A 72089-nucleotide genomic window follows, 5' to 3' on the forward strand; every position below is an offset into this window, starting at 1 on the left:
CTCTCAGCTCATGGAACATATCTTTCTCTTGACAACACGCTTGAACAATTTTAGTCAAAATTCCCACTTCCTTTGCCCTATAATATATGTGTCAACCCATCATGTTTATTGACTAAAATGACCTTGTAACTGTAACTACAAGGAAAAGGAAGCATCCTCGCAGTCTGTGTAAAGCGTGTGGTTTGAAACACACATGAGGTTTTTGTGTATGGAGAGCTGTGTGCACGTGCTTTCCTGAAACTTGACCTTTGGTGCTGACCCCGGCTCTCCGCAATTCCTCTGAGTGGCCTTCTTTTTGAAGTAACTCAAGGAATTATTTTTTACTCTGGGGTTTTGGTGAAAACTTTTGCTTTTAAAAAATCTGTGCATTTTCTCCCAAATTTATTTGTGTCGTGATTATTTTTCATAACCAACTTCCATGTGAATGTTACCTTTAGGGAAAAATTGGAAAGTAGATCCTTTTGAACAGTAGATTCCACTACAATGTTACACTGCAGAGATAAATTATACATACGTATATGTATATATATGCGTCAGTTATATGTATGTGTGTACATGCACATACACACACATGCACATGCATATCCTTAACACCCTAACTTATACATTTAAAAGTATGTTTTCCTCCTATTTTAAAGATACATCACTAGATGAAATAGCTCGGCAGTGTAGCTGGAGTTCAAAGTATTTGAGGAAAAGCTTTCAGGGATCTCAAGTCAGTGGTGAGAATTTCTGATGAAACACTGCAGAGACTGGGGTCAGCTGCCAAGAGAAAGATGAGCAAATAATCTCCATCGAGATGAAAAACATAATTTATGTTTTACCAAAGAAGCCAAGGGGAAAGTGGTGGAGCCCATCCTCCACGTGTACATCAAGTTTCTTTGCTGCTGTGTGAGAATTCACTGTCTCACTCCCTCACCCAATGGCAGGTGTCTAGTCCCTGGTGATGGGAGCTGCACCTGGGAGACTCACAGGCTGGCAGCTTCCCCTCAGCACAGCTCCACACTTAAAAGATTCCTTGGAAGCATCAAGTTTAACAGCCGGAAGAGCTCACAGATGCCAAATCCTTAGGTTTACAGATGAGAGACTTGATGTGCCTTCAAAGGACATGACTTGCCCAAGGACCACAACTAGGTAGTGACAGAACTCTGTTCTAAACCCAGAATGGCTGGATCTTAGTCCAGACTTCTTTTTACCAGACTGGCCAGGGAAGAAAATATATTTTTTTTCTCCAGCAATTTAAGATTTCCGGGTTTTTTTGTTGTTGTTGTTTTTCTTTTTGTTTTCAGTACATGGGCCTCTCACTGTTGTGGCCTCTCCTGTTGTGGAGCACAGGCTCTGGACACGCAGGCTCAGTGGCCATGGCTCATGGGCCCAGCTGCTCCGCGGCATGTGGGATCTTCCCGTGCTGGGGCACGAACCCGTGTCCCCTGCATCAGCAGGCGGACTCTCAACCACTGCGCCACCAGGGAAGCCCCAAGATTTCAGTTTTATCACCTCTCCTCCCACCGCCGAATCATCAAAACCAGCATAAGCCTCATCCCTACATGGAGAATTTTCTCTCTCTACTCTGGTGTATACAGATGTCTCTTTTCTCTGAATTCCTGTAACATCATTTGATTGTTTAGTTGATCATAAACGTTTTTTCTATATGCTGTCTTCCCCAACATATCCTTGTGAGAAGGATGCCTAAGCTTCTATCTTCACTCTAATTTCTAGACACATCAACAATAAAAAATATATAAATATAACAATCAAAGACAGTACATAAATGCATATATAAGATTTTCACTTAAAATCTCAGTTAATAGCCTCCTGAATTTTTTGGCTATTTACTGACTTAAAGTAGGCATTCACAATCTAGATTTGTGACCATAATAGTTGATTTTCTCTGAAAATTTCTGATGATGATTAGTAAATCTATATAGTTCTCTCTAGTTCACCTGTCAATATTTTAATCTCTACAGACCCTTCTTTATAGTTCCTTCTCTTTTAAGAGAATCTCCCTTTTCATGGCAAATTCTATTTCTTATCGATACTTTGTGTCATTGTATATGTGATAAACTTTCCTTTGTATAATAAAAAGGAGGGTTCATCAAGACACCAGACTTTTTCTACATTCAATATGTATATAACTACAAGATTTTTAAGAGGTTGCTTTGTATATTTTGAGAGAATACCTCCTAAAGTTAAATTTATCGTTAATCAATCTACAGCTAAAATAACTCCACACACCCACAGGTGCCTAAGGAAACATTGTACAGAGTTGAATCTCATCACAGTGCTTTGACTCAGTTACAACAACCTTACACAGAATTGAGGCCTAAATGGCAAAAGTTGGAATGAATTTTCATCAAATATGGATTTTAGAATTAAGCACAGAGACTATTAATATCTTAGCATTGTATACTGATAAATAAAGTAAGCGATGTGGTTATAGAGACAATCAGAAAAACCAGGAGTTCACCTCTGTGAGAGGGAGTGAGACCCTCGGGGAGGCACCAGCTCGCCCTGCCCTCGAGTCTGCTGCTACAGACCTGCAGTCCCAGGCACCATCTCAAGGTGCAGTGACAGACCTGTCACTGCCATCATCTGTGGGCTGGCCCTCCCACCGTTTAGAGGTTAGCCATAAATAAAAATCCTGTAAAAACATTTGAGAGATATGTAAAACGTTAACTCATGCGATTTCATCAATTGGATAATTGAGGGCAGAGCACATTGAAATACTTGGAAGTCTGAGTGATCCTCATGGACTATTTATATTGATTAAACAAACCAGATAACTTAAAATTCATCTATAGTTCATATATTTATATACAATCCAATTTCTTGAGATGCATGAAAGTCTACTTATTGTAACAATGATTTTCTGAGTTGAAAACGTACATTCAATGGTAAGAAATGTTTGTAATAGCTGAGTCAATAGTCTGTTGAAAGTCAAAGATTAATGGTATTTTTTAGAAAAAATTGGCTTGAACTTAGAAATGCAACTTTGTCAAATAACCAATTAATATAATGATTTGACAAACCTTGGGGGAAATCATATGCAATTGTATATGGTACAGTTCTCCCACCCAAGAGAGGGAAACATGTACTCTAATGAGAAAAGAAGAGCTTTGGCATGGAAACAAATTAAAAAGAAAGGAAAGCTTTCAAGACCCAAAATGTTTAGTCTACATACTAATGTTTAGGCTCCACAGTGCCCAAGCAAATGTGTCTCCTCCAAGCGAATAAATCTTGATAATGGCCCTCCCACCAGTCAACAGGGCACAGAATATGAGAACCTCTTTAATTTATGGGGAAAAACAACTGTCCTTTCAAATTTGCATGTGATGGCATGACAAGGAGGACAGTAAATGCATGATGGAGAGGAAATCCATGGGGGTGGGCATGTGTGGATTCTGTACCCCCTTGACCATGGATCATGGCGATCTGGTCTCCCATGGGCACAATGACAGGGACCTTGCAGCTCATTTTGCTAAATAACTTAGGGCCAGGGTCGCCTCTCCCTCCTTCCGTTTCCTTCTTCTCATGATCCTAGAGTATGTGTCTTCCTGGTTCAGAGGGCAGTGAAATATCAGAGGTCATAAACTCCTTCCAAGACTGTCATTTGCTTGTTCTCTAATAAACACATCTGCAAAAAGCTATTTATAAGTAGCCTTGGGTAATACACAGATCCCAAACACTTCCTTTTCTGAAACAAATTTTTGACTCATGGGCTTCACACTGAAATTTGGGTTTCCTTTTCAACAAAGCAAATAAGAATTTACTCTTTAATCCATCTTGTCTTTTCTATTACACTGAGGTACAGTATTTAAATGTGGAATTCACACAAAAAGTGGCTGCATCTTAAAGGTGAAGGACATGGAAATTCATGAGTGAATTAATGAGTCAGCTATGTTTATCAAGGGCCAGCTGTGAGTCAGACTTGGAGCTGCTGCCCGCAATGGATTCTTCTCACCAGATGGTCCTGACTGGCGATTATAACACAGCATAGGAAACCCCTGGTACAGACCCGCCCCTGCAGAAACCCAACGGGCGCACATGGGAAACATAACTCTGAAGGCCAAGGTCGTGACATCAAACCCAGGCTCTGCCATCTGCTACCATATGACTCTGGCCAAATAACATAATCCCTTTTCCTCAGTTTTCTCATCTATGTATTGGGGATAATAGTAGAGCACTGGAGGGAGATCGATGGGAGGAAAGCACATGAATGTAGGGCTTCTGTGCATCATGAAAATCACAGATATTTATCAACTTCCTGACCTGGGAGAAGGGAAGGAGGGAGGAAGAGAAGGGCCAACTCCTGAAGAAGTTGGAGCCAGAGCTTTGCCCTAAAAGGCAAGGAGGGTTGAGCCTGTGCAGGGCAGGGTGAGGGGCAGGAGGAGGGTGAAAATCAGGCTCGAATCACGAGTGGGATACAAGGGTGAAGAGCTCCATCACTGCTGTGGCTTGTGGGGCTGAGAGGGGGCGGGAGCTGAGTGAGGACCTTACCTGCCCCACCAGGGACTCTCCCTGCACCTCCCGGAGACCACGCACTGACAGACAAGACAGATGCCCCTTTGGAACATCAATAACTTCAAGTCTTTTAAGGAGATCGTTCTCCTTCTAAGGTCTGTTAACTGAGAATAAATGATAACAAGAAATGTCCACCATGAACCCAATAATACTTTAAAATACATTGGTAATTAATTACCAAAGCATCTCTATGTAATATTCACTTTGCATATGTTATAAAGGTGGAAATGACACACTTTCACACAGAGTCACATGTCTCTTGGAATAACATGAAGTTTCCCCAAGGAGCTTGCTTTGGAGATGCAGAAGTGAGGAGGGATTTTAAACAGAGGTGCATGACATGACGGAATTTGTATTTTAGATGAATGATCCTGGTGGCTGTGTGGGCAAATGTGCAGATAGAAACTTGGGTTAGGAGGTCTCCTGGGAGGCTCTTGCAGCAATCCAGCGGGGGGTGAGGGGAGCCTGCAGAACATCACTGAGCAGAGCTTGGAGGGGTGGAAATGTGTGGGAAACGTTTAGAAATGATACATGACATCTCCAGCCTCACCATGTCACCCTCCTACCTGGAATCTTCCACGTGCTCTTGTCTAGAGCACAAAATCGAGACTCCTAGGAATGCAAGCATCTCTCAAATGCTTCCCCCTCAGGGAAGGTTTTCCAGGATCCCCAACTAACACTGTTGCTCTGGCCCTTACCCCTAACCCCCCGTCCATGCTGGGCTTTCCTTCTCATCCCTTTTCTGTGTCTGGAATATTCTACATGTGACTGATTTACTCTGTTACTCTCCGGTCTTACCCACTTCACTGCTCAACAGGAGGTGTTTTTATCTCTTATTCACAGATGTTCTGGGCTAAGTTGTGTCCTGAAATTTCACAGATTAAATCCCTAAGCCCCAGCATCTCATAATGTGGCTGTGTTGGGAGATGGGGTCTCTACAGAGGTAAATAAGGTAAAATGAGGTCGTTGGTGGGGGGGGGGTAATCCAATCTGACCAGTGTCCTTGTAAGAAGAAATCAGGACACAGACTAGCACAGAGGGTAGAACACATGTGGACACGGGGAGAAGACGGCAGTCTACACGCCAAGGAGGGAAACCTCAGAGGAGACCAACCCTGCTGGCACCTTATCTCAGACTTCCAGCTTCCAGAACTGTAAGAAAATACATTTCTGTTGTTTAAGCTGCCCAGCCTGTGATACTTGTCATGCAGCCTGAGCTGACTAATACAACTGCCTGTTGTCAACACCTAGAACGGTGCCTAGTGCATGGTGGATATTGAGTAACTACTCACTGACTGAGTGAATGAATGAATGGATGGATGGATGGATGTCTGCAAAGACCACAATGCCCTGTGTTAAGGACCCTCCTAGCCAGCCTCCTGCTCTCCAGCTCCTCCCACACACATCACATGCCCCTTCCTCCATTCAGCTGCTTAAGAATCTGGGTCATCTATCCACCTGCGTCTGTGATGGGCAGGCTCACATGACTGCCCATGATTGAAGTGCCAACCATTGTCCCGGGATGGACAGTGAGGGAGCAAGGTGAATGGGAGAGGGTGGGGGAGGCCAGCAGCTGTGCTTTCAGTGGGGGCCCTGGAGGAGCCCTGGGGAAGCCCCAGAGAGTGAGCTGCCCTCTGAAGCAGGGCTCTCATCCCAGGCAGCTGCCAGCCTCTGCGCACAGAGCCTGTGGCCAGCTATGGAGACCCCCAAACACTGGTCATTGCTTGGGTGGGCAGGATGCCCTCTGAAGAGGTTGGCAGGTGCTGAGCACTAGGAGAAAAGCATGCAGAGGTATGTGTGGGGGCTGACCTGTGTGAGGTGAGCTGGAAGGGAGTCGCCAGCGATCTGGGAAGGTCGCTGTCCTTGACCACCAGAATCCTGTCCTCCAGAGCCTGCTCTCTGCTCCTGGGCATGGGGCAGGCCTGGGCTTTGAACAAATCCTATAGAGATATGGTGCGAGTCTCCTTTGCTGCAGGTTAAATTCCTCAGGTAGGACCTGCACCCGATTTACTCTGCTTCTCCTCACGTTCATACCATGCCTGGGGCAGGCAGCTGAGGGGGTAAATACTTAACTGAACTGAATAAATGCAGCTTGTTGATTGACTGAGATCCTCTTTCTGTCTATTGTGGTTCCCGGATTTCTCACAGCTCTGGGCATCACTTGATTTCCTACAGCTTCTTGGTAGATACACAATAGGATAGTCCCATAGCAAATATCATCAGAAATCTTCCAGAAACACAGACAAAACTTCACTTATGTTCAGAAGGAAACTGGACAGAGTGAAGAAACTGACAAAGGAAAACACAGGTGAATGCTTTCAATATACGTGCAATTATGTGAAATATTTACTTCTAGAATCTGCGTGTAATTAGCTTACTACGGTGATGTTAACCTTTCTGTTCGACAAAAATATGAAATCCTTGACTATGTAGAACAGTTTGAAATATATAGGCAGTAGTACAGAACCTGATTCCAATGAACACACAGAGGTTTTGGGTTTTAAAAGTGGGATGTACTCTAAGAAATTTTAGACCTATGATCCACCCATGATAATGTTCCTCAGAAAAGAAAACTCCTTGAGATTAGAGCAGGGTGATTATACCCACCATGAAAGTGGCAAAGAGTTGCTTTTCTACATTTAAATAGATTATTCTGAGTTGAAAAAGGAAAACTTTAGATTGAGACATTTTAAAAATCTAAGAATCCCCAAAATTGAATGAGAAGGTTATGCGCCTTTTAAAAAAGTGAAACAGCTGGCAAATGCTCATGCACACACACGCGCACACACACACACACACTGATATATTCTTTGTCACTTTTTACTAGTACATTTTAATTCATTTCATTTCTAGATGATCCTCAAATTTGTCTTTTTTTTCTAACACCTGCATTGCATCCCTTTTCTTCCTCAGAGGCAAAAACATCTTATAAAATCAATTCCAATGTGATACATCCAAAGTATATAAAATGACTCAGAAAATGTCTGTGTAAATTACATGTTATCCTCTATGTCAAGAGAAGAGAATGGCAGAGTGTCTCAAGCATATCAGCCACTCAAAACATGGGAGCTATTGTTAGTTTTGATTAAATAATATTAAAGGATGTGAACAATTCACATGAGAAGTGCAGAAAGCAAACAGAAATGCATATCATTGTTAAATTCAAAGAAATTAATAAAAGTTTAATAATATTAAAGTCATCAAACCCATTTTAAATATTAAATGTCATCGCTGTCTTACTAAAATAGGAATCTACCCATATACCCACATATAAAATGTTGGTAAAGTTACAGCTCCTGGTATTCTGACATTTTGCTGGTATTGGTATAAATCGTGAACGCCCCTCGGGTGATGCTTTATTCCCGTCACCCCCTCCAGGTAGTAACCCTGTTCCTTTGGAGGAATCGCCTCCCTCCAGTGGTGATAGGGGTTAGTGGATTAATAGTCGGGAGTTCTAGGCTCCCTGCAGTGGGAGGGGGAACCTCCCTCCTCCACCCCTTCCTTCGCCAAAGTGTGTGACCACCGTCTGGTCTCCTTCCTCCTTTTTGACACCCTGGCAGTTGAGGCAGGAGCCGAGTAAATCGACCACAGTGTTTGCTGGGGAAGCAGCGACTGCCCAGGCTCCTTCTGCTATGGGCGTCTGCCCCTCTGTTCTCTGGAACATCCTGCATGTCCTCTCACCCCCAACCCTGGTTCTTTAGCCGCTGGAGAGCATCTGAGTCCCCAAAATCTGTCCGATAGATGTGTTGCTTAAGTCAGCGGTCCCCATCCTTTTTGGCACCAGGGACCGGTTTTGTGGAAGGCAATTTTTCCACGGACGGGGATGGGGAGGAAGATGGTTCAGGCGGTAATGCAAGTGATGGGGAGTGATGGGGAGCGGCAGATGAAGCTTCGCTGGCTTGCCTGTCGCTCACCTCCTGCTGTGTGGCCCGGGGTGGGGGGTGGTTGGGGACCCCTGGCTTATGTTACCAGGACCAGTTCCTATGGTTTCCACTCAAGAAATCCAACCAATAAATACATGTAAATGAAGACCTGTAAAATGTTTGTGACTTTAAAGTAACATCCTCTGCAGGGTTTCTGTTATCAGGTTATTTCTTTGTCTTAAAACACAGCTTCCTTGTGCCCACCTCCTAGCCCAGATTCTGCCTTCTCCACCTCACCACGTCCTGGGAACTGGGAAATAGATGTCCCCGTAGCTCACTGGTGATCTCATAATAGACATGCAGATCTCCTTAGAATTGATAATTATATTCAGAGGCTTTGCTTTGCAGGACAAGGGGGTGGGTCTGAGCAGGAATCTCTTGGGTCCATCCATCAATCTCTTCCTCCCAAAGTGCATTGTGGGATTATGCTTGTACTGCCGTCATGTCTGCTCTCAGGTCAGGACTTTTCCAGACCAGCTGACTATTCTCAAGCATCATTGAAACTGTTTGGGTTCCAAGTTACAAAAACACACCATAAATTAGCTTAAAAGGGAAACAGAGGTGTGTGTGTGGTGGGGGGCAGGTGCATTGACAGTCTCAAATAACCAGGAAATCCAAAGTGGAAATGGACTTGGTCACAGTATGATGTTGAAGTACCAACAGGGACGTGTAACCTGGTCCTTTTCCTGCCCCACCCCCAGCTCTGTGCTCCATGCATCCGCCCACCTATCAGGCAGCATCTCAGCACAAGGTTTGGCAGGCTGCATGGTTGCCCACCTCAGAAGGACATCTTCATGAGAGAGAGGGAATTATAATAATGAAGACTGTGAGCTCAAAATTTAGTGGTTAATACTTTGTGCAGTGAACTATAAGGGATTTATTTTCATTTTTAAAAATTATTTAAACATTATAAAACAATTTCATCTTTTAAGAAAAATCAGGTTTATATTTGACTGTTCACAGAAGAGAATCATGAGCAAAACTCTGTCATTTGCTAATACTTTTGGTCCAATTTATTTTTCCATTTTATTTTTTAAATCATTTTTTAACATCTTTATTGGAGTATAATTGCTTTACAGTGGTGTTTTAGTTCCTGCTTTATAACAAAGTGAATCAGGTATACATATACATATATCCCCATATCTCCTCCCTCTTGGGTTCCCTCCAACCCTCCGTATCCTACCCCTCTAGGTGGTCACAAAGCATCGAGCTGGTCTCTCTGTGCTCTGCAGCTGCTTCCCACTAGCTATCTGTTTTACATTTGGTAGTGTATATATGTCCATGCCATTCTCTCACTTTGTCGCAGCTTACCCTTCCCCCTCCCCGTGTCCTCAAGTACATTCTCTACAACTGTGTCTTTATTAATGTCCTGCCCCTAGGTTCTTCAGAACCATTTTTTATTTAAATTCTCTGTCTCTCTCTGTCTCTCTCTCTCTCCATATATATATATATATATGGACTTACTTCACTCTGTATGACAGGCTCTAACTCCATCCACCTCACTACAAATAGTGCAATTTAATTTCTTTTTATGGCTGAGTAACATTTCATTGCATATATGTGCCACATCTTCTTTACCCATTCATCTGTTGATGGACACTTAGGTTGCTTCCATGTCCTGGCTATTGTAAATAGAGCTGCAATGAACATTGTGGTACATGACTCTTTTTGAATTATGGTTTTCTCAGGGTATATGCAGAGTAGTGGTATTCCTGGGTCATATGGTAGTTCTAGTTTTAGTTTTTTAAGGAACCTCCATACTGTTCTCCATGGTGACTGTATCAATGTACATTCCCACCAACAGTGAAAGAGGGTTCCATTTACTCCACACCCTCTCCAGCATTTATTGTTTGTAGATTTTTTGATGACGGCCATTCTGACTGGTGTGAGCTGATACCTCATTGTAGTTTTGATTTGGATTTCTCTAATGATTAGTGATGTTGAGCATCCTTTCATGTGTTTGTTGGCAATCTGTATATTTTCTTTGGAGAAATGTCTATTTAGGTCTGCCCATTTTTGGATTGGGTTGTTTGCTTTTTTTTTTTTTTTTGATATTGAGCTGCTTGTATATTTTGGAGATTAATCCTTTGTCAGTTGCTTCATTTGCAAATATATTCTCCCATTCTGAGGGTTGTCTTTTCCTCTTGTTTATGGTTCCCTTTGCTGTGCAAAAGCTTTTACATTTTGTTAGGTCCCATTTGCTCATTTTTGTTTTTATTTCCATTTCTCTAGGAGGTGGGTCAAAAAGGATCTTGCTGTGATTTATGTCATAGAGTGTTCTGCCTATGTTTTCCTCTAAGAGTTTGATAGTGTCTGGCCTCACCTTTAGGCCTTTAATCCATTTTAAGTTTATTTTTTGTGTATCGTGTTAGGAAGTGTTCTAATTTCATTCTTTTACATGTAGCTGTCCAGTTTCCCCAGCACCACTTATTAAAGAGGCTGTCTTTTCTCCATTGTATATTCTTGCCTCCTTTGTCAAAGATAAGGTGACCATATGTGCGTGGGTTTATCTCTGGGCTTTCTATCCTGTTCCATTGATCTATATTTCTGTTTTTGTGCCAGTACTATACTGTCTTGATTACTGTAGCTTTGTAGTATAGTCTGAAGTCTGGGAGCCTGATTCCTCCAGCTTTGTTTTTCTTTCTCAAGATTGCTTTGTCTATTAGTGGTCTTTTGTGTTTCCATACAAATTGTGAATTTTTTGTTCTAGTTCTGCGAAGAATGTCATTGGTAGTTTGATAGGGATTGCATTGAATCTGTATATTGCTTTGAGTATTTTGGTCCAATTACATGAAAATATTTTAGACTAAAGAAACACCAGAAGAAAAGGACTTGGGTCCCTTTGTTTGCTTTTGCTTTTGGTTTTGCTTTGTTTTGTTTCACCTGTGTGAAAAGAAAGAATCCTATTCTGTACAATAACCAAGTCTTTTGTTTTTCCAATCCTTAGGATTTCAAGATACTCAATAAAAAGCTATTTTTACATTAAATAACACACTTTCCCCTGCAGAAAAAAAATATAAAATGGCATCCTGAAATAGTTTTATTCTGTGTAGTTATTCTTCCTGTGCATAAGGGGGCAATGAATTTCTCAACAGGGAATCATGTTTAAGTGATACTTCAAGGTCCTCCAGCCCATCCATGACCCTATAAATGATGCTGTAAGTCTGGATGAGACCGTCTGTACTGAACACTATCTCCAGACCCTTGAGGAATCCAGACTGGGGAGAGCAGTGGCCCAGTGGGAAGGGCTGTATTCACTGTGGAGGCTGTGATTCAGAACACTGCTCCTGGGTCACACTGGGCAAGCTCACATGCAAGGCTGAAAGGTATGACCTGTCTGCCCTCGGGTTTTGAAAAATGCCAGAAGACTGTGTACAAGCAGTGCAATTCTCCGAACATCACGGGTTTCAGCCGCTTAACAAGTCCCAGTAGCAGTGAGAAAGGATCGGAGATTGCACTCAGAGCATCAGCTCAGCAGAGGGTCCTCTGGGGAGCACCCATCAGTCTGTGCCACCTTTCTGCAGAGAGGGCAAGGTCAAGTTTTCAATTACCATCTGCCCCTTTAAAATGAATTGCAGTTTTGTGGTGGGTGTTGTTATTGACCTATAAAAACAAAAACAACAATAAACACACCTAGATATTACTTGTAAGGCATTTACTTAACTGGAATTACTATATTTTATGCATTTCTGATGGTTTATGCTGAAGCATTTGTGTAGAGCAGCCAGAAATGACTCCTTTTTTGGGTGCTGTGGATCTGCAGACATTCGAAGAAAATCTTCACAGAGAAACACTCATTCCCCAGACGGTGTGTCTTTATATGTTTTGCAAAGTCAAAGCATGCCAGCCCCAATGGGTTTAACATGATAAATATTGTCACAGCTTAGTAAGTTCTTAATTAGCTGAAATAATAAAGTCAACAAAACTATTTTGGAAGAACAAGGAACATTTTCATACATAAATTAATAAGTTCAGCCTCAAAGAAGTCAGCTCACCATAAGCCAATCATTTCACTCATTCTGCTGATTGAGGGGCCACCTTGCTGGCCTGGCTTGGACCTGAGATGCTCAGTATGGAAGAATGTCCCTCTGAGCTCTTTGCACCATGGGTAGGCACTACAGGAGGTGGGCATATTCCCCAGACAGTGGATCCTGACTCCAGGGAGCCTCCTGGGGGCCCCACACTGCTGCCTCAACTGGTGCATTTTTAAAATCCACTTTTAGGATGCCTTGCTCTCATTTCTACTGTAGAGATTCCTCCTCTCACTCCAGAGACTTTCACATGGTGTCAATTCTCCTTCCTCTCTGGTCAATTTCCAGGGTAAAGAGAAACAAGGAAAACTGCAGGGGATTACTCTCTCATTATACCTACCTAGCATTTGTTGTCCAGTTGATGGTCAGTGTGCCTTGGGAATACTTCTTTGGTCACTACCAGCAAAAGAAAATGTTCACCCTTTTGTCTCCTGTGACAAAAATTTGTGTAAATCTTTATCATGATCCTCAGTGCTCTGCAATGTAAGCATGTTTGTGTGTGTGTGTGTGTGTGTGTTTGTGTGTGTGTGTGTGTCTGCCAAAGAAGCTTATTGGCCGCCAGAAAAGGGACTGTGTTTTGGTTGCCTACATATAAAATTAAGCCTCACAAAATTCCTAAAATATGATGGAATCAGTATATATTTGTAGGATTTGGGCCATTAGTTTATTTTATTCCACCAAATTAAGCCAGTGATGCCTAATAATCACAGTAAGTTTAAAGTTTACTTCTGAACAATGACACAGCATTTCTGTCTATCAGTGACTCATCTCTAACTGTGCAGAACACAAAGATGTCTTCTCAAGTTCCCTGGATGAAAAAACAAAGTTCCAGACATATCTTCCCTTGACAGCATGATCAGTTTGCCATCAGTGTTCCATGGATGTCTTTGGTGGGGAGAAAAAGATTTGAATTTGTGGTATTTAAATCTAACTGTTTTCTTGTTGTTAACAACTAAGAAGTCACCTTCCACAGTTAATATAAAAATATTATGGTTTACTAACATCACTGATTCAACAGTTGTCCTAAACATTAAACCCCCAACCAGGGAGGGACTGTTGCTCACCGTCTGACATCCTGGGGCATGCCTACAAGTGCTTCGGGGCTCTGTACCGAGAGACAGGATGCTGGGCTATGGTGTGTGCATGGGATCATTCTTATTAGATCATGTAAATTGATTCCCCTTGTGGTTGTTGTTTAAAGCCTATCCCGACCCTCATTCTCCTCCTCCTCTTCCTCTTTCTCTCTCTATCTCTCTCTTTTTTTTTTAATCTCCTCCTTCTTTACCCTGTTAAGACCATCTTTTCTATACTCTTGTAAAGCAGGTTTGTTTCAGATTTTTAGTCAGCTCCACTGAATGGCAGCTACTTTGGTTTAAGTTTTGCTCTGTGTCAGTGAGGAGCTGGGTGACTGAGATTCACTCTTTCACTCAATACTTGTTACTCTCCTGTAGGGTGGCTACTATTAATACACCCACTTGTCAGAAGAATAACGAGAACAGAGAGGTTGAATAGTGTGTCAAGGACACAGAGCAAGGAATAGTCACAGCTATGCATAGCGCCTTCTTCCTGGAAGATTTTGGAAATGTGTTCTAAGCAAAGGGATCTTTTCTTCCCGTGTTGCATGTGAAGTTAGCCTGCTCTGTGCTGTGTGGTGAGCATCAGGTGACCACAGGAACTGATGATGGAGAGGGATGGGGGACAGGATTCAGTGAAAAATATAGGGAATTTCTTTCCTGAACTTGGTGACACATCAATTCCAGAAGGAAGAGGCCATTGCTATCTAATATCCTACTAACATCTTTGACAGGAAGACAGAAGCAAACATTCCACATCAATCATGCCAACTGTGAGTCTTATCACTAAAATGGACAATTCCGTGCTTCCTTTCATGGATGATCCTGAAGTTTTCTGCCCATGTTAGAGGATTTTGCACATTGTTGAGGCCACATGATTTCTGGACCAGAGGACAGGTCCCCAGCAATCCTGGATTTAGGTCCCAGTTGAAATGGGTACATGGAATAAGCTAAGCCACGTCAGTGCACGAGCACACAGAGGCTGGGTTTCACTTGAACAGATTACAGGCTAGTCCTGTGATCTCATGGTCAGACCTCAACTTTCATCCCTTCTGGGATGTGTCTTTTACTACCCTGTTTAGGAGGCTGTCCTGATGCATGGTTTCCACAATGAGAAATACTCAAATTTGAGTAATGCCATGGAGTACAGCTGAATTGGAAAAGTTTCGCTAACGTCAACATTTTTCTAAGTCCAATTCCATTGAAAATGTTTGCCAGCCCTCTGTAGTTCTCACAGTTAACTCTTCTGGTTCCATCACTGATAGTATTTGTGTGCACATGTGTGCATGATGTGGAGATTAAGATAGCCTTCAGTCCAAATTGCATAAAATCTTAATTAGATGTCTTCTGTGTATAACTATTTTTCTTTGTTCCAAGCCTCTTAACCTAGTGATTCATAATTTCTAAACTTTGGATTTGAGACCTGATGAGAGAACATTTTATTTTAAGCAGTGGTTTTGGAAATTTTCCACTTAAGTCCTTTCACCAGACTCAGATTTGCACAAACCCTCCTTTTCTACCTCTTTCTTTGTCAGATGGGTCTCCCTTTGTAGGTTGATTTTAGTTTTAAATCCCTGTCATGTGTCTTATTTTCTTTATTTTTTTATTCAGAGAATATTTTCAAAGTACAAAAGAATTCAAATAATGAGATTACAAACAGCTTTGTTTCCATTACTTAGAATTAATGCCATTGTATCATATATTTTTCTAAGTCTTTTAAGAAAAAACAGTGCATTAAAAGATAGAAACCAACAAACAACAATTCCTTACTTTTCGTGATGAGGGGTTGAGGGATGGGAGGAGGGGCTAGAGAATTAAATAAAGGAAGAAAGAAAACAGACCACTGGATAGACTAGTAAGCATATCTACCTTCTCTTTTCTTTAGTCCTGACTTGGACATGATCATATTATTGTAAAGGCTTTTAAACCAGGCAAGGGGCAGCGGGGGCCACAAGTGTGATGGTGCCTTTGGGGCAGACCTCAGCCTTCCACTCTGTCCATCCCTAGTGCCTGAGACCACAAAAATCACAGCTTAAGTGAGTCTGAAGAGAATCACCCAAAACATTAAAATCAATTTTTTTTTTCTTGGCTTCTCTTTATTCTGAGCATTCAGAGTTTCCTTAATGGCATTCCAACTCGTGAATGTTCCAGAGAGATCAGAGCTCTTGTTCTCTGGGACATCTTTGGGTCAGCATCTGGAAAAAGGACAGTAGAGTCCATGGAGGACATTATGCAGGAGAATCAGGAAGGCGGTGGAGGCACTTAGCACTGGCTGTGGGTGTGATGTGCTGTCCTCTACGACATGATGCTCATTTTCCCCACAGGGCTCAATAAAGAAAAGAAAGAAGCCAAGAGGGCCTAACCTTCTCTGAAAGACATCTCCTCCAGTTGAGCGTGTGTTACAGACCCGGGCCATCAGGTGGGGGGCAGCTACTTCTGATGGCAAGAGAAGGTGGCAGATTTGTGAATTTGAGCCCAAGTCCATGTCCTCTTGTTGCCTCAATGGGCTGACTTTTTTGAGACCACAGTGGCCCCAAGAAGGGGAAGGAAGGAACCAGCAGGATGTCTGGGACCTCCCGGGCTCAGCCCTAAATGATGGGCACAATGTTTTATGTCCCCAACCCTGGACTAAACTGCAAACATCCATCTCCCACATCTTATAGCAGCCACACTCACTCTAACAGAAAAGAAAAGAAAAAGGTGCCTGTAACGGAAAATATATATGTTTAAACCCCGTGAAGCATGGCTTGGAGAGCGCTCTGTGCCCCTCTCGTATCTGCATGTGGTTTACTGACCTTTTATCTCGGCTGATTACTGACTCCTGTGGTTCATCTAAACACCAAAAATGTTAGGACCCATGTTTTTCTCCATTTCCTCAAAATCCAAGTGAGTAACCGAAATCAGCCCTACTGTTTTTAACTTTCTGTGGGGAGTGCAGCCCGGCAGCCCATCTGTTGTGGAAATTTTTGAAAGACACGGAAGGTACGTTATTCTTAGCCAAAGGATTTCTCTTGGAATTTGAAATTGTTCTCAGTCTTTCATCCTTTCTTCCCTTGGCCTCCCTCGTCCCCATGTTGTGACCAGATGCCCCAGAGACACACAGAGCCTGTTCCCCCTTGGCTTCACTTTGGGGCCAGAGAAATGCTTCAGTAATGCATGGATTTCCTTCCTAATAAGATTCCAACCTATTGTATATAGGAAAATACAAAGGAAATTGGTAGATGGCAATTTCAATTATTTCACTATCAACACATAGATGGAACTAAAGAGCTAGATGACAGAAATATTGCAGACACAAATGTCTCTATTTTTATAAGTGTGGACTCAGCTCAGCCTGGCCACAGCTAGACCAGCCATATCTGAAAGCTGGTGTTTCTGTCCACAATTCTCCATGATGGAGATGATACAGCCTGTGAGATGACCCTTCTACAGTTTGTATGAGAGAGTCTTTGCTTTCTCTCAACAACTTCATCACCTGCCTTTCTTCACCGTCCAAATTTGATTCTAAATTTTAATAAGAGTAATGATGTGTTATGAGTTCATTAGCTGACATAGCTAACATATGTGCAAATTCTTATTACAAATTTCCTGTACTTGGAATATTTCAGAACCTATACAGTATCATATGTAGTATGATAAAAATTATGTTCATTTATAATTTAAGTGTTATGGTGGACAAAATCATTTCATTTATATTAATAAGCATCATTAAAGATCTTTCACTGTTATATTTCAAAAAAAACTTTGGTGGTGTTACTTATTTGATTATAATAACTGTAGAGTATTCCATGTATAAATCCAGCACTCATTCTTTGACCAGATTGTCATTCAAACTATGTAAAAACTTTTCTTTTAGGAGAATTTTAAATGCTGAAATTCCATTTTATATACAATGCCTTCCTGACTCAAATAGTTGTAACATTGAGCTCAGGTGGTTCTGATGATGTTTATCATCATGACTCTCAACCTACATAAAACACTTGGAAGCTTTGAATGAGCCAAATCCATTCATGATTTGTCTAAGGCTCAGGAGTTGGACAGGACACACCATCTCTAGCAGCAGGTGGAGGCTGAAGAAGTCGTTGACCTTAGCCCTTCCTTGCCTTTCAATCCCATAAACATGTATGGAATTCCTACCTGCTGTCAGGTACCATAACAAAGTGCCAGGGACTCTAGGTCCAGGGGTCTGCTTCCTCCTCCTGGGCACATGTTCCAGGATGTGTTTTCTCCTCCTTCTCACCCCTCCCTTTTGATCCATCTCCACATAGTTCTGCTGCTTCCTGTTGTTCACATGAACTTTTACCAGGACAATCTCTGCATCTCTTAGCCTCACTGAGATTATATAAAGAGCATTTCACAGATCCTCGGCTACACCTGAGAAGGATGGCAGAAAGTAGAAACAATTACCATCCATAATTAAAACCAACTTAGAAAGAGTCAGAAACATATCTATTAGGTTTCTTCAGCGTCAATTTTCCATAGATAAATGTTTCCACTTGGTTTTGTGTGTGAGCCATTGTTGTGACCAAAAACATTTCAAAACAGATGAGAGACTACGTTGTAAGAATGGTGTCATTTCAGTGTATAGATGCAATTACTTTTGCATTAAAGCTGCCACAATTTACTTTTCCATTAGTTAGTAAATAATATCAGCCTTTCACTAAACTGAAAATTTTTTGGATTTTTTAATGCCAATTCTCCAAGCATAATTAGAAACGGTGGCTGGAAGATCTCAATCTCCAACATTTCTCACCCCTCCAGTCTGCAGCTGGAGGCCCCGAAACCTTGGCAATCACAGTTTGGGGATGTCAAGACGAAACATCTCTTCTAAGTGAAATACTCATTTCCTTCAGCCCCAAGACCTGCACTCATTCTGCTTCTACTCCGCATTGCGAGAATGCCAAGTTGGCAATTACTCCAGATTCTGAGTAGTTTGAATGTGACCAGGAGAAATGACAAGTATATAAAAAACCCAATCCACTTTTGCTCATGCATGAGCTGTTTGGACTTTCAAGGCACCACGATGGAACGGATTTTTGTCACTTTGCTGGATGCATTTTTAGCCCAGTTGGCTTCTGGGTCTGACTGTTTGCTGATCTCCGTTTCCTTCAGGATGTAACAGCACCTACATCAATAACAGTGATGGCAATGGTACACACACACACACATGTGAGGCCCGGGAGTCCTGCAGCCTCTTGCCTGGGGGTCACATCACTCTTGGCCAACAGCATCACCACTGTCCCCAGCTCAGAGGCCAATGAAAAAGACTCAGTGTCACCTCCTCTCATTAGGCACATCCATCCTCCAGTGAAGTTCAAAAAGAGAAAGAGTTGTTATTTTACACTACTTTGTCTAATACATTTTAAGTGGCTGACTCTCCCTCATCGTGTGACCTTCAGTGGGGACAGCCCATCCATCATGCTTTGAACTTTTAATCCTGTCCCATGCTCATTTTATCTTTGCAAGGAAACCTTTGTCCACAGCCCTGTTTACCACTCACGAGGGAGCCTCAATTTCTGTACCTCAATAGCTCATTCGATGTTCAGGTATGCAAAGAAAGAGCATCAGCTCAGCGTCTCCAGAATCAAGCACACGTGGTCATAAAGGGAATTCATCTACCGTCATTTGTCCATCATTGTCTTGGGCAATGAAAATTACCTATTTTCAATAGAAATATTACTATATTTGTAATAGTGACTTTCTAATAGGAATCTGAGAAATCTCCTTAACATTGTATAGATTTTGCATTTATCTACATCAATAGAGTGAAATTAGACCTGAGAATTTTACTTGGTATAATATACAGCCTGGCTTGTAAACGCTGGCCACCAGCTCTTCTAAGTTTCTAAGTAGAGAAGAGAATCCTCCAGGGTTTTGCTGCTAGAATCTTGGAGTAAATTCTTATAGCTCCATCGTGTCTTCTTAGGATTTTTTTTAGGAATTAAAAGCATCTAGTAACAGAAGAATAAGTAAACAAACAAAAATCTTGTCCAAGTGTCAGATTAAAATAAATGATCTAATCACTCACCATTTAAAAATAAATAAATTAGTGATTTGGAAATGCATTTTCCTGATGGTCTGACTATAAAAGGCAGGTTTTCAAATAGCCAAAGCCTGGTGCTGCAGGTGGGTGTTCTCAGAGGGGACAGTGGTCCTGGGTTGATAACTCCATCCTGTCTACTGCACTTTGTAAATGGAATACGATTGCTCTGGACTGTATTTCTTTTCCTTCAACTTAGGGCAAAAATGTGGATAGAAAATAGGACTGGAAGAATACATATAATCTTATTCAAGATGATTGTCACAGGCCGGTAAAATGATGTGCAATTTCTAATTCCTTGTTAAATGTTTCTGTAAGTAAATAAAATTACATGTAACTGATAAAAATCACAGATATGACTAATATAGCACTTATATGTTAATTAACTCATTTTAATGCCAATTTTTTGGGGGATTAGATTTAGTTCTTTCCCCAAAGTTCAGTATTGTATGACCACAAAAAAAAAATCTATGGATGAGTGATTTTCAATTGACTCATGAATATCCCAGTTTCATGCATTAAGTAAGAAGCAAGGAACACATTTTCACATAGAATCTAGGAATAACAGAAATGACAAACCAAAGAAAATCAAGTATAATATGTTTCAGAAAGCTCTTCTGAAGATAGATAACATCTTCTCTGAATTTCAAGCACATGGTGGCTTTGGAGATATGTGTATATAGTTGAATTGTGACCTGCTGGAGCATTTTGGGGTAGCTAGCCTGGCCTGACCCAGCCTCGCAGAGGTAGAGCAGAGTGTTCAGAGGGGGACCAGCTGGCACTGGAGCCCTGAGATGGGATGAGCTTGGCATGAACACAGCATCGAAAGACCAAAGGAGCACAGAACAGCGAGGATGGGCAGAGTGGAGGGAAGTGAGGTCGCAGAGGTGGGCAGGACCACGCTATCGGTGGCTTTCTTTGGCACAATAATTTTATCCTAAAAAAAAAGATGGAAAGGAGAAGACATAATTTCTCCCAATGTAAGAGAATTCCCTCTAATTTGTGTACATACTCCACTCTCAGAAGCTAGGGCATAAATCCCCACTCCCTAAGTGTGGGATGCCTTTCGTGACTCAGCTCCAAAAAGTACAGTATGGGCCAGGGGAACTTGACAGAAGCTCGACACATGTGACCTCAGCCAGGCGATCAAGGTCAACACCAGCTGTGAAAAGTCACAGTGAGCGCATGGACTGCTGATACGATGTGGTGAGATGACACTTTACCTCCGTGGCCTAAAGCCCATAACCCCAGACCAATCACGAGAAAACCATCAGACAAATCCCAATTGAGAGGAGCTTTATAAAACACATGACCAGTGCTCCTCAGGACTGTCAAGGTCATGGAGAGTCTGAGGAACTGAGACAGCCAAGAAGAGCCTAAGGAGACCAGATGCCTAAATGTAATGTCCATGTGCTGCGAGGAAGTACTTTACAATTTCTACTATTTCATTAACATGGAAAGTGATATAAAAAGCATTATGTGACCTTTCATCACAAAGAGCACTGGGAAAAAGTAATTCGGGATTCTGGGAATGCAGATGTCGAGTGGGATCCGAGAGGCACCTCGGCCGCTCCTGGACTAGGAGTTTCCCACCCGTGATGATTGGAAGCTTTCCGAGGTTCTGGCCTGGTCTCCATTCTAGCAGTATCGTGGGATGGCGGAGAGATGGCATCCCTCCTGGTTCAGTCATCCTCCTGCTGCTTTGAAGCAAACTTATCTTCCAGGGGCAAAGTGCATTCCTGGGATTAAAGTAAAATCCAGGAGAATTGCAAGGGGCTTAGACGCCCAGTTGTGAAAACAAGACCCTGAGAGAAGGGTGCTTGGAGTCCCCCAGGCCTGCAGCATGAGTCCATCAGAACTCTTCCAACACCTGAAATGCAAAATCCTGAAATTTTCATAGTTTATTAATGTCTTACCTAAACCCCCTAATAAGCAGTCATATTGCCATCTTTACACCCATCCCAATGAAGAGAGAGACCAAGAAGGTCATCAAATAGTGTCAAGATCACAAGATGAATGAATTTCAGGATGGCAAGAGAACTTAGATTTTTCAGGCTCAAAATAGTTTTAAAAGCTATACTGCCCTGCCCCCTCTCGCTGAAAAGGAATCCTGTCTCTGGGACTTGGCGGTGTTCTTGGGTTTCTGTCTATTTAAATTTAACTTTGTTCTGGCTTCTAAAGTACTCAGACAGACACTTGCCAGATGGGCAATATAAAAATAAAAGCAGAACTAGCTAGAAAACTGTGATAGGTCCCATTGTGGAATAAGGACTATAATCTTTTATTTATTAAGATGTTATGTTAAATATTTGAAGAGATCAACATTTAATTTTAAAAAATCTGTTGAGTTTGAAATGAGCTCCTGGTTTATGGATATCTAATGAAATAACAGCAGAACATCTACTGTATCTTTTGGATAGAATAATTCTTTACCAATTAGTTGTAAAACTGTGTTTCATAGAAATTAAATGTAGTAAATCAAGTGTCACCCACATTTCCATTGCCCCACATAAAGAAGCAGTCTGTCTTCTCAACCACTGAATTTAGTCTAGACGTCGGGCTTGAAAGAGATGTTACATAGCCGCCAGGCATAGGCAACAAGGGTCTTTGAAACTTCTAGCTCTTGAAAACAGGCCACCATGTAAAGAAATCCAGGCTATACTTCGGGAGACACATGACCCATCAACAGCCAGCACCAACCCCCAACAGGTGCATGAAGCCATCGTGGACCATCTAGTCTCAGATGAGCCACCAGAAGTGTGACCCCATGTGACATCAGCCAACAAACTCTCCAGCACATCCCATCCTAAATTTCTAATCTAGAAACACCTAAGAAAATAAAATCGTTGTTTTTCACTAAGATTTATTTTTGATGTGTTACAGAGCAATGGATAGATGATACATGAAGTAACTATAACAGTGTGTAAGGTGTGCATTTGTTAGTTAGGATTATTGACTGATATGTACAAAAGTAGAAAGATATCAAAACTTACAGTGGCTTTAACTTTTTTTTTTGTGGTATGCAGGCCTCTCACTGTTGTGGCCTCTACCCATTGTGGAGCACAGGCTTTGGACGTGCAGGCTCAGCAGCCATGGCTCACGGGCCCAGCCGCTCCACAGCATGTAGGATCCTCCCGGAATGGGGCACGAACCCGTGTCTCCTGCATCGGCAGGCGGACTCCCAACCACTGCACCACCAGGGAAGCTCAGCTTTTACTTTTAATAGCAGGATTATCTTGTAACGCCCCCTCTAGTTCTATGCCCTATTTCTTCATTAGTGCGTGAGAATCATATGAACGGAATGACCTACACGTGGTGGTTTAACTTCCTTCTCTAGCGAGAGAAATGCAGAAAATCTTCAATTTTGAATTTGGTCATGTCAGAGGGATAGGTGTGAACCCTTTGAAATTAACTGAGGACAATTCAAATCACATGAGTTGATACGGTTGTGGCCTCCTCAAGACAGGTGAGTAGAGTCTCCCAGCGTAAGTGGGAACAGTGGGCTGGATCCCACTATTTGAGAAAGAGGAATTTGGGATTTTTCAAGTTTTAGAAGAAATGCTTTCCAAGGCATAAGTAGTACACAGGATGGAGGGAAGGAGACATAGATTCTGGGTCAGCAAGGTGACAAATTTGACAATGACTCCTGACCCAACATTAAGAGGTGGTTTGTTACTCCTGAAACCTTGGGCACCAGTGATTAAGGACCTAAAAGAAAAGGCCCATATTCTGTGCTGCCTTGATCTCTGCTACACCTGATATGACTGTTTTCACTACAAAGTCTTTCCTCACTTGCTCCAGTGGATAGTTTCCAGACAGACCACCCTGCTTACTGAGAGGACTGGGAGCACCTTCTGTTTATATTTGAGCAGTGGTGTCAGTTCCCTGCCAGCCCAGGGGATTATCCAATCAAGTCAATCATGGGGGCACCTCACACCATTGTTACTACAAAGCTTGTCCCCCTGCAGCTCTTGCTGCTTCACTCTGTCCCACGTGCGACCTTCTTGAAGTCCTACCTTGTGTGCCCTGTCCTTCCCTGGACTGTGAGTACACGTCACCAATAAACTCTGTCATCCTCGTCTGTCCAGTGTTGAGTGTTCACCCATTCCCATTACTCTAGGTCAGGAATGTTTGCCTCATCAGTGGGGTAAAGGAGAGGTGATAAAACCAGAGTCCCAAATAGATAAATGATAAAAAGGATTATGTTCCTCTCAAGGTACCTGGATGGCCTGAGCAGCTACCTGGGTCGGTAAGATGCCCTTGAGGAGTCGACATGCCTGATATTGAGACAGCAGAAACCTAAACTGTTCACACAGGCCGGCTGGTCACTTGAAGCAAAGGTGACAGTCACATATCAGAATCTGGTTCCATCCTTGCTTGAGAGTAGATATAAAGAAAGACCTTCTTCACTGTGTAAATTCTCTGGGATCTTGGACAATTTGGGGTGAAGGATGAGATTTAAGTGATTGATTGGATGTGAAATCTATGAATGCATTTTCATCCTAACTCCATGGTGTCTACAGTAATAATTGTTCTACTCATGTCACAACTTTGTGGAAAATAATTTCCAGACTGTGAATGAACTGAGAAACTTTCTTAGAAATGCGGAAGTAAACTGTTCTGTACCTGTAGGCAGGCTTTACACCTGTCTTCTAGGAACCCCCCGTTACCTCCCACATACCTGCACCATCCTCTTGCCTCCCCTAGATTTCTCATATTTGTCCACAATAAAGGTCTATGGAAAAATGACTGCAATTGAATGTGAACATTGTTGTTTCGGGGTGGGGTGTGGGCAGTTACTCCAAACTAACATAGCAGCCAGCACTGATTCTAGAAGAATTCTTTACAATTATATCTAAGTTCTTGATATCCACTTAAAATGTGGCCACCCCTTTCTTCTGTACTCCACCAAAGGGGAAGAGCTAGTTTGTTTGCCTCTTGTTTGAGGGATTTGCTTCTCTATGGGATTTTGTTTCCTTGGTTGAGTTGTGAATCATCTCTCTTAAGTGAAATTTAGTAGATTGACTGTCTTCTTCTTGCCTTAAGGTTGAAGCAAAGCTCCGTACTCCTTTCTACGTTCTAAGTGGAAGTCAAAGCCTAACCCTCATTTTAAATGACTGCTATATTCCTAGCACTTAGCAGACACTCAAAAGATAGTTGTGTAATGATAAAGGAAGCAAAAACAAAGACATTTTATGTAAACAAATTGTCACTGAGCTATTCTGCTTGATTATTTAAAACTTGAATATTAAGCATGCTCAGATATTTGTAAGGGTAAATGAAAATACGATATACACATTGGACCTTTTACCTTGTATTTAACAAAGGAACCCACTTTTAACCTTAGTTCTGAACAAAAGGTAAAGAAGGTACAAAATTAAATGGAAAATTGTTGCTTATAAGAGCAGTGCAAAGGAGGTCCAGCAAAGCTCTCTCATTGCCAAGGATGTGTACAAAATGACTGTCATGGTTCTTTCCAGTCAGGAAATTCTACAAGGTTTAAAGGTGTCTAGACATTCCAACCAATGGTTCCCACAGAATAGTCTGAGAGAACGGAATGGCCGGACCACTCCAGTTGCATCATGTAAAAAGAAAAATTACTTGCAAGCTGGATAAAATTATCTAATTTTTCATAAGCAGATGAGGACATGTACAATTACCATCAATACCACAAAACTGGCATTCACTAAAATTCATTGTTCTGTTCACACTTTAAAACGATATCCCAAGATTTACTAGTTTGTTTTGTACATATTGTAACAACATGGATTAAAATGGAAGTTATTTTGTATTAATGGAGATGTCATATGTGTTATAGACTTTCCTCTGTAAAATTTGCTCTGTGATTAAGTCTTAATTATGTCTTCTCTCTTGGTGTTAACATTTCTCTTTTTTCCCCTTTATTTTCTCTCACACACCAACTTTCAGACAGAATATGTTTAAATTTAAGGAAGGATCTCCAAAATATTTAAATTGTTGAAAATTCTTAACATATTAACATAAGGGGTATAACAAAATACTTTTAAAAGTATAAGCTTTAAAGAGACAAGAACACAAAAAATATGTGTTTACCAGTGGATCATACAAAAAATGTTCCTCAATTAGCATTATTGCCTTTGATCTTAGAGGCTCAGCTATTTTCATAAAGAAATTTTATGTCTTAGATATCTTCTTTATCACTTGGAATGTATTCACAACCCAGGTTTTACATCAGAAATGCAGTGCATCTAGTAAAATATATAAATTTGACATGAAATATAGAGCTGGCATTTTTATTATTTTTTTTTCATTTTTATGGTGCCTGTGAGTCCATGATGAGGTGAAATTGCACAGTCTGCTTAGAGTCAAGGAGCGCTGGTCTTAGGACACTCATGGTCATGGTCAAGTCTGGACAGTGCCACTTACTTGCTGTAGAACCATTTCATATTTCACCAGGGTCATCTCCCCCATACCCTCTCCTATGTAGGGCTACTGGGAGGGTTAAGAGACACAGCACCTGTGAACACAATCTGTGGGTTGTTATGGAATTTGGGGCAAGTATTATTAAAATTAAAAAAAATAGTACATGATAGGGAATATATGTTCTTTTTAAAGAGCTCTTTGTTATGTGGCAGTTATAAAATACATCTCTTTTCTTACCCAATCCTTTATTTGAACTCAAATTCATTCCAGCCAAGGTTGCTGGTTTGCTTCGACACCAGATAGGAGAGAAAAGATAGAAATTGGTAAACATTGCCCTTGTAGTGAGACCTAGAGAGCATAAGTGTCTGAATGTCTTGCCAATCTATGCAGCCAATGACATCTACTCTATCTTTTCTCAATTTCTTCATTTATAAGAAGAGAAATGTTTGCTTCTAATTCTTTTTCCTTTAATCCTTATTCCTAACCTATAACCCCAAGTCAATATCTTATTTGATGATCTTGATCTTCTTTGAACCTCTTCACCTTGCAATGTGTCACTTACCCAATGAGTCATGCCCACTCCCACTAATGCCATCTTTCCCAGATGACCCCCTTGATGTCAGCCTTTTGGAAACTGATCTAGGATGGGCAACCTTCTATTTATTCCACTCTTAGTTATAATGTAATGATTTTTCTCCACTTTCTCATACTGTGCTCTTTTTTCTCAAGATTGCTTTGGCAATTCAGAGTCTTTTGTACTTCCATAGAAATTTTAGGATTGTTTGTTCTAGTTCTGTGAAAAAATGTCATGGGTATTTTGATATGGATTGCACTGAATCTATATATTGCTTTGGGTAGTATAGTCATTTTAACAATATTAATTCTTCTAATCCAAGAACACAGATTATCTTTCCATTTTCTGTATCATCTTCAGTTTCCTTTATCAATGTCTGTTATAATTTTCAGAGTATAGGTCTTTCACCTACTTATTTTAGTGTATTACTAGGTACTTTACTCTTTTTAATGGGATTTTAACAAGATTGTTTTTGTTTTGTTTCATTTTTTTTACTATCTCTTTCTGGTAGTTCATTATCAGTGTATAGAAAAGCAACAGATTTCTGTATATTAATCTTGTATCCTTCAACTTTACTGCATTCATTTATTAGTTCTAATAGCTTTTGTGTGGAGACTTTAGGGTTCTCTATGTAGAGTAGCATGTCATCTGCAAATAATGACAGGTTTGCTTCTTTTCTTCCAATTTGGATGACTTTTATTTCTTTTCCTTGTCTGATTGCTGTGGCTAGTACTTCCAATACTATGTTGAATAGAAGTGGCAATAGTGGACATCCTTATCTTGTGTGTCTTCTCTAACTGGAAAAGAAGTAAGAATCAATAGGAAAGAGAAATCCCTCTAGAAAAAAAAAAAAAATATATATATATATATATATATATAGGACCAAGGATCAACTGTTTAAATAAGCCACTATGAAGAGAAAAGAAAAAAAATTATAAAAAGAACTTATGACTACAATAAATAGTTAAGGGAGAAACATGAAGATGTAAAATATAACATCAAAAACACAAAATAGGGGGAGCGAACTAAAAATGTAGATATTTTAGAATGTGTTAGAACTTAAATGACTGCCAACATAAAACAAGTACATATAGTTATAGTTCAACATAGGTGAATCCCAAGGTAACTACAAATTCAAAACTTTCAATAAATACACAAAAACTAAGAAGAAAGGAACACAAGCATACTACTAAAGAAAATCATCAAACCACCAGAGAAGAAACAAAAAGATGAAGAAAAGCATGTATTCTTTTGTCTGATTAGTTGGTGCTCATGCTGGAAAATAGAGAGTAGTAAAGAGAGTCTTGGAAGTCAAACACTGAGGGTGAGGAATGGTGTAAAGATAAATTCTCACCTCTTCAGGAACCCAGGGCTGGTGTTGAGTACATTTCAACCAAGGCCATTATCACTGGAGTGAAAACATGCTGTTAAAATTTTCATGACGTTGTGTGGTACAAATTATGTGGCCTCTGAAAAGGCTGTGAAATGGTGTGCCCATTTGGGCTGCCACCACCATCACATGAAGCATCAAGAACAGTGCAGGGGCTTCCCTGGTGGTGCAGTGGTTGAGAGTCTGCCTGCCAATTCAGGGGACATGGGTTCGTGTCCTGGTCTGGGAAGATCCCAAATGCTGCAGAGTGGCTGGGCCCGTGAGCCATGGCCGTTCAGCCTGCGCGTCCGGAGCCTGTGCTCCACAATGGGAGAGGCCACAACAGTGAGAGGCCCGCATACCACACACACACAAAAATAATAAGAACAGAGCAGACTGAAACAGCCACAGATGATAATGGGACCCTCCCTCTTTGCTGTCCTCAGCACAGATTTTTTTTTTTTTAGTATTGTGTATTATGGTGAGGGGTTGTGAGCTCAAAGTAGCTCCAGATGAAATCTCCATCCCTTCAAAGCTTCCTACTGATACCAAAGCAACACAAGATATTCAAACTCAGGGCCTATTTTCACATACAATGTTGTTATGTAAAATTTATCTATAACAAGATGTACTTTGGAAAACATTTGTTAGAAAAACAAATCAATTTAAAGCTATAAGCAAGAGAATATTTGACCCTTCGCTGTGGTTAAGAGGGGGAGAAGTTACATAAACTTAAAGTTAGAGATGCTACTTGACACAGATAGCAACAAACCTCTTCTGGGTCATCCTTTGCCAGAAAAAGACAAAGGACCAGACAGGCCAAAATCTATTTGTATAATAATTTTTCTGTGATTGTAACTACCTTTTTTGTATGTTGAGTTTATACTATACTTTTCCCAAGAATGAGAAGAAGAAGAAGAAGAAGAAGGAGGAGGAGGAGGAGGAGGAGGAGGAGAAGAAGAAGAAGGAGAAGAAGAAGAAGGAGGAGGAGGAGGAGGAGGAAGAGGAGGACGAGGAGGACGAGGAGGACGAGGAGGAGAAGAAGAAGAAGAAGAAGAACAGGAAGAAGAAAAAGAAGAAGAAGAAGAAGGAGAAGGAGGAGGAGGAGGAGGAAGAGGAGGAGGAGGAGGAGGAGAAGAAGAACAGGAAGGAGAAAAAGAAGAAGAAGGAGAAGAAGAATAATGGGAGGAGAAGGAGGAGGGGGGAGGAGGAGAAAAGAGATGACATCATCACCCATGGAATTTATTCAGGGTGGAGGAGCTTAAGCCTTGGTCAGAGTCACTGAAGATGTGTATCATGTGCATGACTATATAGACAGAGAGCAAAGGTGATGATCTTGACTTCTTGCCATACTTGTCATAATTGTCCTATTACTGACTATTTGAAAAGCCTGTTCCTCTGTCTTCATTCTTTTTCACACTTGGCCTGGGTTTGACTCTCCTCATGTTGACAAAGAGAATTCACCACAAGGGAAATTAATCTCCCTTAGGGGCAATGACATCTAACTCAAACTTAACCCTATTAGCTGCAGAAAGCCAGGACTATATGTAGAAAAAAATGGGTATGGCCATTTTCTTGGATAAATACTGACTTTTAATCTTGTTTCAAACTGGAAGAGAATGTAAGGAGACAGTGAATTAAATGAAAAACTGGTTGTTATGAAGCAAAAGCATTCTGCCTAAGAGAACTCTATACTCCAAACAAAATCCACTTTCAAATTCCATTCTCCAAAAAGATCAATGGCAGCATCTATCAAATGTTCCATTTCTCGTTCACACTCTCAGGATCTCTGTGTGCTTTCTGAATCACTTTTAATCAATTTATTAATCTTGATCATGGCCTTATTTTATATCCTCTTTTGGGTCTGTTCTTATGGGATTGCACAAACATCTGCTATAAACAGTCCTCACAAGAAGGTCTTAACATTTGAACATCTGACTAAACTCAAAGAAAGGGAAGAGGAAACAGAGAAGTTCACTCATCTGCAGTATTGATCCCCACTGGGAGTGGGGATGCCATTGCTTTTTCAGCATTAATTGCAGAGAGAAAAATTCATCCATATGAAGCATATTTCTAAGAAAAATCACAATCCATGTAGACAGTTCCTATTAACTGAGTCACGTTTACTAGCACTTGCCCATTTAACAGTACAAAATTGTCATATGTAATTATCATAAACTGCTTCATAACATATTGTAGGTGTTGTATTGTTTCTAATTAATCACTGTAGCCCCCTCTACATGTTAGTAAGCAGCTTAGTACCTTCCCTATGGCTTTCCATCTTCCCTGCATTTTTAAGGGCTCTGGGGGTTTATGCAAAAACCCAAGAAAGACAACTGTTCACACCCAAAGAGAGAACACTAGGTTCTTAACTCATTTATCACCTTGACTCTTCATGCCTCTTTTATCTCTCATACAAGTAGGCTCTAAGCAGCTATCCCGAGACCACTAGGGTGCAGGGAGTTATCGTGATTACTGTTGAAGGATGATCAATCTTTCCTCAACTTGGTTAAGTTGGATGAACACACGATAGGCCCATGCTTGGGCGTCAGTGGCCCCATTTCTTAGTGATTTATTTCCAGCTCACAGCCAGTCCAAGAGCCTGGACTACAGATGCAATCTGGATACTGTTCACTCCTGGATCTTGGGCTAGTATTTCCTCTTCCATCGTGGAGAGCTAGACTCTGGTGTTCTCAAGCAATTTTAATATTCAAACCCTCAACCCACAAAACACATGCCCTCTTTCCCCAGACAACATGAGAAACAGCCCTGAAGATTCCACTAGTCCCTAGGCTCTTCCTCTGGAAGTAGGTTGACACAGTGACTTCTAGGTGACTTAAGACAACAGAACATGGTTTCCCAGGTCCTTCTCATGATGTGTCAATGATCACAAGAAGAGTTTAGTGCACCATGCTTGTGAGAGAAGGAAACAAATGCATATATGTCTTGAAGCACAGTGGGAGGATAGAACTGCACAGATTTAACCTAGAAAGCTCAGGTGTACTTGCATTCACCTCACGTGTTGGTGAACAATCATCAGGTAGGAATCACTAGCTGCAGGATTTGTGCTATGGAACATTCTATGGGATGGAAGAAAAAAACGTCTAGTGCTCTCCTTACTCAAGGGCATGAGTAAGGTCTTGAGACAAGGAGGTCATTATAGATTTTTTCATTTCCTTTTTTTGGAAAAAAAACTGGATGTGGCACCAAACAACTCCAGAGGGTTTATTGTGTGAATTTCTTCCCATCTCCTCAACTCTGCTTGGTGCCCATATCCCCAACTCTGCTTGGTGCTGACACCTTGGTAGCTTGAACCTGACTCTGCAGGGAGCGTATATATCAGAGAAATCAGCAAACACTAAGAATCAGGGTGTGTTTTCTTCTTTTCAGGCAGCAGGTAATGAAACATTTCCCAACATACACTGGCTGTTCCCTCCTCGACTAAGATGATTTAGAGTTATGCTCATTGAGCAAATGCATGTGAAAGAGGGAGTAAAAGCAGATATTTAAGAAATAAGTCTATTCATCAGATTTATCAACTGTAGCAGCATTGACATGTTTGTAATTAAGGGTAGGAGATCCTGAATTAATGTAATTAGACATAAAGAAAATTCAGACATACTGGAAGCCTCTACAATTATTTTAATATAAAAAGATCATGTCGCAATACTATTCCCAAAAGAACATTTTTTAAAGGACAGTTTCAGGCATAACAAGCACTTGCTTGTTTATTTTGAAAGCAAAATTTCTCAGCTATCTGTGAACATATAGTTGATACTCTCAATAGAATTTGTAAATAGGAAACTGCCTTTGACAAGTTGGTTAAATATCTGTTTGATAATGATATTGCTCATGTGTTACTCAGAGTAAATTGTAAGATATTAAGGGTTCAATTATTAAAAACAAACCCCTTGATAATTATATAAAATAACTATATATAAATTCCATAAATATATGGAATATAAATGGCTAAAATAACTGTCCAATAAAAGAAACAGGTATGATGCTGCAATAATACAGCAGGTGACAGATATTAAAATTGCCTACCTACAGTATCTCACAACTGTGAGATCAGTTCTTAGAAAAATTCTGTTGGCTGCAGAAAAGATTTAAGAGTGATCAGAGTGGCTGGAGCCTTGGTTGTAGGAAGATGACTCAGGGAAAAAGCGATGGTGATATTTACATTTCCTAAAAGGCTTGTATGCTGTGTTCAATAACTTTTATTTTTTATTCTGAGTTCTTTGTGGCAGGTGACAGGGATATTGTCCTTCTAGGGAGTAGGGTCTCCCTGGCTGCTGCACTGAGACCCACCAGCCTTTGCAGGGTCCTGTTCCTTGTGGCTGCTGGGACCCCTCCCCTGCCTTCAAGGACCCAAAATGTTTAGTGTTGTCCCACAGACCTTTTCCCTGTTGTTTTGTTTGCTTGTTTATTTTATACAAATGTTGAGGATCCATTCAATTTACAGCTAAAATCATTAGCAGGTAATGTTTTCTCTAGCTCTGTGGGACCATAACAAGCCATGCAAAGGTTATTAGTAACCATATTAATGATTAAAGATCAAATAAAGAATTCTATATTTCATTAATTCATCATTTATTTATTGAAAGCCTAGTCCCAATTATTTCTATACTATGAGTGGTTTCTATTGTTTAGAAATGTTTATCTTGGAAGATATTGAAGACTGAAAGCATCAAAATCTGCATTATAAATTTAAGTCATCTGATCCCATCTCCTTTTCTAGAAGCTCAGGATATTTGAAAGAGTTTGCTTCATTCTCCTTTGATTCCTTATTATAGGCAATTTCCATTTAACCATAGTCAGGTAATGATTTATTTGGATTTTTAAAGGTAAAGTAGAAAAGAGCATGATAGAGATCCAGCCTTGTTCTGCTAGTCACCAAATCCCTGGAGCTTGGGTCTGACTGGACAAAGGCCTAAAAGGAGAAACGTTGACAGGTCCAGCCATTCCTAATGGCCCTGTACGCCTGACCCTACAGCAAGCAACCCAGGCAGAAGTGTTTGTCAAATTAAACTGGGAAGCACATCAGAATTTTTGAAGGGAAAGAGTAGCAGAGAGAAAGTGTCTCTAGTTTGTGAATACAGAGTGGAAAGGATGCATGTGAGCCTCCAGCCTGGGTGTTGCCTCTGTCAGGTTGGCTCACTCTTGAAGAAAGCAGGGGCCTTCAGAGCAGAAAAGGTCAGCGCCAAGTCAGGGAGTGACCTGCGTCTCTCCTCCTGCTGTAACTCAGCTTTCTTATCCTGCACCTTTGACAGCCCAGAGGAGACACAGCTCTGACTACTCAGTCTGCAGGATGAGCTGAACTGAAAAGCAGGGGTCAGGAGTAAGACCGGGGATTAAAGCATCGATTCTGGGTGTTTTATGCCCAGGAATGCTGCACAGAGTTGGACCAGGCTCCTTGGGCTTCTTGGAATAATCAAATTCCAGCAGGAGTCATCTCCCGTGACTTCTCTGAAAGCTGGGGATGACACAAAATTGTACTTGGGGCCACGATTCATACGATTATAATATATGCAAAAGGAACCACAATCCAAGCTAATAGCAAAGAAGCCTCTCACATCTATCGTGGTTGCTTGTGTGAAATCAGCGCTTATTTTCAGAAGGAAAAGACAACAGCCCATGATAGAATCTGACTGACCACAATGAGGAAAAGGATGAGCCACTTGTAGTCTTTCTCTGTTGCAGGGTAAGAGGTTTGAAGGTTGTTAAATGGCTCAGCCCTGGGCTGGGAAGACGTGCGTGACTTAGAACTCTTCTCTCTTTGATTCTGAGCATGAGCATAAAATATTCGGCTGATAGAGTGGCTGTAACAGTACAAGTCTGGCATGCAGAAGGGCATTTATGATAATTAGAAATAATAAAATCCAGAGCACGGAAATAGGAGCAAGAGAATATTAAGTAATTTGTAGCCAAATGACTTTAGGACCTTAAGGTAAAATTTCCGGGTGGTGCTTCTAGGACCCATAAACACTTGATTTAAAGGGGCAACCTTAACATGGAGGTTTATGATCAGAGTGTTGAAATGAAATTGATTGTGTCTGCTCTGGCTCTAAGAGTACAAATGGACTCATAATTTGGCTCCTAAGTTAAAGGGCTTAAAGTGAGGGCTCACATAACAGAGCAACATCTGACATCAGTGAGGCTCAGGACCGCAACTCAGAGTGGCAGGGACAGCTCCCAGCCCAGATGTGGAGGACACAGATTTTCACCCGGACTTCTGTTGTGTTTCTCTGCACCCTCCTGAGACCCAGGGGGTGGGAAGTTGGCAAAGGCAGTGATTCAGTGTCCCTGAATGCGATTGGCCAAAATGCTAACTGCTTTGGCGACTGGAAGAAGCATCAAAGCAAGATGTGAACAAGATAGCAGGGTGGTCCACGATGAAGAACTGGAGAAACATTTGAGGCATCGTCAGGGAAACCTGCTTCATAAAGGCTTCTTGGATGCTTCCTGCTGCAGGGAGGGAATTGTAAGGGGGTTAGGCTGATTCGGATATCATCCAGGAAGTGGAGATAATAACAAAAATTGTTGTCCTGTTTCCTTATAGACTGTTTGGGAAAATCACCTAGGAAAGTGTCTTGACATCATTCTGTAGATCACAAAGTGGAGCACAAATGCAAGCCCGTGTCTAACATATGTGAAGGAGTTGATGATTATTTGTCAAATGAACAAAGTCCATATATGCTTGGAAGTGTAGGAAACAAGAAAGGCATTAGCCAAGAATTTGAAAACATGGATCTTTCTCCTTCCTGAGGGATTTACTGACCATTCAGAGTTGACTAGCATAGTACTTAATACCAACACTGGAAGCTGGATTTGGCTCCGAATTGAGTTGGCTACTTTCCTGGGCCTTAGTTTTCCCATCTGCAGAATAAGGTGGTAACAACATGACCTAGCTCCAGAGTGGCTGTCAGAATTAAAGGGCTTGGTACAGATGAAATGCTCCATAAAGTGAAAGGCTCAGGAGGAAAAATAGAGCAAGAAATGGAAACTTGGACTTGTTGGTGCATGGATGGTATCAAAAGGCAGGAGACTGGACAATATCACAAGGAGAAATCTAAATAGAGATGGGACTCAAGGGCTGAGTCCAGAGGCATGCAGACTTTAAGAGGCTGGAACATTAAAAGAAAGTATCAAAGTTAGGGCTCACTCTGAGAGGGAAGAGCTGGCGAGGTAGAAGGAAACCCAGAGAAAGTGATGCTCCAGAACCACGTGATTTAACAGCTTCTAACCAGGAGGAGTTGATTAACCCTGGTAAATGCTGCTCCTGGGTCAGGTAAGATCAGGACTGACCTTCGGCTCTGAGAACATGAAGGTCATCGCTGACTTACCAAGAGCACTTTCAGTGATAGGGTGGGGACAAAGCTTTACAGAAGTGGGTTCCAGATAGAATTGGGAGAGAAAACTCAGAGGTGGAGAATGGACTTGGTTTGGAGAGCTCAGCTGTACCGGCAGTGGCTCAAGGGTGGGGTAGGTCTGAGGATGAGAGAAAGAACAGCACAGTATGGTGCACATGAGACCCTGAGGGCCTGAGTCCTGAAGGCCAGGTTCATTCAGGGCCCGTGTTCCTATGTCTGCAGTCTTGCCCCAGTCCTCAGTCTCGCTCTGACATGCTCTGCAGCTCCACGGCATCTGCTCCAGACAACTGCACCAGGGAGATTCCAGCTGCTGAAACACAGATAAAGGGGTAAGGAGAGAGTGAACTGGGGCCTCATAAAGTCAGAAATAATGCAGCGGGTTGGGGAGAGGAAGTGGACAGAGAGGAAGAGGGACCTCACCCTTGCAGGGCGAAATGGGCAAAGTTGAGTGTCGCACGGAAACTTCCGGTGGACAAACCGAAGCAGGTCTTCTACTCTGAGACCTGTTTTATGTGTTTACAGAGTCTAAATATATCAAAGTTATTGGATTTTTTCTTTTAATAAAAAGGATTTTATTTTTTAAATGGTCATTAATGTACACATGCACAAAAGGACTTTACAATCAAGTAGGTGTGAATGGTAGGTCTGCAACTCCCAGTGCTTTGGAACACAGATTCTTTTCATATGCAAGACTTTTTTTAGTATCCAAACAACCCTGAGAAGTGGATGTTACTCCTTTTTCTACAGGGAAGAATCCGAAGCTCAGCCCAGGCGATGCCTCTGACAAGCGACTACCAGGCTGTGTTACCCCAGATGCAGGGCTGCTCCTAATTGCCAAATATTCTCCTCAAACTCTGTGCCACATGCACACAGAGTGAACTCAGTGGTAAATAAGGTGTCTCATCCACACCATCAATAAGAAATGGAAGATGTAAGCCAAGGCACATCTTTGTTTTCATAATATGTGTATAACAAAAGCTAGAGAACGTCTTCATGACTTAATGAAGACATACACTAGGTGCTGAGAGAGGAATAAAGGCTAAGATGTGTTTTATGATATGAACTGCATTCCTGCTCAAGAGTAAGCTCTATGAAAGAGGAAAGTTTACATTTTTTCCCAGGCCCCGGAAAGGCACTGAGACCACTGCTTACAGGGAACAAATTAAGTTGAAGGCAAGAACGGAGGTGTGAAGCACTGCAAATAGGACATAAGTAGCAATGGGATATAAAAGGCGTTCCAACAATGACAGTTTATAGGTTTATTTTGACTTTTGAGAAAATTGCTCTAAAAATTTGATCTGTGAGATATAGCATCACTTCTGCAACTGAAGGTTATCAGCAAAATAACTCATTTAGCTGTTGGCATGTTAAAATGGAGGTTTTGTAAAACTGCATCTTCCAATGAACTAGAATGTTTCTTTTGGCAATTTTTTCTTCAATTAAACTATGATGGCATCAATCTGTCTAATGTATATTTCAAATATCTTCAACTTCTTGCATCATAAAGTTTGCCTTTCTTTGATAGTTCTGGGTTACTCAATTTTAGTTTTAGTTTATTAAAATGAGGAGAAAGTTTTGGGTGGTAGGTTGGGATAGAACTTATGTTTATTTAATATATATTTATTTCTGAAAATGGCCCTTTGAGGTAGGCTTTGTATTCCAGCCTCACCCATGAGGACGTCAAGGCAATGCAGGTGGAAGGTGCTTTCTGAATTAGTTATCTATTGCTCCATAACAAATTGTCACAATATCAGTGGCCTAAAACTACACACATTTATTAGCTTAGTTTCAGAGGGTCAGGAGTCTGGACGCTCTGCTCAGGGTGGCCCAGGCTGCAGTCAAGGTGTTGACTGGGGGAGGAGACATTTCCTTTCTCTGTAGGATTGAGCCTCACAGCTCCCAGGGGCTGCTGCCATCTCCTGTCATTCAGTTCTCTCTTCTTCCTTAAGACCAGAGCACAGCACACCTTCTGCCTGGAACCTGTCTCCTCCAGACCTTCCTTACAGGGCTCACCCAGAGAGGTCAGGCGCCCCAGGACAATCTGCATTTTCAATACCTGCAATTCAACTCATCAAGGACTTGAATTACACCTGCAGAATACCTTTACCTTTGCCATAGAACAAAACCTAATCACGGGTGTTATAATTAGAATTTTGTTTCCCAGAAAAGAGAAATGTTGAAGTCCTAACCCCAGTACTCGCAAATGTGACCTTATTTGGAAATAGGGTCTTTACAGATGTAGTCACGTTACAATGAGGTCAGTAGGGTAGGCCCGATCCAATAGGACTAGTGTCCTTATAAATAGAGGGAACTTGGACACAGACACACATGCAGGGAGAGTGCCATGTGAACGTGAAGGCAGAGATGGAGGTGATACTTCTAGAAGCCAAGGAACACAAAAGTTTGCCAGCAAACACCCAGAAGCCAAGGGAGAGGCCTGGAACAGATTTTCCCCACTGGCTCAGGAGGAACCAGCCCTATGAACAGACACCTTGATCTTGGACTTCTGGCCTCCAGAACCATGAGACAATGAATTCCTGTTGTTTAAGCCACCCAATCTATCGTGCTCTTTATGGCAGCCCTAGGAAACAAAAACCATGGGAGGGCCATCCCAACATATCCACAGCTCGCTCACCCCCACCTCAAAGAGAGGGGATTCTACAGAGCACGTCCTCATGGAGGGGGCCCTGTGGCATCACCTTGGAATCCCTCCCAGCCGAACATCTTCCAAACCCAAAACCATGATCTCCTCTTCCTCAGCACCAAGCAAGACATGCACAGCCGCCTGGAACTTGCAGATGCCACCTGGGCTGTTTTATGGGACACAAACCATCACACTGCGTGTTGTCCAATAATCCATGTAACATTCCTAGGCTCCTGTTTTCTCATCTTTAAAATTAGAGGCATGAGGTAAATGATCCTTAAAGTTCTTTATTTTCTGAAATTCCATACTTTATTGTTTTTGTAGAGTTACGTGCAGGGACTTGGTTGAAGTCAGTCTCCTTTCAATTTTGAGGTCAGCCTTCCCTCTTTGAGGTTTTGTAGCTGTGTTCTGTGTAACTGGCTTGTCAACATTTGGATTATTGGATAAACAAGACATTACCTCACTCGGTTTTATTGGATGGGGTGTATAATTAACCCTTTTAATAGGAATATAGACAAGCAAGCTTATCTTATGAGCATCTTTGAACAAATTCTCCCAGTGGTTTCAATCTTTGGTTCTGACCTGACTTGGGAGAGAACATTTTTAAAAATTAATTGAAATCTTTTCAGTGTAAATGTCACTTCAAGCCCATAATTCTACCACCTCCTTATTAACTCAATTAATAAAATATGTCTTACACATTTCCTTTCTTCATTTTTTAAGGCCTCTTTGTGTACTAGAAAAAAGTTCTTACTTTGTCTAAAATATAGTTTTCAGCCCATTAAGAAAATATTTCTGGTTTTGGTTATAAATGAATTCAAATGGGTGTGCTTTATAGCAATTGTCACCTCCTTAAATATTAAAAAAATAAAATAAAATAAAAACAGTTTTCTCTCTGAGCATTCTATGCACTCTGGTACTCTGATGTTTCTATATATATTTTAACCTGATTGTGGATCTTAGAACACACGGGGAGAACAACCAGAAAATCCAAATCATGAACAAAAACAACAACAGAAGACACATCGATCATTAAAATTTCATCTACTCAAAGGCCTCAGGAAGAAAATTTATGTGTCACTTTCTAAGAAAAAGATAACACATGTGGGTAGATGGTTTATAGAAGTACAGTCTTCAAAAGCATAAAATGCTCCTTTTCATACAGGAGTTACAAGACAGCAACAATCGTTTCCTAAAAACTTTTCTTCATCTTTTTTTCAATTTGAAAGCACAAATTCCAGCATCATTTATGAAAAATCTTTGATAAATCGAGGGTCTCTCCTAATAGTTCTACTTTGTGGCATTTTCCATTCCACAGATGCTCAGAAAAGGCTGCTGCAGAGGTTAGATGAATATACAGAACTGATGAAGTTGTGTTGGGCTGAGGGGCATGACGTTGCTTCTCTTGTGTTGGAGGATTTCTTTCTGGGTCCCCTGAACTTGGAATTTCTCTTTCAAATGTCCATTTGTTCTTCTTAGGGAGCTACTAGTAAAGAAAATTGCATGTTCGCTTTTATCAATCTATATGAATAAATGTTAAGCATTCTCAGTTAAAAGCCTTCCTTTTAGCTCCACTCCTGTGAAAACAGCCAGAGCAGGGAGCACATCAGCAGATCATTCCGAAGATTAATGCACTCAGGCCTGCACAAAGACTCGGAGATGTGTATTAGCATTATAGATTTTAATTTGAAATAATGTCAGTCTTTTCGGGCTTGCACTGTAGTGTGTGAGCTGCCATCTGCTTATAATAATGAGTCTGACAATCCACATAAATGTGATTTGCTGCTTTTGCCAACATAATGGCTGGGATATTGATCCTAATGGTGGAGTCCTTGCAGGCATTTCATTCAATAGAAAGAAGACAGGCCTGAGAGTTCAGGTTTCTGAGGATTCAGGTGGAACAACAGTTAACAACCAAACTGAGCCTCCCCACACTGGTGGTACCTCTGTGCATGACTGCAGTGATCATAATTTTGCATCCTTTCTCAATATCTCAATACAACTCTAAGTGCAATCGACCAAATTACCGGGAGAGCAGCCCTGGCCTAAAGATGCTGGACTATCCCCATTGCCTGTTCCTCACTGGAATATTTGAGATGGGAGTGGCCAAACCCATAACTCAGGTGTTCCATGGTCCAGCTACACCAGTGAGATTGCTGTCCGCCATGGTGGTCACTGGCCACATGCGGCTATTTACACTTCAGATAATTTAAATTAAATTAAATTAAAAATTTAGTTCCTCAACTAAAATGGTATGTGTGCACCCATGTCCATAGCAGCATTATTCACAGTAGCCAAAAGGAAGCAGCCCAAGTGCCCATCGACAGATGAATGGATAAACAAAATGTGGTAAAGGCATGCAATGGAATATTATTCATCCTTAAAAAAGGAAGGACATTCTAACACATGGTACAACATGGATGATGCCTGAGGACATACATTATTCTGAGTGAAAGAAGCCAGTCACAAAAGAACATACATTGTGAATTCTGCTTATATGAGGTACCTAGATTAATTGTTTAATAAGAACAGGGTTTCTATTTTTTACAAGATGAAAACATTTCTGGAGATGGATGGTGGTGATGGTTGTACAAAAATGACAAAAGTACTTAATGCCACTAGACTGGACACTTAAAAATGGTTAAAATGATACCTTTTAGGTTATGCATATTTTATCCCAATTTAAAACAAAAATTATTTCCTCATTTGCCCAATAGCCACATGTGGCTAGAGACTACTGTCCTGGATGATACAAAAATGGGCAATGTCCATCATCACAGAAGGTTCTGCTGAATGTCATTGCCTTAAGGGAGGGCTGTTGGTATCCAGGCTGGTATCAGGAGCATCTGGTCTCTGGAACGAAGAGGCCACGGCAGGTGTCCAGCGTTCTGTGGCCCTGTGCACATGGGGACTGGGCCATCAACTACACACTGGCCATATTCATGCAGTAGAGGCATGGCTTGTAAAATTGAGCTTTGCTGGCTTGGACTTAAATTGCTTCTGTGTTTTCTGTGATGCCGTTTTCACTTTCAGAACGATTAACCGTTACCGCACTGGAGCATTGTTGTCCATCACTAGACTCTTTCCATTCTCCCCAACAGCATATATTTGAAAGGCTCTGAAAGGCTAACCTTGAATATTGATGCAAACGTAAACCAGAGTGGCCTGTGTCACTTCAGTAATAGAAGCTACATTTGAATGCAAATTCACCAACAACAGAACCAGTTAACACAGGATGTGGATAAACAAGTAGGAGGTCCACAGTGGTGGGCGTGTCAGTGGAGAGGCTTGTGGACCAGCCCCTCCACTATGTGTCAGCTTCATACCCTATGCTGTCCAACTGTCTGCTTGTAAGTTTACCCGATCCCTGTTTCCTATTCAAATGCCTTCTTTCACTCTACTGAAACCAATTAGAAAAATTTACTCTAAAATATTAAATTTAAAGTTTATTTTTCCAGAATAATGTCATCTCAGTATGAATTACAGATTGCATTGATCCTTCTATTTTGTACAAATTTATTCCTATCAAGTGATTTCCTTGGCATCCTCCAAGTGCGTTTTATAGGCTCTATGACCTTGTATTTAATATTCAATCTATCTTAGCTTTAGTTTCCTCATCTGTAAGTTGGAGATCACAATGCCTATTTTGTAAGGTTGCCTGTAAGGTTGCAGGGGACAATACAGGTAGAGTGTTTGTCATGTGGCCGACAGGCAGTAAATTGCATACATGAGAGCAATGGCTGCCTGAAGTGCAGAGTGCATCCTTTTAACTTAATGTCTGTGTGTAGAGAGTGTGGGAGGATCAGAGCACACACCTCACCTCCCTGCCTAACACTGGGGGAACCCAGTGAGCAGGACTCTGGAATCAGCAGGTTTAGACAGATACAGACAGTCCAGAAGCTCAGTCCTGCTGGGGAAAAATGAGCTGGAATTGGAGTGATGGAGGTGAACATGGTGGCAAAGACTGTCCTTAGTTTTGAATACCAGGCAGAGAGATATGAGCTCAATTTATTAGGAAATAAAACGTCGGTCAATATTGGTTCTGAGCTGAATATGACATGAATATATATATATATATATATATATATATATATATATATATATATATATATATATATATATATATACACAAATACAAGAAAATTAATTACCCAGATGTGTGCAGGATGGAGTGGGATGGAGAGAGATCTGAGTTAGGGAGGTTAGCAGGAAGCAGTTTCCTTGGCCCCCAAAGGAGCCCCCAAGGGCTGCACTGAGATGGGGCAGGAGCAATGCAGGGGAAGATCACTGGGTAGACTCTTGGGGAGATGGGAGAAGGGGAGTCGAGAATGCTCACAAAATTTGAGCATCTGTGTACTGACAGAGGGTATGTAGTCTCAGGATAGGAATTTAGACAGGAAAGACTTCCAGGGACAGGTGTTTCTGTGTGTGTGTCTGTGTGTGTCTGTGTGTTGGTGAGGTTGGATACCTGGGCAAAATAAAATCAAACTATATTTCAAAGATATTATCCTGACCTATTTGGTAACATAGGAAGTTTCTCCTTTTTAGTGTGATTAGACAATCATGGTCAAACTTTTGGTTAACTTCTGTTTCCAAGAAAATGTTTCCACATTGATTAAACTTTGAAAACCCATAAGAGTTTAATATAAGTTGTGTTCCTATCAACACATGGGCCCAACGATGCTATCGGGTGAATCTGTTTGGAAAACACAAAAGTGCTGATTTTCTAGCCTGGAGGTGGGGGCATTCCCCTAAGTCACCCTGTTGCGTGTCTGCACTGACCCCGACTCAGGACTCTAGTGTAGTGGGATGGGGTGCAGTGGAGCACCTGCAGGTGTTTCCATGGCAGCAAAAACAAAACAAAACAGAAATCCCAGACCCTAAGTAAGAAAGAGTTTCACTGCTATCAAATTTATTGTTGATGACTCAGAAATACAGTTGATCCTTGAACAATGCAGGAGCTGGGTCACCAACCAGGCAACGAGGGGAAATCTGTTTATAACTTAATAGTTGTGTACTCTGTTCTTCTGCATCTACAGGTGCTTGGTAATTTTCTTTCATTATAGAATAACACTTTATTAATAACACATAAAGTTTAACATGTTAAAAACCATTCATGGGCCTCCCTGGTGGCGCAGTGGTTGAGAGTCCGCCTGCCGATGCAGGGGATACAGGTTCGGGCCCCGGTCTGGGAGGATCCCATATGCCACGGAGCGGCTGGGCCCGTGAGCCATGGCCGCTGGGCCTGCGCGTCCGGAGCCTGTGCTCCGCAACGGGAGAGGCCACAACAGTGAGAGGCCCGCATACCGCAAAAAGAAAAAAAAAAAAAAAAAAAAAAAAAACCATTCAGCTTTATTAATTAACACATACTAAGCTCACACATAGTCTAAGTAAATCCTTTCACAATGCACTGTACAAACCTAGATCAAAAAACAGATTACAAGAATTCAGAAGCATTCTTGATATTCTGATATAATGATCCAGGAGTTGTGATTCCTATGGTTTACAAAATAGAGGCTAACTCTTTAGTAAACATGGATGTATATTAATTGTATGCTCTTTTAGGGAAGGGTTACCTATACTATTTTGAATAACTGTGATGTGTCTATTTCAACCATGTCAACTAATATTCATGACATATTGCTTTTATGAAGATACCTCAGAATTTTTCTTAATCACCATCCTTTTTATCCTTAAAAATCAATTGGCAAAACTATTTAAAATTTAGAGCGATCCGCTCTCTTACTTTAATACAAAGAAAGATTTCCTGAACACTTAACTAATAGTGATCTATTAGTTCCTGGTTTCCCTGTGTCCAAGGTTTCAGCATCCATGGATTCAGTCAACCTTGGGCCTTGTAGTCCTGTTAGGGGAAACACTGACTGAAACCACCCACCCTGGCCAGGCAAAGACAGTAACAATTTGCATGAGTTATTTTATAACAGGAGATCCCGGTAAGGAACACAGAACTAACAAGCCACTACCAAAGGGAAGAATTCAGGAAAGGTCAAAAGGAGAGAGGAGACGCCAGTCCACATGTCCTACCAACCTCCCAGAATCCTTCTTGCTGGAATCCATCTTGGCTGGGTGGTGCTCGCGCCACCAGAAAGGACCCTGAGTCAGAATGATTGGCCAGAGACAACCCTGAAAGGAATCCCGTCACCATAAAAACCGAGACTGCAAGCCACGTGGCAGAGCAGTCCTCCTGGGTTCCCTTATAATCCTGCTCTCCTCCCAGGCACCCCTTCCCAATAAAGTCTCTTGCTTCGTCATTAAGTGTGTCTCTTCGGACAATTCATTTCTGAGAGTTAGACAAGAGCCACTCTCGGGCCCTGGAAGGGGCTCCCCTTCCTGCAAGAGTTCTGTAGAATTTACTATCGAAAAAAGTCCACATATAAGTGGATCCATGTAGTTCAAGGGTTAACTGTAATATTAAAACAACAACAACAGTAACAAAACACAAACCCTTAGTATACACAATAGAAGAAAGTGCTGAGTTTTCAGTGGGTCTATTTGACTCTTGGCCATAGGAACTTGATGCCGATGGCCCTAAAGTGGGGAAACACTGTTCTCAGTGTCCACTGAAGCAGTTCTGGGCATTAGGCTGCCACCACAGCAGCCACAGAAGGGGAATCTAACACAGAGCTCTCGCTGTTGCATTTTACTCTTCCAAATGCAGAATCTTCTGAATGCTCATTCTAAATGCAGAGCAAGCAGAGCACAAAAGACTTATAACATTCTGAGAAGTGGAGTTATAAGAAACAGATCATCTCGCATTGTTATTCAAAAGGAGATCATTTGCATGATGGAGTTGACTCACTCTTATACTTTTTCATTGAGAAAATATTAAACTGGGTTTGGTGGTCTTTGAATCCATCACTGGGTAAACCCAAGAATGACAGTGTCTGCTGAGAATGAAGATACCCAGCTTAAAAAGAAAATGTCCCTTGACAGCCCCAGTGTAGAATTTTGGAGAGTTCTGAATGTACTCAGAGATGTATCTGTCATCCCATTATTCAAAATTCTTATTATACTTTAAGTTGCAGTCAATTTCACAGTTTGGAGACAATATTTTCTCATGTGAAAAAGCCTTGCGCTGTGGCACAATCCAGGACCCAACCTGTCCTGAAACACTTGACAAGTTCAGGGATTATTTGTAGAGATACCACCCTGGGCTGAGGAGAGAGTGGAGAAAGTGGGCGGGCCCTGCTCTCCTTGAGGAAGGAGGGATGAAGGGAGAAAGCAGCAGGGAATGAAGCATCAAGGAACCACCATGATGTGCCAGGTACTCCGGACCTGTGCAGGGTGTGCCCGAGGGTGACCCAGGGCTGAGAGGGCTCTCTGTGGACACTGAGTGAGCACAGGGACCGGGACAAGCAGGTCTCTGGACAGAGCGATTTGGCAGAAGGGCCGGTGTGTGTTCTTCCATTTCTAGGACTCACCCAGAACCTTCTTGATGGAATGTCGCTTACATACAATTGATTCTAGATCAGTCCTCTAAAGCTGGATGATGGGGGTGGGGTGGGGAAATGCACATTTGTGAGGATCCCTGGGCAGAGGATCACAACACCATGGGTTATCCAATCTGCTCTCCCCTGACCAGTCTGAGAGAATGTGATCAGTGCCCCCCAAATCTGTGGGGCTCCATCTCCTCACAGAGACAGTGAAATGGCCCCATAGCTCCCAGGCCTTTTCTAGACCCTCAGGCCTCCATCTTTAATAGCAGTACTAAGCACAGTGAGATTTGTGATCCCAGCATACTTTTGTCTTGATTGTTTTAGACACACTTTACAAAGGGGAAATTTATTTCTTGTTTGTTTGTTTGTTTCTGCCTAAAGAGACCATTGTCCTTCCCACTTCTAAAAAAAAAAAAACATCTACTCAGTAAATATTACAGTAGAATGACTTTTATGTTAAATCTTTGTAATGAGTTTGCATAAAGTTTTACTTTCCAACAGTCCCAGCCAGCCAGCCCTTTTTTACAAGAGCACTCTCATTACGTAAATTTTATTAACAAGAAGTGAAAAAAAAGGAAATTGTAGATATTTAGGAAAAAATTACTTTTAATAATGTCAAATCCTTTTTATAATTGAGATGTCAGAATTTAAAATTGAATTGTGCAGTCAGAAGGCCAAATAAAATTTCTGCAGGTCCAATTACTGCCCATGCCTATTTTAAATGCTGTGAATATTCTTAGGAATTATTTTCACCCCCTTGTAAGACTTGTGAGACATGAGCTCACCACAACAGTCAGCCACCTGCCAGGCACTTTATTAGTCTCTCTAACCACCCAAAATAATCATCAAGATTTCTTCTGAATAAAATTCCAGGCATTGAATGATACAAACTAGTACTAAGTGGCTTGAGGAGAATGCTCAAAGTAGAGTTATGGAAAAACAGACTGGCTGAGCCCAGAGAGGACAGGAGAAAGAAAGGAAACAAAGCTCAGGCTGGACACTGCAGTGGGATTTTACATCATTTAATTTAAGGCTCTACACATCCTGGAAGGCAGTGACTGATGTTCATTCTGCTTGTGAAGGCACTAAGGTTCAAGGGAGTTAAATGAATTGTGCAGAACCATAGAGACAGTGCTTAGGATGACCTGGGGTCCTATCTCATCTGTCCTACTGTGTTTACAGTAGTTTCCTCAGCTATACTACATCTTTCCTTGGGGCCAAGCCTACAGAGACCAGCAAGCTCATGGTTTTGAGGGTTGCTGAAACAAAGATCTAAGCATTTTGTACAGCAAGCTGTGAGCATCTCGACTCTAACATCTCCTTTACTTAAATACATTGGCAGTGGATGCACCCTGGTTTCTCCCATTATTCTGAACTAGAGACCCCTAAGATAAGCCCTCTTCTATGACAATACACTATACTGACTGATTCAACCTTCTTGGGTTTTGGTGTCATATGTGAAGATGGTGAACAAATAACACTCTTGCTGATTTGGAATTCCTTATTTTTCCTTTTCATCTAATTGCTCAAAGACTAAGCAATCCATAATCTCTCCCAAAAGTGGTCTCAAACTTAGCCCAACTAGAGTGCAGTTATTTATTTTTTTAATTTGAACTGATAAAACTTGGATTAAATAGCCAAAGTGATTACAGTATTAATGGCATAGAAAACATATTTGCTTGTGAATTAAGAAATTATTTCTTATATGGTCTTTCCCTTCAAGTTCTTTAAATCTTTACCCCAGTGATTGACCAGATATTCACCAATGCCACTGAAAATCTTACAGATGATTTGACTGTACTTGACTAGCTGTTTGCCTTTAGGTTAGATATCAATCCAAACTTCTTTACAATAAAGGCTGATATATTACACATCTGGTTATCCCAAGATCGGCAGAATATATTGAAAACTAATATGGATAGCCATTTATTTGGGGGTCTTAAGGTGAAATTCTACTTACAAGAAGGTTATATCATTTACATGTTTTATCAAACTTATTTTGTTTCTCAGTGCATCAAGCATAAATGAAGATAGACAAGAACTGCATCTTTAAACAATGACCTTGACAAGCTGCTGCTTGTTTGTGCCTATCCTGGCTCTGTACAAGGTATTTTATGTACAGTGTTAACTCACACAGTGACAAGCAAAGGACCTGGGGCATGGTAAGTAATCAATGAGAAGCAACTCATAAATGTTGTTGAATAAATGCATGGATGCATGAATGGGAAGGCTTGAGAGTAGGTGTTACTCCTACTTCTTCCCTATCTTACATATGAGAGCAAGACACAGAGAAGCGAGTAAGCTGCCTAAGGCTGTGTATCTAGTGATGGTACCAATAGGGAGTGGAGCCCAGATCGTCCAACTTTAATCCTCTATCTACTTCAAGGAGAATATTCATATCGATAATATCTATGTGTTTGCTGATATTAACAGAGCTTTAAATGATAATTTTTAATCATAATTATATTATCACAGTCAAAGTGGGCTTTGAACTCATTGGTCAGTGTTTTCAAAACCTGTCAAGGTCTTCCCTGGTGGCGCAGTGGTTGAGAGTCCGCCTCCCGATGCAGGGGACACGGGTTCGTGCCCCGGTCCGGGAGGATCCCACATGCTGTGGAGCGGCTGGGCCTATGAGCCATGGCCGCTGAGCCTGCACGTCCGGAGCCTGTGCTCCACAAGGGAGGGGCCACAGCAGTGAGAGGCCCGTGTACCACCAAAAAAAAAAAAAAAAAAAAAAAACCTGTCAAAATAAAAATTCTGAATATAACATGTACCTAAGTGTCTTGAACTAAGTCACTTGTGACTTAAGGCAGGTCCGAGGCATCTCCTCCAGTCCCAAGTTACTAGAAGTGTTCCTTTTTCCTTTATTCCTTCTTAGGATCTGAATATGCTGAAATTTCCTTGGGAATCCTGAGCTATGATGCATCATTTATTGAACAAATATATACCAGTAGACTCCCATGTAGAAAGTACTACACGTGCTTCTGGTTCCCAGGGACTAGATGTTAAGAATGGTTCTAGATGTTGTCAGCTGGGATCCCAGAACTGTTTTGCTCCATCTCAGAGTTTCTCTTCCTCAAAATTTGAATTCCAAACTCAAATGAACCTGGGATTCTTTGAGGATTTCAGAACTCTTCTTTTATGCCCTCTTTTATGGCTTGGAGGAAATTAGCACTACACAGGGTGAACCTTAAGTTCCCATGTGGCTCAAATGCTCATGAAGGCTGCTGTAACTGGTGTCCTATGTACAAAGAGAATTGGATTAACCTCGAGCTTTGAAGTGGTTCTAGCTCTTCCTAAAGTTGCTCTGGGACAGTGGTTTTAGAGGTGTTTGTATGTGTGTATGCTTTAGCTATTGACACCTTTGTTAAGATATAGTGCAAAAACACTGAATTACAAACTAGATTATAAAAGAAGGAAGAGGAGGAAGAAATGGAAGAAGAAGAAAAGAGGGAGAAGAATAAAAAGAGGAGGAGGGGGAGAGGGGAGTGGGAGGGGAGGAATGGGGAGGAGACTGCCTTTCTCTGCACTGGTGGATGAGATCCCAAGCCAGTGCCCTGGAATCCCTCCCACTTTAGCCCCACCGCTGAAGTCATTCCCTTGCCCTGAGAGGCCCCTGGAGGGCCTAAGCTTCAGTTTAAAAACCACTCCTCTAGGGTCCTGAAAGTCAGAAAGCGCCCCTTCTTTGTACCTGACACTGGTCTTGATCCTATAAAAAAAAAATCATCTAATAAAAACACAGAACAAAGGATGCATTCTCCTCCTGCTCCACTCTTTCAGAATCCACTGCATACCAAATACAAAAGATACAAGTAAAACCTTGACAAGTGGCCAGATTACCAGATTACAACCATACTTTGGTTTAAAAACCTAAGGATTTTATAACATTCATTTTACTGTAACAACAGTACTGATGCAACATTGCTAGTAGTTCTAATTAAATTGTAACTGACTTTTCATTTTTTTTGTAAATTAAAATTTTTATTTTATTTTTTATTGAAGTATAGTTGATTTACAATATATTAGTTTCAGGTGTACAGTATAGTGATTCAGTGTACTCCATTAAAAGTTATCACAAAATAATGGCTATAATTCCCTGTGCTGTACAATATATCCCTGTTGCTATTTGCTTATTTATTTTATACATAGTAGTTTGTATCTCTTAATCCCCTACTCTTATTTTGCCCCTCTTCCTTCCTTCTCCCGACTGGTAACCACTAGTTTGTTTTCTATATCTGTGAGTCTGTTTCTGTTTTGCTATATACATTCCTCGACTTTATATTTTAGATTCCACAAACATAATATCATAAGTGTCTATCTTTCTCTGACTTATTTCACTAAGCATAATATTCCTCTAGGTCCATCCATGTTGCTGCAAATGGCAGGATTTCATTCTCTTTTATAGCTGAGTATTTTCCATTGTGCATATATATATATATATATATATATATATATATATATATATATATACCACATCTTCTTTATCCATTTGTCTGTTGATGAACACTTAGATTGCTTCCATATCTTGGATATTGTAATTCATGCTGCTATGAACATTGGGGTGCATATATCTTTTTGAGTTAGTGTTTCTGTTTGTTTGTTTTTTCTGGGTATATACCCAAGAGTGGAATTGCTGAATATTTGGTAGTTCTATTTTTAGTTTTTTGAGAAACCTCCATACTGTTTTCCACAGTGGCTGCACCAATTTACATTCCCATCAACAGTGCACATGTGTTCCCTTTTCTCCAGATCCTCACCAACATTTGTTATTTGTAGACTTTTTCATGATGGCCATTCTGACAGGTGTGAGGTGATATCTCATTTTGGTTTTGGCTTGCATGTCTCTAATAATTAGCAATGTTGAGCATCTTTGCATGTGCCTATTGACCATCTGTATGTCTTCTTTGGAGAAATGTCTATTCAGGTCTTCTGCCTATTTTTTTGATTGGGCTGATGGTGTTTTGATATTGAGTTATATGAGCTGTTTATATATTTTGGATATTAACCCCTTGTTAATTATATTGCTTGCAAATATTTTTTCCAAGTTGAGATCAATGCTTTTGGAATAACTTCACATGCTGAACACTATAGCTAAATGATATATTACATAAAGGCAAGCAATTACAAGCAACAAATTACAAGCTTCTTTTTGTTGTTTACAGTATTTGCTTTAATATTTATCTTGTGTTTAGATTATTTAAGCCTAGTATACCATTTCTTTATCCTAATGACATTTTTATTTGTTCAAGGTCTTAAGATAAGTTTCTTATTTGGCAGTTAGTTCATTGGTCTATCTGAAGACTCAACAACTGCTATTCATTGTGTGTAGTATGTGTCATTTTCTTGGAGCATCAGAGCATTAAGATGCCACTTTCCTCTGAAAAATGTGCAAATCTCTGGTCAATAAATGAGGAGTACATGCCCTTTCCTTGTTCCGTTTAAGTCAATATTTTTGTTGCATTTTGGAAGACAAACATTGACTACTGAAAGTCTGACCTAGATTGCCCTATGTTTAAAATATTATAAGAGGACATGACATACATCTAATTGATACCCTGTTTTCAACTATTAACTGTTGTATTTAGGTTTTTTTCCTTATCAGGGAAGAAAATGCTCTGAGTGGGGAACCACGTACTTAATCAACCAAGAGTTGACAAATATTGCAAGAATTTACAATATTCACATGTGCCAAGCATCCTCTCCCATGTCAATCTCAAAATTCATTGGTGACTCTCAAAATCTCAGAAAATGATTCCAGCTTTAATTTATGTTTAAATGTTTTTCATGGTAGTAATAATATGATATGGGGCATAAGAACACGTACGCTTCTGTTGTCGTTTGTTTTTATTCTTAAGGGGTTAGAATCACTTCTACTGGTGCAGGAAGTGAGTTTCACGTGCCTTTGGTTGTACATCTGAAAATCCTTGAAATGACTTAGATTGTCTTTCCCCTCTACAGTGAGGGCTGGAGCAAAGCCAGTGACAGTGTCGGCCAGGCATCCTTCCAGTGTTGGAAAAGCTGGTCTCAAACGTGGGGACTGGTGTGGGCTGGGATCTCACTGGTTTCAATCTTTTCCTTCACATTCTTAAGGTCCCAAGTAGCCTGCCCGGCATGGGCTTCATTCTCAAGAGCTTTTCCAGAGTTTCCCTTTAAGGAACTTAGCATAAAGATTCAGACTATGATAGCATTTCTGGCCCAGTTCATGGTAACACTAGTGATATGAGATGTAAGCCTACTGTGCTGATGTTTTAAATATTACCTTCCAGCTAATATATAGTATTTATAAACATATATATGTATTAACACAGGTACTATTAGCTTATACGCACACACGCACACACACCTGTATCTACAGCTACACTATATCTGTGATTCTAGGCTTACCTTTTTTTGCTGCCAAAATGTCTAGCTGCTCATAGGGACAAGTGGAAAATAGGACTCACAAAACAGTTTCCTGTGTTTCTGAATTGGCAGGAAGAGCCAGCTGTCAGGCTGAGAATTCTGATCAGCTGGGAGGCAGCCCCTTCATCGCTGCAGCTGAGGGGGATACAGATGAGCAGCAGCCAGTCTTTCAGGTTCTCTCCTGTCCTAAGGACATGGACAGTTGGACAATTAATAATCGTGAAGATAAGGGTCTTATTTCACATCTGCACTGCGTTTTTCCGTGTTTGTGTTTCCCTGGGACAGCATCATGTTAGAGGAGGGATAAAAACAGAGTGACAAGCATTTGGTGAGGATTAGATTCTGATGAAATGCATCCCATGCCCAGACTGATTCATGTTAAGGGAAGTAGGGTTAGTTTCATGTCGACTGAAGTTGTTACTCAGTCCAAGCTCGCCCTGCTCACTGCACGACAGGCCAATAAATCAGGAGACGAGGTGCCGAGGCAAGAGATACGGCTTTACTCAGAAAGCCGGCAGACCGAAGAGATGGCAGACTAATGTCTCCCAAAAACCATCTTCTGGGGTCTGGATGCCAGTTTCTTTTATAGCACAGGGAGGGGGAGGAGATGAGGAAGTAAAGTAAAAGGGCCACAAAGATTTGCAAATGTCCCCTGGAATGACCAGCCTCTGGGAGGGGATGTGTTACTCTCTTCCTTCTTGCAGCCATACACAGGTGGACAGGGTCAGGATGTTTCCCTGAGCAAAGGCACTTTGGTTTAACATTCAGGCAGAGGGGCGGGGTGCCTCGAGGCAGGCCCTTATGTATAGACAGTGTGCTTTTATTATTTATTTATTTATTTATTTATTTATTTATTTATTTTTGTGGTACGCGGCCCTCTCACTGTTGTGGCCTCTCCCGTTGCGGAACACAGGCTCTGGACGCACAGGCTCAGCAGCCATGGCTCACGGGCCCAGCCGCTCCGCGGAATGTGGGATCTTCCCGGACTGGGGCACGAACCCGTGTCCCCTGCATTGGCAGGCGGACTCTCAACCACTGCGCCACCAGGGAAGCCCTAGACAGTATACTTTTAGTGAACAAAAGCAGCAGAAAGCAAAGGTTAAAGTAAAAGAAACAGATCCAACATGTAGTCAATTTTGGCTCTTCCCTGTTACAAAGTTACCTGGTGAAAACCCACTACCTAGCATCCCAGACCCTGAAGCCTGCAGGCAGGCAATGGGGGCAGACCCCTGTATCCCCCCCTTTCCCCCAGGAACCCCTCTCCTCCCCGGGCACCAGCTGTCGGGAGGCTGAGAGACCACATCATGAAGGGGAAATCAGCTCAGATGACTTTGGAGAGAGGAAAAGGAAAAAGAAGACACACCGAATAACATTTTCTACATTATTTGTTTGAACCTTACCTTCTCCCGCCCAAATCTTGTTTATTGTAGGGAAAACTCACAACCAGAAGCAGGGCTGCCTGTCATAAAACGTGATTCTTCTCCCTGGTAAAGAGAGTTTTCATTATATTTTTCCTCAGCCGAGTTCTTGAGGGAAAACACCAGGCATCTGGCCGCCGACCCAGTGCAACAAACTTCCTCTCCTGTCAATTTCAACTTCATCTTTCTTAAAATTGAAATTTACCTCCAGCCTTTGCTTCTTCCTGGTCTTTCTTTAATCAAAGGGGGAAGTTAAACCTGTCAGGAGGGACACACGGGCTGCCTGTCTGAGACAGAGAGCAAGCAGGTCCCAGAGACGTGACATCTGTGCTCCTACTGAAAATCATCCTTGTCCAGTAACTGTTAGATGGAGAAACGGTTTTCCCTGACTCCTAGGGAGGAGGAGGGTGCTGGGGTCAGGGCAGGGAAGGAAAGGGCAGGAAGGTTTGTGCTGCTTCACGTCTTTGAAGCGTCAGCTGGTGTCCACCTTGTCCATTCAGAGTGGAAGATGGGCCGTTGAGTAAAGCAAGACAAATTTGATGTCCTGATGGATTGTCCCCTGTGCCTGAATTCAGTGTGCTTATTATCACTGCAATTATGTGACTAATGTCAACAGATGCTACCTGTAGAAAATGTGTTCACAATTAAGTGGGACTGCTTCCCCAGAAAACCCCGTGCAGACTCCCTCACTTCAGAAAGCTCAGATGTTTGCTGGACACGCTGAGGGCCTGAGAATAAAGCAAGGGGTGTCCTGGCAGTGTGTGGCTGACAGCGTTCTCTGCTTACAGGGCAAGGATAGTGCCCATGGTGATCAGCTTCTCCACAACCAGCATTTACTGGTGTCTGTAGGTGGATCTGGCTTGAAAAATTACACAGTAAAAGCTGCTACCTACGTATGCTGATTATTTGTCCCTCCTGAAAGAGTTACATTTTAATGACAATTTGCAGGTCTGGATGTAGATGGTATTTTAATTAATTAATTAATTTATTACTTTTTTCAAGAAGTCACTGTACAAGGGGAAGTTTCCCAACAATGAGTAATGAGTTTTCCCATTGGTATGTGTTTTGGATGCAACAGAATACTTTGCCTAAATTGCTTGGCCATCCTGTCCCCAGAAGTCCTTGGTCATCCCAGCTCTCACGGGAGCAGCAGTTCTGCCCCCTAGTGGTCAGAGACCTTCACCGTCTCACGTTTGCTCCTCCCCTCTCCCAGGGCCCTCAGTGGTCCCTCCCTGCAGGTTTGTGTTGGGTACAAGCGTGGTCTCATCCCTTCTTCATGGTCAACTCTCCCAAAGGGAGGGGCACCGAAGGGGGGCGGGGGGGGGAGGCGGCGAAAACAAAGGTGAATGGAGTCTGGGCTTTTAGACATTCAGTGGTAAGAATTCATTTCAAAGATACTAAAACAAGGAGATCATTATGCTCTTTTCCTGACACACACCAGTGAAGGCAGCTCTCACACAAATGATGTGGAAGCAAATGGAATGGCACAGCCACATGCTGGCTGTTCTGGACTCTGGCTCTCAAGGTCTCTTCGGTCGGTCATCGGACAACTCTGATGTTGAAGACAATGTGGAATTGCTTTGATGAATATTTCCGTTAGATTCTTTGCAAACAGTTCAGAACCTTCGCATAGTGATTCCCAAGTAGCCTGACGCCTGCTGGTAATGATTCGGGAAGATGAGTCAAATGAAGGGAATCGAGGCACATGACCTTGTTGATACGCCCCGTAGTTCTCCAAACTACAGTCACTGTGTGGACTGTCCTGGGATTAATCGGGGGCCGTGGCACTGGCCCAGTCTTGAAGAAGGACTTTCCTTCCAGGAAACAGCTCAGTCTCACAGATGAGAATTTCAGTTTCTGTTTTTCTTTCTTTTCAAATATGCCCGGGTCAGGGAAAACTATTTCTAATGAATATTTTAAGGTATTTATTTTGTGTGATTTCTCTGATGAGCTCAGAAGGTAAAAGATAAAAGAGGGAAAGGAGCCATAATAGTAAAATGTGAAGGATGAGAAAGAGGAACTTACTTTTTTTTCTATAGACCTATATGTAGACTCATATGAATAATTGAACATCACCATTAAAGTTGGTTTAATACATTAGGCACCAAGTGTATGCCAGTTCCACAGTGAAGCAGTCTGGCTGGAATGAATATTTCCAGGCTTCCTGTTTTGATCCACTTACGAAAACAAACAAACATACAAACAAACCATAGGATAGGTCTCATTTCTCCTTTTAATTAAATTTACATGAGGGAATCTAATGAAAGTAAATATATCGGAGGTTATCAGCTGAAGCATCCTAAGTATTCTCACCACAGAGCCCCACATGGTTTCTGAATTCTAATGCATTCATGAATAATTTTAAATTGGGATTATTTTAGTGCTAATACAGAATTCAAAAGGCTCCAGCTTATTGATATTTTCTCAACCTTATTTTACAAATTATGTTCTCTACAAATCACTTTAAATTGCATGGGCATCAAGTCTGGAAAAAATTGAGGTGCCAATCTTTATGCTATAAGAAAAACAGCAGCTTTGAAAAGATTGAGAATAGGTAGAATGACAGATGAAGATGCGGATTAAAATGGATACAAGTGATTGTCGATAAGTGTATGTAAATACCAGCTTTATCAGGCACACACTTTGGAGTTAGTCTCAGCTTCCCTTGGTTCCAGAGTTTGATATTCATATGAGAAATGTTGACTGAAGCTTGTGCTCTTCTCGTTACTTCCTCAGCAAGATTGCATTGGCCCGCTGTGAACGGAGAATGACTCAGCTCCTGTCTGAGGTCTGGGGCTCATACTGGGGGCAACAGCTTTGCCCCAGCCTTGCCCACCTGGCCCTCACGACGGGGAAGAGACCTTCATCTGTGCCCTGCCAGCACTTCCATCTTCCTGTGAGTGAGGCTGGGGTGAGAAGAATGCTCAGGAAGAAGTGCAGCTGTTGCCACTGAGTGAGAACCAAAGGGTAACACCCTGATTCCCTCAAGCCTGAGAGCCAATCTGATAGGTTAGTCCTAAGAGTCCCCTGTGCCCTGTCCTGCGTAGTCTGGGTGAGGAAGCATGGCCGGAGTGAGGTGAGCAGTGGCCATGGCAATGCATTCCACCTGCACACAGCAGCCAGGCATGGTCCCCACCTGTGGGAGAAGGAAACCTGTGTGAAAAGCACCCCTGGACCCCCAAATGAGAAACAGGGAGAGAGGCCAGAAGAGTAGCTTTCCTTGCTTTCATATTTGGGTAGCAGATTCAGGTGCTGTGCTGGTCCAGGCTCACGGGAGCCAACTGCTCCACAATCAGGAATTGGCAAGCCTGAAATCAACCAGGAAAGAAATGTTTACAACTGAGAAATACCTGCCCAGGAGAACTAACTGGTTTCCGAGCTTACTACCACATTTTCTCCAAGATCTGAAGGGTGAAATAATACTACCCTATTCCCGAGAGACCCCCCCAACACACACACACACACTCACACACACACACTTACATATAAAATTATGGGCTTGCTTGTGTCTTCATTTTGGTATTGGTGTCTAGACTCAAAACAAACCCGTTATTTGAGGGAGCTGATGGAGCCATGAGCAGGCTGCAGGATGGACGGAACCAGTGAGGTAGGAGCTGATTTTATCAGAGCAGCAGGTAGCGGAAGTGACTCTGCAGGTTTACTGGACGTGGTGGGGGCTTGCTATTCAGAGCAGGAGAGCCTGGGGTCTTGCCTCTGCAGAGAAACAAGATGTGATTCATTTTTCCTGCCTCAGCCTGGACTGGGTGAACCTTCCACAGAAGTTGCATCACCCGGCTTACCATTCAAGGCAAGAAAACCATGAACCTGGGCCAGCAGGGGTCCTGGTCATCTCACTTCTGTGTGCCTGGGACAGCAGAGGCATGCTGGTGCGTCCCTGTGCCCAGGGAAGGCACACCCGCAGGTTCCTTCTACAGTTTCTAAACTCCCATGATGTTATCATAAGAAGTTCTTGCTAATTATTAGAAAAATACAAATCAAAACTACAGTGAGGTTTCACATCACAGCTGTCAAAATGGCCATCATCAAAACGTCTACAAATAACAAATGCTGGAGAGGGAGTGGAGAAAAGGGAGCCCTCCTGCACTGTTCATGGGAATGTAAATTGGTACAGCCACTGTGGAGAACAGTATGGAGGTTCCTTAAAAAACTAAAACTAGAGTTACCATATGATTCAGCAATCCCACTCCTGGGCTTTAATTCGAAAAGGTACATATATATTCAGAGAACACTCAATTCAAAAAGGTAGTAATATATATGTATAACTGAATCTCTTTGCTGTACACCTGAAACTAACATGACATTGTAAATCAACTATATTCTTCAATAAAAACGTTAGAGAACAAAGAAGTTCCTGGATTTCCTGTGAAGAAAAGTCCCAGCCCCAGTTCATGAGAAGACCTGCCCTCTTGGGACCTGGAGCTTATTGAGTTTGCTACTTTCATGGAAGCATCAGGCCTGTGCGTCCTGCGGGGGGCTGAGAAGGAGCTGTGCTGGAGTCAGTGTCCTGAGCACCTGCTGAGTCTCTCCTCGCCCGTAAAAGTGACGAGGCACAAGTTCTCAATGTGAAAGCTCGCACTGTGCCCTGAAGATGTTCACTGTCCGGTGGATGGTGGAGAGGCCTTTGTGATCTTTGGATCAGACAACGCACAGAGCAACACTGGCACAAGACAAAATTATCCAGGAGGCTGTGAAGGTTGGGGAGTGTGCCTGGCACCTCCCAGCCGGCCAGGCTGTTCCACCCCATGTTCCAGCACCTGCCTGATCCTAGGCCAGGTGTCAACCTGGAGAATCTCTATCTAGCAGGAGGGGTTGAATCAGGTTTTTGGAGGCAGCACCATAAAGGCCAAAATGCAGAGGACGGATTGGGAGGATTTAGACAGAAGGCCACTAGCAGGTGCCCACCTGTCCAATCTGGGACATGTTGTCCCTGGAGGGGCAACCACAGGGGCATTGGAGGACGATTCCCAGGGCACACATCTGCCTGGATGAGAGGGAAGACCTCGGAAGCAGGGTTCAGGGCTGGTCCCCCACATCCCACTCATGACATGGACTTCCAAGCACATGGATTTTCAGAGGCTGTTTTTACCTGCATCATTGATGTCTTGCTGCCCCTTGTAAATCCTTTAACATGTTGGCCTTACCTTTTTTCTTTTCTTTTTGTTTTTGGCCCCACGCTGCATGGCTTGCAGGATCTTACTTCCCCAACCAGGCATCAAACCCACCCCCCTGCAGTGGAAGCACAGGGTCTTAACCACTGGACTGCCAGGGAAACCCCAAGCCTTACCTTTTTCTTAAAATAACATTTGATTTTTTAGATTATTTGTATCCAGTAGAAGGAATTAAGTTAGATTTGAAATGTTTGGGAAGGAATATTTGGAGCAGGTGAGAATAGGCACTTTTCTTTTGCCAGCTCAGTAAATATAAACCTTTCTTATTCCATCAGTGAACAAGTTCAGTAAATTTTCTTCCAGATATCCCCAGTCAAGTTGAACTTCAAAAAAATATGTATTTCAAGCCTGAATTTTGCCTTGCGATTGATAGAATTTGACATTCACAAAACTTTTTAAAAGGTATAAAAATTTGTCGGAGCCCGGAGGAAGATGGCGGAAGAGTAAGACGTGGAGATCACCTTCCTCCCCACAGATACATCAGAAATTCATCTACACGTGGAACAACTCCTACAGAACACCTACTGAACGCTGACAGAAGACCTCAGACCCTCCAAAAGGCAAGAAACTCCCCACATACCTGGGTAGGGCAAAAGAAAAAAGAATAAACAGAGACAAAAGGATAGGGACGGGACCTGCACCAGTGGGAGGGAGCCGTGAAGGAGGAAAGGTTTCCACACACTAGAAGCCCCTTCGCGGGCGGAGACTGCAGGTGGCGGAGGGGGAAAGCTTCGGAGTAGCGGAGGAGACCGCAGCCACAGGGGTACGGAGGGCAAAGCGGAGAGATTCCGGCACAGAGGATCGGTGCCCTCAGGCACACACCAGCCCGAGAGGCTTGTCTGAGAGGCTTGTCTGCTCGGCCGCCGGGGCGGGCGGGGCTGGGAGCTGAGGCTCGGGTATTGGCTTTCAGTCGGAGCGCAGGGAGAGGACTGGGGCTGGTGGCAGGAAGAGAGCCTGAAGGGGTTAGTGAACCACGGCTGGCCCGGAGGGAGTCTGGGGAAAAAGTCTGGAGCTGCTGAAGAGGCAAGAGACTTTTTCTTCCCTTTTGTTTCCTGGTGTGCGAGGAGAGGGCATTAAGAGCGCTGCTTAAAGGAGCTCCAGAGACGGGCGCGAGCCGCGGTTAAGGCGCGGACCCCGGAGACGGGCATGGGACGCTGGGGCTGCTGCTGCCGCCGCCACAAGGCCTGTGTGAGAGCGCGGGTCACTGTCCACACCCCCTCCCGGGGAGCCTGTGCACCCCGCCACTGCCGGGGTCCCGGGATCCAGGGACGGCTTCCCCGGGAAAGCGCACAGAGTGCCTCGGTCTGGTGCAACATCACGCTGGCCTCTGCCGCCGCAGGCCCACGCCACACTGCGCGCCCCTCCCTCCCCTCTTCCTGAGTGAGCCAGAGCCCCCGAATCAGTGGCTCCTTTAAACCCGTCCTGTCTGAGCGAAGAACGGACGCCCTCCAGCGACTTACACATGCAGAGGCGGGGCCAGGTCCAAGGCTGAGACCCGGGAGCTGTGAGAACAGAGAAGAGACAGGGAAATCTCTCTGTGCAACCTCGGAGGCAGCGGATTAAAGCTCCACGGTCCATTTGATGTGCCCTGCGTCTGTGGAGTGCATGAATAGACAGCGAATCATCCCAAATTGAGGTGGTGGACTTTGAGGACAAGATTTAAGACTTTCCCCCCTTTTCCTCTTTTTACAACGAATTATCCCAAATTAAGGAGGTGGACTTTGAGAGCAAGATTTTCGATTTTTCCCCCTGCTCTCTTTTTGTGAATGTGTATGTGTATGCTTCTGTGTGAGATTTTCTCTGTATAGCTTTGCTTCCACCATATGTCCCAGGGTTCTATCTGTCCGTTTTTTTTCAATAATTACTTTTTAATTTTAATAACGCTACTATATTTTATACTTTATTCTATTTTACTTTACCTACTCTTTCTTTTTTTCTACCTTCCCTTCCTCCCTCCCTCCCTCCGACCCGCCTATCCTTCTTTCTCTCTTTCTTTCCTTCCTCCCTCCCTCCCACCCTTCTTCCATTCACTCTTCCTTTTTCTTTCATTCCTCCCTCTCTCCCTCCTTTCTTTCTTTCTTTCTTTCCGTCCTTCCTCCCTCCCTCCCTTCTTTCTTTCTTTCTTTCTTTCTTTCTTTCTTTCTTTCTTTCTTTCTTCTACTAATTCTTTCTTTCTATTTTTCTCCCTTTTATTCTGAGCCGGGTAGATGAAAGGCTCTTGGTGCTGCAGCCAGGAGTCAGTGCTGTGACTCTGAAGTGGGAGAGCCAACTTCAGGACACGGGTCCACAAGAGACCTCCCAGCTCCACATAATATCAAGCGGTGAAAATCTCCCAGAGATCTCCATCTCAACACCAGCACCCAGCTTCAGTCAATGACCAGCAAGCTACAGTGCTGGTCACCCTATGCCAAGCAACTAGCAAGACAGGAACACAACCCCACCCATTAACAGAGAGGCTGCCTAAAAACATAATAAGGCCACAGGCACCCCAAAACACACCACCAGACGTGGACCTGTCCACCAGAAAGACAAGATCGAGCCTCAACCACCAGAACACAGGCACTAGTCCCCCCCACCAGGAAGCCTACACAACCTACTGAAACAACCTTAGCCACTGGGGACAGACACCAAAAACAACGGGAACTAGGAATCTGCAGCCTGCAAAAAGGAGACCCCAAACACAGTAAGATAAGCAAAACGAGAAGACAGAAAAACACACAGCAGGTGAAGGAGCAAGATAAAAACCTACTAGACCTAACAAATGAAGAGGTAATAGGCAGTCTACCTGAAAAAGAATTCAGAATAATGATAGTAAAGATGATCCAAGATTCTATTTCCAAGAACCAAAATCTCGGAAATAGAATAGACAAAATGCAGAAGCAGTTAACAAGGACCTAGAAGAACTAAAGGTGAATCAAGCATCGATTAAAAACACAATACATGAAATGAAAAATACTCTAGATGGGATCAATAGCAGAATAACTGAGGCAGAAGAACGGATAAGTGAGGTGGAAGATAAAATAGTGGAAATAACTGCTGCAGAGCAAAATAAAGAAAAAAGAATGAAAAGAACAGAGGACAGTCTAAGAGACCTCTGGGACAACATTAAATGCACCAACATTCGAATTATAGGGGTTCCAGAAGGAAAAGAGAAAAAGAAAGGGACTGAGAAAATATTTGAAGAGATATAGTTGAAAACTTCCCTAATACGGGAAAGGAAATAGTTAATCAAGTCCAAGAGGCACAGAGAGTCCCATACAGAATAAATCCAAGGAGAAATATGGCAAGACACATATTAATCAAACTGTCAAAAATTAAACACAAAGAAATCATATTAAAAGCAGCAAGGGAAAAACAACAAATAACACACAAGGGAATCCCCATCAGGATAACAGCTGATCTCTCAGCAGAAACTCTACAAGCCAGAAGGGAGTGGCAGGACATAATTAAAGTGATGAAGGAGAGAAACCTGCAACCAAGATTACTCTACCCAGCAAGGATCTCGTTCAGATTTGATGGAGAAATTAAAACGTTTACAGACAAGCAAAAGCTGAGAGAGTTCAGCGCCACCAAACCAGCTTTACAACAAATGCTAAAGGAACTTCTCTAGGCAAAAAACACAACAGAAGGAAAAGACCTACAATAATGAACCCAAAGCAATTAAGGAAATGGGAATAGGAACATACATATCGATAATTACCTTAAATGTAAATGGACTAAATGCTCCCACCAAAAGACACAGATTGGCTGAATGGATACAAAAACAAGACCCATATATATGCTGTCTACAAGAGACCCACTTCAGACCTAGAGACACATACAGATTGAAAGTAAGGGGATGGAAAAAGATATTCCATGCAAATGGAAATCAAAAGAAAGCTGGAGTAGCAATTCTTATATCAGACAAAATAGACTTTAAAATAAAGACTATTAGAAGAGACAAAGAAGGACACTACATAACGATAAAGGGATCGATCCAAGAAGAAGATATAACAATTGTAAATATTTATGCACCCAACATAGGAGCACCTCAATACATAAGGCAAATACTAACAGCCATAAAAGGGGAAATCGACAGTAACACACTCATAGTAGGGGACTTTAACACCCCACTTTCACCAATGGACAGATCATCCAAAATGAAAATAAATAAGGAAACACAAGCTTTAAATGATACATTAAACAAGATGGACTTAATTGATATTTATAGGACATTCCATCCAAGAACAACAGAATACACAATTTTTTCAAGTGCTCATGGAACATTCTCCAGGATAGATCATATCTTGGGGCACAAATCAAGCCTTGGTAAATTTAAGAAAATAGAAATTGTATCAAGTATCTTTTCCGACCACAGTGCTATGAGACTAGACATCAATTACAGGAAAAGATCTGTAAAAAATACAAACACATGGAGGCTAAACAATACACTACTTAATAACGAAGTGATCACTGAAGAAATGAAAGAGGCAATAAAAATATACCTAGAAACAAATGACAATGGAGACACGATGACCCAAAACCTATGGGACGCAGCAAAAGCAGTTCTAAGGGGGAAGTTTATAGCAATACAATCCCACCTTAAGAAACAGGAAACATCTCGAGTAAACAACCTGACCCTGCACCTAAAGCAATTAGAGAAAGAAGAACAAAAATCCCCCAAAGTTGGCAGAAGGAAAGAAATCATAAAGATCAGATCAGAAATAAATGAAAAAGAAATGAAGGAAACGATAGCAAAGATCAATAAAACTAAAAGCTGGTTCTTTGAGAAGACAAACAAAATTGACAAACCATTATCCAGACTCATCAAGAAAAAAAGGAAGAAGACTCAAATCAATAGAATTAGAAATGAAAAAGGAGAAGTAACAACTGACACTGCAGAAATACAAAAGATCATGAGAGAATACTACAAGAAACTCTATGGCAATAAAATGGACAACCTGGAAGAGATGGACAAATTCTTAGAAATGCACAACCTGCCAAGACTGACTCAGGAAGAAATAGAAAATATGAAAAGACCAATCACAAGCACTGAAATTGACACTGTGACTAAAAATCTTCCAACAAACAAAAGCCCAGGACCCGATGGCTTCACAGGCGAATTCTATCAAGCATTTAGAGAAGAGCTAACACCTATCCTTCTCAAACTCTTCCAAAATATAGCAGAGGGAGGAACACTCCCAAACTCACTCTACGAGGCCACCATCACCTTGATACCAAAACCAGACAAGGATGTCACAAAGAATGAAAACTACAGGCCAATATCACCGATGAACATAGATGCAAAAATCCCCAACAAAATACTAGCAAACAGAATCCAACAGCACATTAAAAGGATCATACACCATGATCAAGCGGGGTTTATTCCAGGAATGCAAGGATTCTTCAATATACGCAAATCAATCAATGTGATACACCATATTAACAAGTTGAAGGAGAAAAACCATATGATCATCTCAATAGATGCAGAGAAAGCTTTCGACAAAATTCAACACCCATTTATGATAAAAACCCTGCAGAAAGTAGGCATAGAGGGAACTTTCCTCAACATAATAAAGGCCACATATGACAAACCCACAGCCAACATTGTCCTCAATGGTGAAAAACTAAAACCATTTCCACTAAGATCAGGAACAAGACAAGGCTGCCCACTCTCACCACTCTTATTCAACTTAGTTTTGGAAGTTTTAGCCACAGCAATCAGAGAAGAAAAGGAAATAAAAGGAATCCAAATTGGAAAAGAAGAAGTAAAGCTGTCACTGTTTGCAGATGACATGATACTATACATAGAGAATCCTAAAGATGCTACCAGAAAACTACTAGAGCTAATCAATGAATTTGGTAAAGTAGCAGGATACAAAATTAATGCTCAGAAATCTCTGGCATTCCTGTACACTAATGATGAAAAATCTGAAAATGAAATCAAGAAAACACTCCCATTTACCATTGCAACAAAAAGAATAAAATATCTAGGAATAAACCTACGTAAGGAGACAAAAGACCTGTATGCAGAAAATTACAAGACACTGATGAAAGAAGTTAAAAATGATACAAATAGATGGAGAGATATACCATGTTCCTGGATTGGAAGAATCAATATTGTGAAAATGACTCTACTACCCAAAGCAATCTACAGATTCAATGCAATCCCTATCAAACTACCACTGGCATTTTTCACAGAACTAGAACAAAAAATTTCAAAATTTGTTTGGAAAAACAAAAGACCCCGAATAGCCAAAGCAATCTTGAGAATGAAAAACGGAGCTGGAGGAATCAGGCTCCTTGACTTCAGACTATACTACAAAGCTACAGTAATCAAGACAGTGTGGTACTGGCACAAGAACAGAAAGATAGATCAATGGAACAGGATAGAAAGCCCAGAGATAAACCCACGCGCTTATGGTCAACGTATCTTTGATAAAGGAGGCAGGAATATACAGTGGAGAAAGGACAGCCTCTTCAATAAGTGGTGCTGGGAAAACTGGACAGGGACATGTAAAAGTATGAGATTAGATCATTCCCTAACACCATACACAAAAATAAGCTCAAAATGGATTAAAGACTTAAATGTAAGGCCAGAAACTATCAAACTCTTAGAGGAAAACATAGGCAGAACACTCTATGACATAAATCACAGCAAGATCCTTTTGGACCCACCTCCTAGAGAAATGGAAATAAAAACAAAGATAAACAAATGGGACCTAATGAAACTTCAAAGCTTTTGCACAGCAAAGGAAACCATAAACAAGACCAAAAGACAACCCTCAGAATGGGAGAAAATATTTGCAAATGAAGCAACTGACAAAGGATTAATCTCCAAAATTTATAAACAGCTCATGCAGCTCAATAGCAAAAAAACAAACAACCCAATCCAAAAATGGGCAGAAGACTTAAATAGGCATTTCTCCAAAGAAGATATACAGACTGCCAACAAACACATGAAAGAATGCTCAACATCATTAATCATTAGAGAAATGCAAATCAAAACTACAATGAGATATCATCTCACACCAGTCAGAATGGCCATCATCAAGAAATCTAGAAAGAATAAATGCTGGAGAGGGTGTGGAGAAAAGGGAACACTCTTGCACTGCTGGTGGGAATGTGAATTGGCACAGCCACTATGGCGAGCAGTATGGAGGTTCCTTAAAAAACTACAAATAGAACTACCATATGACCCAGCAATCCCACTACTAGGCATATACCCTGAGAAAACCATAATTCAAAAAGAGACATGTACCAAAATGTTCATTGCAGCTCTATTCACAATAGCCCAGAGATGGAAACAACCTAAGTGTCCATCATCGGATGAATGGATAAAGAAGATGTGGCACATATATACAATGGAATATTACTCAGCCATAAAAAGAAACGAAACTGAGCTATTTGTAATGAGGTGGATAGACCTAGAGTCTGTCATACAGAGTGAAGTAAGTCAGAAAGAGAAAGACAAATACCATATGCTAACACATATATATGGAATTAAAAAAAAAATGTCATGAAGAACCTAGGGGTAAAACGGGAATAAAGACGCAGACGTACTTGAGAATGGCCTTGAGGATATGGGGAGGGGGAAGGGTAAGCTGTGACAAAGCGAAAGAGAGGCATGGACATATATACAGTACCAAACGTAAGGTAGATAGATAGTGGGAAGCAGCCGCAGAGCACAGGGAGATCAGCTCGGTGCTTTGTGACTGCCTGGAGGGGTGGGATAGGGAGGGTGGGAGGGAGGGAGATGCATGAGGGAAGGGATGTGGGAACAGATGTATATGTATGACTGATTCACTTTGTTATAAAGCAGAAACTAATAAAAAAATTATCAGGGCACAACTAACCTCATTACAAAGCAAGAAAATTATTACATTAAGAAGTGGATATATTGGATGTCTGAATTGTAATCAACTACTAAGACATCTGTTCGTACGGCGATCAGTAGCAAAGAAGTATTTGATCTTGGATTTTCAACCATAAATCATTCCTAATTTGAAAGTATCCCATTCTATTCTCTATCTGTCTTTTAATAATATGCTAGGTTGAGTCAACCTATATGCTTCTTGTTTTTGTCTTTTTTTTTTTTCAGTATGTCTATAAACCCACTGGCAACTTCCTTGGAGCATTGTATCAAAGCCTTTGGCTATCACTGCAGCTGCTGATCGTTGATGGCCGAGCCCCCAGCCTCCCCCTGGGTGCACGTGATTCACTCACCTCCAGAGTGAGGATGCAGCTGTACCCCACACAGCACACCACGCTGCAACGTGCAGGTGTGGGAGAGGCTGAGGGCTTACAGGGGAGTCGTAGCCCTCGGTTTGCCGAACAAGTCTGTGCTCATTCTTAGTACGGACGCCTGCCCACCACTGATGGCTTTCACATTTCTCATGACATTTCTTGGGACAGAGGAGGTCCAGCCCCTTGTTCTTTTGCTCATTTGTTTTGCAATGTTGCAAGCAAGAGAGCACCGAGCCGTTGGCGTAGACACTAAAGGCAGAACGCGCTGCAAGTCCTTCCCCCAACTCATGGTTTGAATTCCTACCTTGGGCCTCATGTCCCCAGATGTCCAGGTGGCCTTACCTCCACTCAGCCTTTGCCATCAGCCTTGTATTTCTGTCCTCACTGACACTTAGGACAGTGATGTCGGAGTGGACAGCATCCCTGGCTACACAGGAATTGCCATCTGGGTCAGAGCCCGTGAGCGTATCCCGTCCAGGCTGATTTCTGCCTGGTTTAGCTGCTGGTTCAGCTGCTCTGAGCTGACACCGGGTTTCATCAGGTTTTCACGTTCAGTCTCCTTTCAGATTGCTAGCTGTATAGAAAACCTTTTTAAAAGAACGATTCCACTGCTAACGCTGTGGAATGAAAGTCTGTCTCTCCCTCACCACCAGAGGAACGGTTGTGATTTTATTATTTTATATTGAGGACAACTAAATTCACTCCCACCTCAAAAAAAAAAAAAAAAGGAAAGAAAAGAAAGCCGTGTCTTAAATAGCATGGGGTTGTCTCTTCTCTCGCAAAGCGTTATCAAGTCAGCCACTCACCACATTCCTACACTAGGAAGCAGGACATTTACAAATGGGAAAAGCCACTGCAGAGTCTTTAAAGGTATCAGTTTGGCTGCTGCTCTAAATAGAAACCTGTGGGTTCGAAACCCATCGTGCTTCACGTTTTCCTGGGCGAGCATGAAATCACATCATTTTCTGGCAGTTTTGCAAAAGAGTTGGGGAGATGATATATATTCAGCATTCCTTGGGAGGATTCACGGGACTTGCTTCTGCTCCTCTTTCTCTGTGATTTGGCTTTCTGAGCCGCACCATGTTGAACCTCAGCTTCGGATGTACAAGGATGGAAAACAAGAACTGCACATTTCAAACAGATTTCAGAAACAAACCATTCTGACTTCATGTCAGGAAGGATGATGTGAAATTTGATTTTCCCCACCAAATTTGGCTCCCAGCTGTGATGTGTCAAGTCAAACAGGAACACGTAATTGTGTTCAACCCCAAAATCAAGCTCCCAGCTGACGTTTTGTATTAGCAGTATCAGAAAACAGGTCTGTTTGTCTTTTAAAACCAGTCGCTACTTGGGAGCTTTGAATCCTGACCTTGCAATATGGCGTCCTGCCCCTCTGCCCCCAGAAGGGGACACAGCCTGGCTTGACTCTTAAGACCCTGGGGACCGTGATGGGGGAAAGGGAGGGACACAGCCTTGAACCCTCCACCCTGAAAAGTGGTTCAAAGGAAGCAAAACGGGCTTTAAACATATCACGTCAAATGAATTCTTCTTTCTCTGTTGAAATAAACTTAAAGTCAATTTATGATGGATAATCAATAAGGAATATAGAATCTAGGTTTACAAATAGCTCGTCCCCAAATAATTCTCCTGCTTTTACTCTTCCTGGCTGTGCTCAGGAAGAATGCCCTTCCTGAGTGAGGGTACCCTTCATAGTGTGTGAACAATGGGGAAGCAGTAGCTGTTTGTCCACATTTTGGAGGTCTTGGTGAGCCGGACCATAGGTGAGAAGGTGTCTTTTTCTGACCCTCGGAGCACTTGTCTGGAAGGGAATAGGGGCATCTAAACAAGAGAAAGGATGCAATCAGGTCCTTGGGTGTGTGCTGCCACAAGAATGCACAGGACAGGGATCCGGGGACTCACCTGCCTGGGGACCACACAGCGAGGACTTGACAAGTGAAGCTGCCAACTAGACTGCCCTGGGCCTCCAAACCTGCATGCACGGGGACCTGTCAGGCAAAAGTATGAGAACACACTTAGAGCAGAGGACAGAAGAGGCCAGGACGCCTCTTTACAACTGTTGTTGCTTGGATAACAGCATATGGTACCACAGAGGCTGCAGCTTCCCCAGTCCACAACTACAGGACTTTCCCTCCTCGGATATTCATTCAGGCGAGTGGAGAAGCTCTGATTCCGTTTTGGTAAATCCATGTAAAATCATACTCCAGTATTTTAAATGCCAATATGTCCAAACTTAACCAAGGGGTTACTCTAAGGGCCCAATTTCCTCCTCACCATTTTAAGCTATCTGTAGGCATTTTATTTCAAAATAAAAATCGTGAAGTCACATCACATTCCGGCTTGATGGTCTTTTTTCAAAAAAAATATATAGTTGATCACTTATAAAACTTAAAAATGCTAACTTAAAAACAATAACATTGGGAGAATATGATTATGCAAATTACACTGTTAACAAAATTTACACATAAATGAGAACACTTTTTTCCCATCATAGTTCTTATAACGAAACCCTTGGAAGTAAATTATCTGCAGGAGAGTACAGTATAAAAATGTATTAAAAGCTGGAAGAACTAAATTGAAATGTCAAACATAGTTATTTATATTAAAACCCAACAAAACCAAACAAAACAGGTGATGGGCCCTTCCTAAGCCATCTGTTGAAAGTGGGAGATTCATTTTGCTCTTTTGGGCAAAGCTAGTTTCATCAACTTCACTGGGGTTCCTCAGGGTGCAGATCCAGGTTGCCCAATTGTCCATAATTCTTGAATTCCAGTGATTTCTTTTCATGTAACAATTCTGGAGGTCTGACTAGCAGGGCTAGTGTTGTTAACAGCTTCAGCAGAGTTTCCAGACTCTTTTCATCTTAAAAATATAGACCTGATACCCAAGACCATAGAATATATATAAAACGGCATTAAAAAGGTGAATCCACAGCACAGAGTCATCTCCTTATTTGAAATGACTCACTTGTTCAAGTGGCATTTCTCTGTCCTGGCTGTTCCCCCTTCCCCCCTTCTTGCTCTTTCTCTTGTCCACTTTTGGTAGCCGACCACGCCCCCGGGGCTATGACATCTGCCCCCAGACAAAGGAGCCCCAGAGCATAAAGCGTGTCGCAGGACAGAGGGAGCTTTTCAAGTTGATGGGAAGTGATGACACTTGAGCAGGACATGGCTGGCTTGCTGGATCCTGACAACGAGCTGTGTGCCCTGAGGTGCGTCCAGCAGCATGGGGCCTTTGTGGGACCCCCGCCGTCCTCTCGGGGCGGCCACAGCTGGGCAGCTGCATTGGGAAAGCTAACTGAGCAGAAAGGGCTCCCCAGCCCAGCCTCTGATTTCTCACATTTAATTACCTGCTTTCCCTTTCCTGTGGTCATGGAGAAAATGGAATTACATCACACACCGTGTAACCCTGGAGAAGCATTGAATGTTTCTAATAGAGCCACTGGTGACAGACACAATAGGCGTGTCCCTTGTCTCACACTGGATATTAGCCGCTGCAAACAAGTGTGGGCATTCCCTCTCTGAGGGTCTTCAATAACAGACAAAGGAGAGCAGGCTTCTATCGTGTCACTCCTAACACCGCACAGAAAGAAAAACTTTATTTAGCCCCCCCGGTTTGGCCAAGCCTCCTCCAGGTCCTGGGCAGTGGGGAGAACTTTTGGAGACCTTGCCCGTTGAGCTATAAATACTGATTTCCTTTAACTCTGAGATCCCTCCCCGCTGCAAGAGCTGCCATATGTTACCTTAATCCCTTTAGATGCATTTTCATCTTCAAGCTTACTCAGCTGCACCCTTGCTTTTAAGCCAATCCATGCGACCCTACAGAACTCAAGGATGAAACTGTTCTCCCTAATGCTAATGGAACCCAAAAGGACACAGTGATTTCTCCACATTGAGACAAAAAAGATGACACCGTAATCACATCATCAGATACGTTCCATCTGGTGTCATATGATTTAGTTTGATCGATGGGGACTTATCTCTCAGTTTGAATTATGTGGCAAGTCCTAGAAGCTCATCTCAGCCCTTGCCTGGTATTAAGACGATTTCAACAGCCAGCATCTTCACCTAGTATGACTCTGTTTCAAAATCCCCCTTGCTTGAAAGATGCAGACTGTCTTCAATTTCTAAAAAATAACAACTTAAAGGGAAATAGCTAAGATCTTCTATCACCTACTCATCTGCTAAAATGATGTATGATTTTTCAAAGAAGCAGGTCATCCTTGTTATAACGGAGTTAAGCAAACAACACACAGACACAAACGTACAAAACAAACACAAAAACAAAAATCAGAATCTGTGTTTATTTTATCCTCAGATATGGGGTATCTACAGGGAGTTCCCTGGGTTTAATCTGATCCACTTTAATGTATATGAGTTAACTCCTGACAGTGATGGGGGAAGTCTGTCTCCTGGGTTCAAGACCACTGTAGTCTAGTGGAAAAGATAAAATATGAACTAGCAAACGCTCACAAAAGGTGGAGGAAGGGCCATGAGAGGGGCACACAGTGCACTATTGGGATCCTAAGGGGGAAGGGATCACATTGGCCTAGAGGCAGAAACTTCATGGAGCACATACAACCCTGTCTCTGCCTTAAAGGAGCCAAAGCTCCCATGGCCAAGAGGCCAGGAGGGTCATTGCGTGGTAGAGGAGTGGACACACATGTGGGGGACAGCAAGTGGTTTACTGCACCCCGGTGGAGAGGTGGGTGGGCAGGGCACCTGGGAGTTGAATGATGGCTACATCAGTTAGCCTTCTGGCTGTTGAAGAGTGTGCAGGTAACTATGTGGGGAGCATAAAGGAATTGAGTTTATGGAACAAAACAGAGATATTCCTCTCGCTCAGTGTCAGAGACATCATATGGAAATGGTGTTCCAGATGGCTAGGGTGGGTTGAGTTTGAAGAGCATTGCTATCGTGCAAACAAGAGAATCTGAGAAATGACAGTGGCGGTGGGGACTGGTGGAAAGAAGTTGCAGGTCAGACACAAAGGTCACGTAGTGTCCTAGGACTTGGACCCCGACCACGTGTAGATGAGGGAGGAGGGTGGTCAAAGGTGGTGCGGGGTCCTCAGCTTCGCAGGATGAGGAGTGGAATCAGGAGATGCTGGCATGGAAAAGCTAACCCCTTGAGTTGTGTTTGGGATACTCTGAGTCTACAATACAGGTTTTTTATCGGGGTATAGATTTCCAAGCATGTGGTTAAAATTTTTAAATTGAAATGTGAGAGCAAGTTTGAGTCATCACTGTAGAGGTTTTGAGGTTTACAAGGGAGCACATTGGCATAGAAAGGACTGCTGTGGAGTGCGGAAGACAGAGACCTTTGCAGTGGTTTCATTTGGGCAACAAAGGTCCTAGAGAACTAGTCAAAAAAGTGAAAGTTGAAGCTGGCAGAAAGAAAAACCATCAGCAGGGCAAAACCTGGCATCTTG

The sequence above is a fragment of the Mesoplodon bidens genome (assembly GCF_964165515.1).
Source record: "Mesoplodon bidens genome assembly, chromosome: 4".
NCBI lineage: Eukaryota > Metazoa > Chordata > Mammalia > Artiodactyla > Ziphiidae > Mesoplodon > Mesoplodon bidens.